At 36.2% G+C, this 72089-nt stretch overlaps 3 non-coding genes across 3 annotated transcripts; 2 read left to right on the top strand and 1 right to left on the bottom strand.

Moving 5' to 3' along the window:
• The first annotated feature begins 940 nt into the window (after nt 1-940).
• On the top strand, nt 941-1014 carry TRNAT-AGU (transfer RNA threonine (anticodon AGU)). The gene has a single exon. It is a non-coding gene; the product is annotated as a tRNA-Thr (tRNA).
• Nucleotides 1015-37908: 36894 nt separating this feature from the next.
• Nucleotides 37909-37982, top strand: TRNAT-AGU (transfer RNA threonine (anticodon AGU)). Its single transcript has one exon. It is a non-coding gene; the product is annotated as a tRNA-Thr (tRNA).
• Nucleotides 37983-39883: 1901 nt separating this feature from the next.
• Nucleotides 39884-39957, bottom strand: TRNAT-AGU (transfer RNA threonine (anticodon AGU)). Its single transcript has one exon. It is a non-coding gene; the product is annotated as a tRNA-Thr (tRNA).
• Between the last annotated feature and the right edge of the window lie 32132 nt (nt 39958-72089).

Below are 72089 nucleotides of genomic sequence, written 5' to 3' on the forward strand. Positions count from 1 at the left end.
CCTTTGGTCGACCTTGGAAAGAAAGGTTTACGTGGACCAAATCTATTGGTTCTACATTTCCTCCTTTAAACAATGTAATAGAGAACATACGGAAATTTTTCATGATTAAGTTTTCAGTAAAGGTGGTATGACCTGGCACATGAAATAGTGCACCGTTTATGGAGTTTGCGACCAGAAACCTTGTAAGAGTCTTTAAGTAGTAATGCAATGCTGAAAAAATGTTTGAGCAGGAAAAATTCTCATATGCTATTCCATTACTTCCCCATTGCAAATTTCATAAAGGATATGTAAAGTGCAAAATTTCGGACCTAGGGCCATCCAAACGAAAAAAAAATAAAAAATCACAGCACGCATAGTTTCTGACACGAGGAACTGCAGAACCAAGGATGGAAATTATACGGTACTTACCGTATTTATACGATAATTTCCTTGCTTGTACAGAATACAGTCTAAACATTGCAACCGTATGCGAAAATACGATCATTTTGAAGTCACAAATTTGATACATGGTTTATCTCCATGATTATCTTACACAATTGTCACAGATTTGACACATGATTTATCTCCATGATTGTCTTACACAACTTTTTCCGCAAAGTTAAATGCCTTGCTTCCAGCAGCCGCATTCTCGGACTGTTCTTGCTTGAAAAGTAAAATGAATCTGTATATATTGGGATGACTTTCAGTCGATTTCCTATTACACTTGGAATACTAAGCCTCGACATTGTTCGTAGTTCTCTCGCTGTTATTATCAAATTGAGTAATTGTAACTGCTCCTTTTACTTAGCCCGCGTGCACTAGATTGCAAGTCACAAGCCATTTTGTTTACCGTCGGTCATATCTGAATAGTAGCCTAAATAGTCTCATGTTTATTTCAGTAAAGATCACGTGAGTGGCGTGAGAAAATAGCTATTCGATGCAGAATACGACTGTCCTCAGTGGCGCCGTGGCTTAGTTGGTTAAAGCGCCTGTCTAGTAAACAGGAGATCGAGGGTTCGAATCCCTCCGGTGCCTCAGACAGTTATTTTGCTATGAATATATTTCCCTCTGGAAGTCCACGGGAAGCAGGTAAAACCTATTTAAAATTTAAATGTTAATAATGACATATTTCAACGTAACGCACAAATTCAAAAGACGATAAATGAAGTTTTGATATGTTTGACTTTATTTCGTTTGTAGTCCTGAATGTGACTTCTGATAAAGAGAATATTTCTACGTATCAATTTTGCATGTCATTCTACATCCGGCACATACTGGGACTTCCTAAATGCCAGAGAAAGAAAGATTAAATTGGAGTTAACTAACCAACGTTTGTAGATGTAGAATGCATCAAAAGTGATAATTCATGTGAACTGGTTCCTATTCAATCACTGGTTCTTAATTTCAATTTACTTACACTTCCAAACTACATAGAGGCTGGTTACTACTGACTTAAAGTCTGTTTTTATAATCCGAGTTCCCTAACAGTTTCAAATGTCAGCACTTCGAGCACATCATCGAATTCGTGCTAATTGTTTCCATGCTAGTCATGGCGCGGAACCTTGTGCAGCGACCAAGCCCTTTTGTGTCAATTTCAAGGGCGAATATTCTGCTTGGCAGGCCCGTATTTAGATAAGTGCTATTCTGTGCTTGAACACAGGGCGGCAGAATTTAGGAGGCGGCAAAATTTTGGATTTTCAAAAATGAAATGAAATCTGTAAGTTTTACGTCCCACAGTAAAGGAGGGCTAAAGGAGATGGTGATGATAGGGATGAATGAAATCGTGGAATGAAGAAAGTGGGATGAAACGGGAGAACCCCGCGAAAACCCACGTACACGGTGTTTGTCCACCGCAGAGCTCACTTGGCGCGAGCTGGGTTCTAACCAAGGACCCCATGAACCAGAGATTCACAATAAAGTAATATTTAAAACTAGAAAGCCGCAAAGTCCCGTGCAAGCGCGAGAAAATAAGTTAATGTGTTTAATTCGCTCTAATTACTGTAGTTACTAATTAGTTAGCTTATCTGATTATTTTTAAAAAGTCATCCTGTTCCACCCCTATCCAAAAGGGTGAGGATGAAGTTGAACATCATGAAAACTGATACCGTTAAACTCAGCGACCTCGAAAACAATGAATTCAACTATAATATTGGTTGTTTTCGAGGGACGGCATATTATATTTAGAGCACAGGGCGCACAATATATAAATACGGGCCTGCTACTTGGTTTCGGGATTGGTGGACAAACACCGTGTGGGTGGGTTTTCTCGGGGTTCTCCCGTTTCCTCCCACTTTCTTCATTCCACCATTTCATTCATTACTCATTATCACCGTCTCCTTTAGCCTAACCGGCATAACCGTGGGACGTAAAACTCAAAATTTCATTTCATTTTTTTTTGGTTTCGGGATTGTTCAGCCTTTCAATATAAAAAACGTATTTGAGAACTAATGATTATTGAGATCTCTGCTGCCGATGCTGAGTGTCGCATAAAAGAAAGCATTCCTTCGTCGTTTTTTTGTGCCGTTTGCTATTGTTGCAGCTACTTCTCGACAACCTAGACATTTGACGTTTCCTCCCAAATAGATCCTGTCTTCGTACGTCTTTGGCCTGACAACTTAGCCAGAAAATTAAGCGGACTAAATGATACTGTCCTCTCCACGAAAAAAAAAAAAAATCTCTGTCGTTAGCACCTGAATTTTCTTTGAAATCTAATATGGTGGAAAACGACCTGATGGATACTGAGTGAATTGTACTTGGCCCACGCGAGAAAGTTCACCTCAAAAGTTAATATTTTGCAAATGTTAATATGGCGCTTCATCAATGAACCGCGCTTTGAATCCTCTTTGTCCTCTCTTCCGCCGCACATGGGCGTTGATTGCATTATTGTTCTACATTATACCAGACTATGACTGTATTGTTTATTAGTCTTGTATGTTGATACAACTTGACTCAGTCAATCACCTGGATATTCGACTAACTATTGGCACCTTCTGTACTAGTCCCGTTGCTAGTCTTTATGTTGAAGTCAACGAACCACTGTCGTGCGAGATTACCCGTTAGTTATTCTGCTCATATGTGCTATAATCCTGATCATCCCTGCATTTTTTTTTCGTGCTGATCATATTTAGGAACGCTATGCTGCACGTTCTCACGGTACACAACCATGGTATATTCGTGTGTGAGAGAGTTTTCTCGCTGACTATTTCGGGTGTTCCTCTTTCTCATTGCTTCACTCTTGTGCTGTACTCCCATAACTGCTTTGTTCACCAGGACTGGATCTTGATGCGAAATAGCGCACCAGTTTTCAGGCATACCAGCAGGGGTCCGTAGAGTAGTACCTCGATTTTAATGTGTTATATACGGACAGTTCTAAGGATGGGAACTGGGAACTATGTTTTAGCTTGCTTTTGTCATCGACGCGGATAGTCCAGAAATCAATCTGCATTGCTTGTGTTCAGCATTTTCTTCTGAATTAACTGCAAATAATCTTGCCTTCGACATGCGCTCAAGCATGCGTTACGTCGTATGATAATTTGCACAGACTCAGAGCGTTGTTATGAGCCTGTAGAATGTGTTCAGTAAGCATGCCCTCGTTTCAGGCATTCTTGTGAGATGCCATCAATTACAGCAACAGGGTTGTGTGTTGCCTGCTGAATGTCGAATCATATCGAAATGAACGTACTGACACAGCCGAGAAGAACGTCCCTTGGCTGAGGTTGCATTAGAGCATTTATTAGAGGATGCATTTTCCTAGTTTTGATATCTGTAGTTATTTTGACAATTTAATGCGCTCTCATTGAAAGCAGGTTGGACTCAGACAAACGAAAATAAATTTCATGAAATTAAGTCCCTCCTGGCAAATTGACAGACATCTTCTCGCCCTAGTGCTTCCGTATTGGGCACTCTCATCTGACACATACAGTAGCTCTTTGCTGCGTGTCTTGAACCGAACATATTGTGAATAATATATTGCACTACTGAGTGTTAAGCAGATTCTTGTCGAATGTTGAATACTCAGATCTTAAAGAACGTCACGGATTTCCTCACATTAGGGAATGACTGGGTCTTGTTACTCGTGTTTTTGCCTTCGGTCACGCTCTTGACCTTTCTCACGTCCTCTGAGTCTTTCAGTTCTTTGTTACTTCATTTCTCGCTGCTAATATTTTATAATTTGTTCTCACATTTCATTAATTTTCTACTACTTTATTGTTATTGTGATATATTTTACCCATATACAGTACTTATTATTTTAACTCTTCTTTCGGGTTTTTATTTTCATTTTACAGTATTTTTAGTTTCTTGTATTTTTCTATGTTCGTTTTAGTATTTTCTTTAAAGCAGCCAATGTTTGAGCAGTTACATTGATAGTGACGGGGACAAATAGCGAAGCTGCTGACGTCCCACTAAATCATAATCATTCATTCATATAAAAAAATAACTTTTCTGTAAAATAACGTTCGTCACCACAGCATGGCGCGTCCTCAGGTTGCGGATCGAGGAGAAGGCTTCTAGATATAGAGGTTAGCTGCGAATATACTGAATAAGCAGTCCCGGACAGCCGACTAGGAGTGGTCCTCCAGCTTGGGGATTTGAGTAAGGCTAACAACCTCATCCTGTTAAAAAAAAAAAAAGTCACTTGTTCAGAAATATTCACAGAAGCCTCGGACAAGGACTGATAACTTGGCACGACATCAGCAAAAGAAAATGGACATGAGATTTGGAACATGGGATATTAGAAGTCCTTATAGGGCAGGCGCGTTAAAACCCGTAACGAGTGAGTTAGAGAAATAAAGGATGGACTTAGTAGGAGTTCACGAAGTTAGGTGGGAAGGAAATGGATCTGTGAATTCCGAAAATTTTACGTTCTTTTACGGGAAAGGAAATAAAAATCACCATTTAGGAACAAGGATTTTCGTTCACAAACGAATATTACCAGCAATTAAACGGGTTGAATTTGTTACCGACAGACTTTCTTTTATTACTCTTAAGGGACGGTAGTGTGATATTGTTGTTTTAAATGGTATGTTTTAAATACCAACAGACGATAAGGATGGCGGTATAAAAGACAGTTTTTAGGAAGAAGTGGAACGGATATTTGACCAACTCTCGCGATACCATATGAAAATTCTATTAGGGGATTTCAATGCGAAGGTAGAACGAGAGAATATTTTCAAACCGATTATAGAGAACGAAAGTCTGCATAAGGAAAGTAATGACAACGGTGTTAGATTCGTGAACTTCGCAACATCCAAAAACCTTATCGTGAAGAGTACAAAATTCTCACATCGCGACGCTCATAAATATACTTGGACCTCACTGGACGGAAAAACACATAATCAAATTGATCACGTTTTAGTAGATAGAAGAAGACAATCTAGTATAATTGATGTACGATCGTTTAGAGGAGCTGATTGTGACACTGGTCACTACCTGGTAGCAGCGATAATAAGAGAAAGATTATTTACTGTTGAATAAAGGAAATATTCAATGTCTGAAAATGGAGAGATTTAATTTAAAGAAATTAAAAAAGAGCCAAGTAAGAGAGGACTACCAGATTGAAGTTTCGAATAGATTCTCGTGTTTAGAAGTTTCGGAGTGCGTTAGTATTGAGAATACTTGGATTAAAATTAGAGATAGCATTAAAATTTCAGCAAAAGTAAAATTGGGACACGTGGAAATATGTAGAAACAAATCATGGCTTGACGAGGAATGCATTAAACTAGCAGAGAGGAGAAAACAGCTAAAATTACGTTGGCTACAAAGTCCGAATGAAATAACTACACAAAATTTCGTAGACATCAGGCGGGAAATTTTCAAAACTTTTAGAACAAAGAAACGCGATTTTTTGAAAGCTAAAATTAAGGAACTTGAAGATAATAGTAAATATAAAAACATTCGGGACATGTATAAGGGGATCAATGAATTTAAGAAAGACTATCAACCCCGTGCTTATATATTAAAGAAAGCTGACGGAACAGTCCTCACGGATACAGATAGCATCTTAAATAGATGGAAATATTTCTTTGGTGATTTGCTTAACATGCAGCCAAAACTAATATGCGTGGAGAAAGGGAGATACACACCGCAGAACCGTACATTCCAGAATCCTACCGAATAGAGGTAGAAATCGCTTTAAAGAAACACAAATCTTCGGATGTAGACGAAATTCCGGCTGAGTTAATTTTAGCTGGAGGTGAAAAATTGTGAAACAAGATACACAAACTCATTCTCTTTATATAGAACAAGGAAGAATTGCTACAAGAGTGGAAAGAATCAATCATTGTTCCATTTCACAAGAAAGGCGACAAAACTGACTGTAATAATTATCGAGGCATTTTTCTTCTGTCAACATCCTATAAAATCCTGTCAAACTTTCTATTAGCAAGATTAACCTCGTACGCAGATGAAATTATTGGAGATTATCAGTGCGGATTTAGACGAAATCGATCAACCATCGACCAAATATTTACCATTCGCCAAATACTCGAAAAGAAGTGGGAAGATTTCAACTATTTATTGTTAAGGCAAAGGAGAAAATGTTAATAAGTCCAAATATGTTTTGTTATACATATATATATATATATATATATATATATATATATATATATATATATATATATAGATGTATGTTACTGAGTAACCTTGTAGTCTGTGTAAAAATGAGCGTTTTGGCAAAAGTTGGCAATTGGTTACGTTAGGACGTTCAGTTGGGCAGTGTTGGGCAAAATCAATTGAATTCAATTGCAATTGATCAATCAATTGAAAGTAATTGCTCTGAAAATTAATTGCAATTGATTTTAGTTTGTAATTGACAATTAATTTCAATTGCAATTGAATTCAATCATAAAATTTGCAATTAAATTTTTATCAATTGTTAATTGTTAATTGGCCACCAGGCAATTGAAACATTTAATTGTTAATTGTTAATCGCAAAGGGTGCAATTGAAACTTTTAATTGTTAATTGCAATTGACAATTGAAACTTGTAATTGTTAATTGCAATTGAAATCAGCAATTAAAACTGAACATAAAGAGATGTGTGTATATTGTGTTGATCACTTGTTACTATTTTACATATTTCAAATAAGGTACTTATAATAAATGCTGGATAAGAAAGCCGCGAAACTAAGTATTTTTTAAATATGTTTATGGTTCTATCCCCCTCGAAAGAACTCTATATGCCCGTCATGCATACAATAGGGATGGGCACGAGCGAGGTCGAGCGAGTTTTCTTTAAAACTCGACTCGATCCGAAGCAGACATCTTTGAGCTCGACTCGAGAACTCGCCTCGAAAAATTTCCCCAACTCGACTCAAATTCGGATCGAGTTTCGAGTCGAGTCAATCCAAAACGAGGCAATTCGAGCTAAATCCTTTGTGTAGTTCCAAGTACTACTTTCTTCAAGTATCCTACATAGACAATATAATTATCAATGATACTACTACTACAGTACTACTATAACTAATTATTATTATAACATCGTGTATAAACATGGAATATAGGCGATTTGTATCTCAATACTAAAAATTAGTTGAATGTCGATCTCGGTCGTCAAGAAATCTTTAGGAGGCAAGGACATCGGTCACGAGGTTCTAGGTTTGAGTTCAGACACCAGCCAAACATGTTCAAAACTGCTCGACCCGGATTTACGGTTGTCAACGACTCAAGCGGCTCGCTCATAGCTCATTCACTTATCGAGCCGAACCAAGAAGTGAGCCGAGCCAACAGCTCACCCAACGGAGCAAGCTCGAGCCGATGGCTTACACGAGTCGAACCGAATCGAGCTGATTGCTTACCTCAACCGAGCCGGTTCGAGCCATCGGTTCAGTTGAGCTGACTCGAACCCAGCCTATGGATTCGTTTCAACGGAGCTGGTTCGAGCCAATGGCTCCAATCGAGCCGAGTCGATGTCTCGTCCCTACCGAGCCGGCTCAAGCCATCGGCTCAATTGAGCCCAGTCGATGGGTCATCGTAACCAAGCCAGCTCAAGCTGTTCGCTCAGTTGAATCGAGCCGAGCCGGTTGACATCACTATCCCGGTTGGGCTTCTGCTTTGGCTAAAAAAAAATTGGAATGTGCAGTTCTCAGAATTGATGGTAAGAACTACAGTATATACTTATATTGGTGCTCACGGCATCATTAACTTGTTCTGCCACGAACGAATTTCGAGGTACTTTGTTTTGCATCTTTTGTGCGTGTTTTGTGTCGCTTTGTGCGCCTATTCCCACATTTTGTGCGTCACCGGAAGTAGGTCAAAATAGGCTTCCAAGATGGGACGAAAATGACCAAGAGTTTCGCCACTATCGAATTTCTAGATCGTTAATTTCTCATCGCATACCCTATCGTGCGTCTATTTCGACGTTTTGTGAGTCACTGGAAGAGGGTCAATATGGACCTCGAAGGTGGAACGAAAATGACCCACTGCTCCGCCACTACCGAATGTCGAGGTCCTTCCTTTCGCATCGACTAGTAAATGTTTCGTGCCGTTTCGTGTCCCTATTTCCACGTTTTGTGCGTAACCAGAAGCGTGTCGAAATGGGCCTTCAAAGTGTGACGAAAATGACCCACTGTTCCGCCACTATCGAATTTCTAGGTCGTTTCTTTCGCATCGTTTAGTGCCTATTTTTTTAAAAGGTTTTCTGCGCCTACTTCCTTGTTTTGTGCATCATCCGAGATGAGTTAAATGGGTCTTTAAAGTGGGAGTTAAATGGCTCACTGTTCCGCCACTATCGAATTTCGAGTTCGTTTCTTTCGTATCGTTTAGTGCCTGTTTTGTGCCGTTTTGTGCGCCTATTTCCACTTTAGTGCGACAACGAAAATGGGTCAAAATGGCCTACAAGTATAGCCGAATAACTTAATGCTGTTCCGTCACCATCGAATGTCGAGGACGTTTCCTTCACATTTTTAGTGCGTGATTTGTGTCGCTTTGTGCATCAGTGGAAGTGGGTCAAAATGGGCTTTGAAAGTGGGATGAATATGTCTTTTTCTGACATATTTGTAGGTCCTCTTTGACCCACTTTTGGTGGCGCACAAAACGTGAAACTATGCGCAGAAACGGTACAAAACATGCACTAAACAATGCGAAAGAAGCGACCTCGAAATTCGATACTGGTGGGACAGTGGATTATTTTTCTTCCCACATTGAATGCCCATTTTGACCCACTACCATTGATTCACAAAACGGTAGAAAACACGCACAAGACGATGTGAAGGAAACTACCTCGAAATCGTTTCTGATGGAACAGCATTAACTTGTTCCGCCATATTTGTAGGATAACATTGACCCATTTCCGGTGACGCACAAAACGTGGAAATAGCACACAAAACAAACATGAAAGGATGTGAAATTAACGACCTCGAAATTCGAAAGTGGCGGAACTCTTGGTCATTTTCGTCCCATCTTGAAAGCCCATTTTGACCCACTTCCGGTGACGCTCAAAACGTGGAAATAGGCGCACAAAACCGCACAAAATAGGCACTAGGCGATTGGAAGGAAACGACCTCAAAATTCGTTGGTGACAGAAGAGCATTAACTAGTTCTGAAATATTTCTAGGCCCATTTTGACTCATTTCCGGTGACGCACAAAACGTGGGAATAGGCGCACAAAACGATTCGGGAGAATGCACCTCGAAATTCGTTGGTGGCGGAACAGTCGGTCATTATTATTCCACCATGGTGGCCTATTTTGATCCACTTCCGATGACACACACAACGTGGAAATAGGCGCACCAAACAGCACAAAACGATGTGAAGGAAACGACCTCGAAATTTGTTGGTGGCGGAACAGTATTAACTTGTTTCGTTACATTCGTAGGCCCATTTTGACTCACTTCCGGTGACGCACAAAAAGTGGGAATAGGCTTACAAAATAGCACAAAACGATGTAAAAGGAACCATCTCGAAATTCGTTGGTGGCGGAACAAGTTAATGACACTGGTACTCAGAGCATTTGACGCTGTCTCGTTATAAAAATCTATAGTCATTTCGCTATCGAGACGAGACGAGAAGCACTAAAAGTACCCCTCGAGACGCACTAAAAGTACGAGACAAAATGCAACCCTGTCGTGAGCACCATTAAAAGTATTCGACATCACTGCTTACATTCCTCATGGCTTTCGCTTTCCAGTATAATCAGATCGTGATTTTAAAACGAGTTAAAACGAGCTGAACGAGGGAGCTATTTGTCAAACTCGACTCGACACGAAACTCGACATCAATTTATGGAGGTAAAAATAAACAGAACGTATCCTTGCATTAAAAAAAAAAAAAAACTCTTTTATGGAAGGGGAACTTTCTACGTATGGGAAATTGGTAGTGGGTTGATTTGTAAAATATAATCGAAAAAGATTGAAGTTAGTTGAGAAACAAAAAATACAGTGCTTCGCATTATATATCCACTGCTTTCTATATAATAATTGCTGAAGCGTGTGTTTAGCGTTCAGAGCTCAAGCAAATCAAGTTGTGAGAAAAAGAGACATAAAATTTGTACTGTAAGCTTAATTACATGGAAATTTAAAGTTTGTACGGTACGCTTAATTATATGAAAAATTGTGTACTTTTTTTTTCCTTTACGTTGGTCTACTTTAACTAGATTTGGGTCTTTCAAATTTTATTCTTGTTTCCACTGAAAAGTATCTATAATTCAACAAGGAAATAATTATCAATGATAATTATAATAATTATCTATATAATTGAATTAATTGTAATTTGGTCCATGACAAACACTTTACCATTTCGTACTAGCTGTTATGCCCGTTCTTCGAACGGATCAGATAAAATATCAATGTCAACAAACTGAACAACGGGAAAACAATTAAGAAACATTTCTAAAATTGGATCTATTTTATGTGAATATCCAACAGCGTACATGTGTTTTTATTGGGAAGGCCGATGGGGGCTGAATTTGAACATAAACACTATCGGGGCTGTCACTATACATCTGAGCAACCCCGATAAACATGGATTCGACACAAATATTGATCATTTATTACTACTTTTACATGTCCCGGTAAACATCCCCTAAGACCCCCTTGGTTCGAATTGTTAACAAAATCTCCTCTGGCCCCCAGCCGATACCGCGAAAACTATAAATGTGACACTAACATCTGCCATTTTCTACTACGTTTTATATATCCCGGTAAAAGCCCCTATGATCCTCTGGTTCCAATTTTGAAAAAAAAAAAAAAAAAAAAACGCCTCTGGCTCGCAGCCGATGGGGGCTGTCTGTGGAAATATCACCATTCATCTCAGCGACAGCGAAAACTATGGATTTGACACTAATATCGGTCATTTTCGATTATTTTTACATATCTTGCAATTCTCCAACCCCGGTAACTCCCGGCCCGCATACAGTGGTGGCTAAATTTGAAAATCATCGCTAATGAAAGTATCACCATTGATCTCAGCGACAGCGAAAACTACGGATTTGACACTAATATCGGTCATTCTGGATTATTTTACATATCTTGTGATTTCCTTTATAATGCTCCCGTCCTTTAGCTGATAGGAGCTAAATGTGAAAGTAAACGCGGTCTTGAGTTTCACCATTGAGCTCAGTAACCCCAAAAACTATGGATTTGACAATATCGGTCATTTTCGATTATTTTTACATGTCTCGGAATTCCCCCCTCTGGTAACCCAAGACCCGCATACAACAGTGGATGAATTTGAAAGTCATCGCTAATGATAATGTCACCATTGATCTCAGCGACCGCGAAAACTATGAATTTGACACTAATATCAGTTATTTGGAATACTTTTATGTTTCGGTATTCCTCCCCCCGGTTGACCCCCGGCTCGCAAGCGAATAGGGTGAATTTGGAAGTTAATGCAATCGGAGTTCACCATTGATCTCAGCGACTGCGAAAACTATGAAATCGACACTGATATCGGTCATTTTCTAATATTTTTACATGTCTCGGTAAACGCCCCCCTGAGACCCCCTGGTTCGAATTTGGTCAAAAACACTTCGCCTTGGTGTGGGATTTGGACCAAGGTATCCGTGACCAAAATTTGGTAACTCTCGGTCAACTTGTCTGGTCCCCAGGCCGGTCCCGGTAAACGTCTCCCAGAGACCTCCCTAGTTCGAAATTTGAAAAAAAAAAAAACCTCTTCGTCTTCAGCTGGGGCCTAGACCAAGCTACCCGTGACCAAATTTTGAAAACTTTCAGTCCACTCGTCTGGTCCACAGGCCGCACAAAGATAAACAGACAGACACAAACTCTTGATTTTATTTATATTAGAAAGGTCAGATCCACCGTTATTGTAATAGAGCGGTGCTTGAGCGATTGATCATAGAAATTCAAACTCCAATGAATGATAATTTCATAGGCTTGTTTTGTTACAAGTTTAAACTCTTTAGTCAGTACAGAAGAGGGTGTGAATCATGAGTCAGAGTTGATGAAAATAGGTTTTGATGGGTCTGTGGGTCACAGTGGATGAGAGTGTTTCATGGTGGGTGGTGAGTCAGAGTGGGTCGTCGGTCACGATGGGTGGTGAGTCAATTGGTCGTGGCTAAAGTTTTCATTGCCCACGTCCTCTCTGAACTACAGTGTTGAAAATTAATCAGTAAAAATCAATTGCAATTCATCAATCAATTGAAAGTAATTGCTGTGGAAATCAATTGCAATTGAATTAATTGCCAATTAATTTCAATTGTAATTGAATGACTGAATTCAATTGCAATTACTTTCCACTGCAATTACTTTCAATTGACTGATTAAGTGCAATTGATTCTCTATTATTAATGGCCGACTGCAATTAACAATTAACAATTACTTACTTCAATTGTTAATTGCAATCAACAATTACATTTACAGATTAAGTGTTAATTATTAATTCAATTGCAATTTGCCCAACACTGCAGTTGGGTAACTTACTATGGTAACCTGGACGCAATATAGATCTCGTCCTGAAAGCATGGTTATATGAACGCTTTGATAACCTGAAGTGTTTATTTTTTTTTTCTTTCTTGTTTCGTTTGTTTAGATGTACGCACGAAGTGGAATAATAAATACAACAAACTGTATGAAGTTTAAGTTCCATTTCTCAGTAAAGATGCAGCCACATTTTTATTTATTGATTTTAGAAAGGCATACGACTCGGTTAGGAGAGAAAATTGTACAACGTCCTTACAGAATTTGGAATACCGAAAAAGCTAATTAGATTAATTAAGGTATGTTTAAATGAATCCCAAAGGAAAGTCGGGGTAGGAAAATTTTTGTCCACGAGCCTTCACGTCGAGAATGGTCTGAAACAAGGAGATGCTTGTCGCCATTATTATTCAACTTTGTCCTGGAATACGCTAGAAGGAAAATCAAAGATAGCAACCAGGGCCTAGAGTTGAACGGTTTTCACCAAGTTATGGTGTATGCTAATGATGTAAATTTCATAGGAGATGATAGAACAATGGAAAGAAATGCAGAGGTCCTATTAAACGCTTGCAGTAAATGCAGAGAAAGCTAAATACATGGAAGTGCGTCGGGACCGTAATATGGCAAATTATGGATGCGATAAAGTATTAAATAACACTTTTGATGAAATGGATAGTTTCAAATATCTAGGATCAATATTAACAGACGAAAATCATATTCAATATCGATTAAATGTCGATTAAAAGCAGGGAATTCGTGTTATCCAGTTCAAAATCTCTTGTCGTCGCGAATTCTGTCGAGGAATTTAAAGCTTAAAATATATAAAACTATAGTCATGCCTGTTGTTCTGTATTGTTGCGAAACATGGTCGCTTACTCTGAGGGAAGAACATAGACTGAAACAGTGGCGTAATTACGATTTATGAGCCCCCCGCAAGAACATATCCAGGACCCCCCGCCTTAACATCTTTTCGTGAAATGATACATAACATAATAAACAACCATACTTCCCTGTATCTGAGAAGAATGAATTAAGTCCATGTAACTACTAGGCCTAAATATTCATAAATGGAAATCACTTTGTTATACATATAATTTATTCAATAAGCTTCAGAATGGAAGATGAGCTTAACTCTTTGCTGTCAGTGACGTCAGTGTTCATGAAGAGTAGCGGGAATTAATTGAGTGGTTCCCTTCTTGCATTCCTGTCAGCAAAATTCTTTACTAATTCCCATACATTCATTTTTTCAGCTTCCTTCGCATTTATTGAGAGCAGTGCTAGATTACTTAATCTATTTTGGCACATTGTGCTTCTCACAGTTTTCTATTAATTTCAATTTTCATTGATTGATTGAGTTTAACGTCCTTTTCAGCAGCGAGAATTTCAATTTTGAGAACAACCTCTCTGCAAAACTGACAGAGTCAGAAAGCGTCAAAAACAACAAGTGGTTATAAGTTCTGAAAAAGCTAGATGTCAATGACTTATATGGACGATTAAAATCCTTGTTAGGTCAAACACAGAATTCTGAACACTTATTTCAGATTTCAGCTGTTACCCAAAGCAAATTACTTCCATTGGAAACTAAGAATCAGTATTACAACTGTAATTTGAAGTATTTGTGCCCTTCTTAGAATTTCATCATCAGTGAGATGAATTATATTGGCAGGAAAGATAAATGAAAATTTTGGATACTGTATCACGCAAAGATGTAAAATGACAATGTAACTGTGAATTTAGTATGTGAAATAGTTTAGAATTAATATCTATATTAAAGTTTGATTCACTGTCACTGAGACGACTATTTTCACACAACTCATCAAAATAACGTTTGACCTTTTTGAATCGTTTGCATCTAAATGATGGTTGAACATTCCACTTTTTACACAGTTTAATTGCTTCATCCTTCAGATTACTCTAGTCATTCCTTTTCTCTTGTAAGTTTCTTACACACTCCCATTTCAAGATCACAAAGTTTTCCATGAAGTAATTTAGATTTAGATATAATCGGAAGTAGTATATTTACTTCCGATAATACCACGGATATTATCACTATAAGAAATACAAATTCAAAATCATCTATTGATTCTATCAAACAGTTAGCTTAACTTCTTTCATTTGCAACCTTACTGGTTAGAGGCTATAATGAAGGGCTCCCTTGGAAGTGTCGGACCCCTCGCACTGTGGGATTTCGCGCCATAATAGTTACGCCCCTGGACTGAAAGCATTTGACAACAAGATCCTGAGACGACTATTCAGACCCAAGAGGAACGGGAATGGGGAATGGCGGAAACTTCATAACGAGGAACTACATAATTATGTACGGTTTACCCAACATTGTTAGGGTCGTCAAGACTAGGAGGCCTAGGTGGACAGGCCATGTAGCTAGAATGGAAGAAAGTAGGAACGCTTTCAAAGTCTTGACTGGAAGACCAATCGGAAAACGACCATTAGGAAGACCTAGGTGCAGATGGGAGGACAATATTAAGATGGATCTCGCAGAGATTGGAATACAAGTAGAAACTGAATGCAGTTAGCTAAGGATAGAAGTCAGTGGAGAGCTTTTGTGAACGTGGCATTGAACCTCCGGGTTCTATAGGCCACAGAATTAGTTAGTTTTTTCTGTAATGAATACGCTTCTTTCCGTAATGAATACGTCTCAATTCATAAGAAACATTGTTCCATCATCTCTTTAAAATATACAGAACAAAGAAAAATTAACAACATACGCTAAGAGAAGAGGGATCTGTATACACACTTACTCCTATTCTTTATTGTATAGAGCAGAGGAACGTCTTAACGTCTTCGATTTTTTCCCCATCTAGCCATACGTTTGCCTCTTCCTGTCCTGCTCTTGTGCACTTTATCACTTTCGTTTTCTTCTTATTTATCTTCATTTTGCATGTCTTTTCCAATTGGTCGTTCAACTTCCGTAGTGTACTGCTCTATCACATCGACTTCTACATTGAGCTACGTTGATAAAATACGTAAAACAAGTCGTCCTTACAAGGGACATCACCCAATTGTCCGGCTCCGATTTCAATGAAATTTTTCTAGCTGATAGAGGACATATATGTATTATTTGTGATGACAGAAATTTTTGCCATGGTACATGTTTTCTATTTTTTTATAATTTTTAAGAATTGTGTTGTGGTTATTAGAGATTAGTGCAGAAGTCCCTCACTAACCTTTGTAAACGTAGCGTTAATGAAAGAACAACCATGTACATACATATAAGGCCTAGGGGTGGTTGTATGGTAAGTATGGCCTTGACGGCAGCCATCTTGAAATCCGCCATTTTGAATTAAGGTCAAGTTTTTAAAATAGGAATAGGGTAATATGATACATAATTTCGGGTTAGAATTTAATCAGGAAGACAATGGTGAAGCTAGTTTTGAGATACACCTATTTGGGGAAAAGTTGCAGGCGTTTAATTGTTTGCTTACTACGTGCGAAAGTTCCTTACCTCCGCTTCTAACCCGCGTATTAATGATAATAAGTGGATAAAAGCTTCGGTAATACATATTATGCCTAGAGTGAAGTGACACGGTAAGGGTATCCTTGACGGCAGCCATCTTGAAATCTGACATTTTGAATTAAAGTGAAGTTTGAAAAATGAAAACCATAGCATGTGACACCTCATTTTAATAGCAAATTTTCCCGAAAAGCCAATGGTATGCTTATTTTTGTTCTATAATTAACCAGTGTGAATTTAGGACTGCTTCTAATGAACACCAAACGTCCATTATTCGAGCTTTCAAATTGGCAACACTCCTAATTTTCACCGCATGTTTTAAGATTCCAACTGGCACTCTGCAATTGTTGCCATGGTTCATGTTTTCTAAATTTATTACATTTTTAAGAGTTTCGATTTGTCGGTTCGTGAATAGGGTTGGGAGAAGCATCCAGCAATCTTTCTGAATTTTGAAGACTTGCAATGTAATTATTTATTTTGAACGAGCATACATGAAGAACCTATGGACCTATGTGACGTAAAGAAATACAAATAAAATTATAACAAATTGGTGTTATACGAACACAAAATTATCAGGAAATATAGCCTACCTGTTGCGCAATCGACAAACAATAAAATATTTTTAATAAATACAACATTTAAGAAACGGCAGCAATGTTAGAAAATATCAAAGAGGCATTATATGACTGTTCCCACAACATTGTTTGTACCATGAACATAATATGAAAAAGGTAACTTGTTTATAAAGAGGTGTAACATAATTGAGTGCCCGATTAACAACTCTTAAAAAACTTTAATAAATTTAGAAAACACGAGCCATGGCAACAACTGCAAAGTGCAAGTTGGAATCTTAAAACATGCGGTGAAAATTAGGAGTGTTGCCAATTTGAAAGATCGAATAATGGACGTTTGGTTAAGGAATTTGGCATCTTTGCTTTTCTGAGGTAGACCAATGCTAAATCAAAGCCCACAATTACATTCATATTTAACTTAACAGGTACCTTTGCTGTCACTTTGTTCTTCAATTTCTCTACTTATTTCCACCATTTTTCAATTTCTCCGGAATTCTAAAATTTTTTAAAACTTTCTCCACTGGTTTCTGTCACCCTTTTCCGTAGTGTACTGCTCTATCACATCGACTTCTACATTGAGCTACGTTGATAAAATAATTAAAACAAGTCGTCCTTACAAGGGACATTGCCCAATTGTCCGGCTCCGATTTCAATGATTTTTTTTCTAGCTGATAGAGGACATATATGTATTATTTATGATGACAGAAATTTTTGCCATGGTGCATGTTTTCTATTTTTTATAATTTTTAAGAGTTATGATGTGGTTATTAGAGATTAGTGCAGAAGTCCCTTACTAACCTTTGTAAATGTAGCGTTAATGAAAGAACAACCATGTAGATACATATAAGGCCCAGGGGGAAGTTGTATGGTAGGTATGGCCTTGACGGCAGCCATTTTGAATTAAGGTCAAGTTTTTAAAATAGGAATAGGGTAATATGATACATAATTTCGGGTTAGAATTTAATCAGGAAGACAATGGTGAAGCTAGTTTTGAGATACACTTATTTGGGGAAAAGTTACAGGCATTTAATTGTTCACTTACTACGTGCGAAAGTCCCTTACCTCCGCTTCTAACCCGCGTATTAATAATAATAAGTGGATAAAAGCTTCGGTAATACATATTATGCCTAGAGTGAAGTGATACGATAATTGTATCCTTGATGGCAGCCATCTTGAAATCTGACATTTTGAATTAAAGTGAAGTTTGAAAAATGAAAACCATAGCATGTGACACCTCATTTTAATAGCAAATTTTCCCGAAAAGCCAATGGTATGCTTATTTTTGTTCTATAATTAACCAGTGTGAATTTAGAACTGATTCTAATGAGCACCAAACGTCCATTATTCGATCTTTCAAATTGGCAACACTCCTAATTTTCACCGCATGTTTTAAGATTCCAACTTGCACTTTGCAGTTGTTGCCATGGCTCGTGTTTTCTAAATTTATTAAAGTTTTTTAAGAGTTGTTAATTAGACACTCAATTATGTTACAGCTCTTTATAAACAAGTTACCTTTTTCATATTATGTTCATGGTACAAACAATGTTGTGGGAGCAGTCATATAACGCCTCTTTGATATTTTCTAACATTGCTGCCGTTTCTTAAATGTTGTATTTATTAAAAATATTTTATTGTTTGTCGATTGCGCAACAGGTAGGCTATATTTCCTGATAATTTTGTGTTCGTATAACACCAATTTGTTATAATTTTATTTGTATTTCTTTACGTCACATAGGTCCATAGGTTCTTCATGTATTCTCGTTCAAAATAAATAATTACATTGCAAGTCTTCAAAATTCAGAAAGATTGCTGGATGCTTCTCCCAACCCCATTCACGAACTGACAAATCGAAACTCTTAAAAATGTAATAAATTTAGAAAACATGAACCATGGCAACAATTGCAGAGTGCCAGTTGGAATCTTAAAACATGTGGTGAAAATTAGGAGTGTTGCCAATTTGAAAGCTCGAATAATGGACGTTTGGTGTTCATTAGAAGCAGTCCTAAATTCACACTGGTTAATTATAGAACAAAAATAAGCATACCATTGGCTTTTCGGGAAAATTTGCTATTAAAATGAGGTGTCACATGCTATGGTTTTCATTTTTCAAACTTCACTTTAATTCAAAATGTCAGATTTCAAGATGGCTGCCGTCAAGGATACCCTTACCGTGTCACTTCACTCTAGGCATAATATGTATTACCGAAGCTTTTATCCACTTATTATCATTAATACGCGGGTTAGAAGCGGAGGTAAGGAACTTTCGCACGTAGTAAGCAAACAATTAAACGCCTGCAACTTTTCCCCAAATAGGTGTATCTCAAAACTAGCTTCACCATTGTCTTCCTGATTAAATTCTAACCCGAAATTATGTATCATATTACCCTATTCCTATTTTAAAAACTTGACCTTAATTCAAAATGGCGGATTTCAAGATGGCTGCCGTCAAGGCCATACTTACCATACAACCACCCCTAGGCCTTATATGTATGTACATGGTTGTTCTTTCATTAACGCTACGTTTACAAAGGTTAGTGAGGGACTTCTTCACTAATCTCTAATAACCACAACACGATTCTTAAAAATTATAAAAAATAGAAAACATGTACCATGGCAAAAATTTCTGTCATCACAAATAATACATATATGTCCTCTATCAGCTAGAAAAATTTCATTGAAATCGGAGCCGGACAATTGGGTGATGTCCCTTGTTAGCTACTGCCGCCGAACTTGTGATAAAAATTACAAGTTGCTCACGCTCACTCGCACGCCATCGGTTCTTTTCCGTCAAAATCCTCAATCCTCTGTACAATGGATCCTTTAGATCACACGACTCGATGTCTGATATCAGTCGTCGAGTCGGCTAGGTTAATGTCGACTTGTGCACTGAGAAAAAAAGTATGTGGCGTCAACGTAGGTTAGACGTGTAATTCCTGTAGTTTTTGGACTTAACGTACAGCAAAAGTATAACTGAAAAAGTATATTTTATACGTACATGCGAATAAATGTTCAGAACAAACGTACTTTCCGTATGAACGAAAAAACTGTAGTTAGGTGGTCAGGATCTCACACACAGATAGACGTATGTAACATATAACTGATGTATGTAACATACGTATACGTATGTAATACACGGAAGACTGTTGGATGTTAAACATCCTGCAACGGCATGATGTAACATCTAAGGGCAATGCATATTTAGCATGTGGATAATGTATGATCCATACTGATTTCTGTAGTAAACATACGGATTTCGTATATTTGTACAATATACCGCTGTACGGATAACGGATTTTTTTTCACTGTGAAAGGCTAGAGAACATTGAAGATATACATTTCAGGTAAGGAAATCGATGGAAGGGAACACAGGTACGTAAAGATAACATCTACAAAGTACATCAGAAATAAATAAACGAGAGTAGAACACATTGACTTTATTATATAACATTATGTAGCTTTCTAATGGATTTTACATCTTGCTAATGCACAAACACACGTCTGTAATAAATTATAGACATAGTTTGCATAGAGCATACAACATCAATATGACCTTTGCTTCATTCATTCATCAAAATTCATTAAACCATTGCCATTTCATAATCATTATATAAATAACATAAACAAACGTTGTTATTTTTAAATTTAATAAAATGTTACCATTATCATAATAGTACAAAGAATAATGATCACATAGCAACTAGAAAAGCAGAATTGATCAACGTTATTATGTCAGTATTAAAGGTTGAATTAGCCATCCGTTCACATTTCTGTGCCTGAGTAATATCTATATAGAGAGTGTCCCAGGAGGAAGGGGCAATAATTTGAGAATTGGTAGTATGGGTGATTCTAACAAGGTAAGCAAAAATGTTCATATGAACATGGATCCTAATTTCAACGGTTTGAGAGCTACAGGTTATCAATCATTTTTGACTTCATGATGCTCATTGCTCACCCTGTATTTATTCTACAAAGGTGAACCGTGCCGGATTTGAAAGGTGATGGAATTTCCTTTCCAACGGTATGCAACATGTGGCAGTGGTGTTTTTGAAAGGGGAGTTATTGAGGGATATTTGGGAATCAGTGTTGCTATCCAATTTCTTTAAATAACCTTAACTTTCTCAAATTTCCCTCAATAGCTTCCCTTCCAATGACATCATTGCTGTATGATGCATACCGTTGGAAAGGCCATTCCATTACCTTTCAAATCTTCTATATCTCAACTCTGTAGAATATCTACAGAGTAAGTAATATGCAACATAAAATCAAAAGTGGTTCACAAACGTAACTCTCAAACCTTTGAAATTAGGACCAATGTTCATATGATCTTTTTTTTTTTTTTTGCTTAGAATGATCCATACTGCCATTTCCTAAAATATTGCCCTTCCTCTTGGGACAGCCTGTATAAATTTAGCCACGAAACGTTAAAGTTTGGTTTCTGACACACTATTTGTATTGCAAACATGAAGGAATATAGCTAACTGAATCCTGAAGAATTCCGGAACTGCCGGCTCAGCTACAATACATAATTGCTTTCAATTCACACACAAACAATATAGAAATCTAATATGGTTCGGTTCGAACTGAATATATTCTGCAAATGAAAGTTCTTTTGATAATATATTCGCCCACTACTTGTATTAAATCTAATAAATATGAATTTCAGACACTACTTCGTACTATAAACTGTTTCAAAGCATAAACAACATATTCTCTCTTTTTTAAATTCCAATTCGCGACGGAAAAGCACAAAACTGGCAGTAAGTTTATGATAAATAGTGTCTATTATTATAATTTCAATTAAAACATCAGAGGTGCCAACGTTGTACCTGACATATAGACAAGATTACATATATTATACCTAACCTAAAGGTATTTAAATATTTAATAACATTTAGGGATTATGATTCGCATTATCGAAAACAAGGGTGCAGATCAAGTATAACAACAGCAAATGGAATAAATTAACTATAGAAATAAAAAGAATAACTATTGGCTAACACAAAAAAAATCATTTAACTGCAACGACCGATAACGGGTCATTTATAGATATAAGGCTTGTATGGATATTTTCATAAAAACTGTAATTTGTTAATCATATGTAAAAATCATCTATCCATAATGAGATAGTGGAAAAACATATGTATTAAAATGTATATGTAAATAATCTGTTCAAAATGTGTCCAAAATATGATTTTTCATTTGTTTTTTTTATATTTAAAAATCACTGGCGGAAAATTGGTAATACTATATGTTTACTACAACTTAAAAATGGTAAACTAACTTATATGTTTACTACTAACATAAATATATTTTCAAGCGCACTGAAACTTCTTTCGACTTCACGGCTTGGATTCGATAAAACCAACAGAATTTGATGAAGTGGATCCATATTTGAAACTAAACTTCTTTCTTCAATACTCATTTCACGGAAAGTAACTACTACAGTCTTAGCACTGGCAATGTTCTTATTCTTCAGGAACAATCTCAGTTCTAAATATAAGATATACGAATTTAGAGATACAATTCCCTATCACCGCATATCTCCCCTATTATAAACACATTTTCCATCATTAGAGCTTGATTTATTCCTGGCTGGTCGGATTTATTTTTTAATCCCAAAAGATCTGTGCAAATCACATCGTAGCATCGTATTCTACCGTAGTTTTCTGTAGATTTGAGCACGAACAGGTTGATGTTCTGCAAATCTTATCGGCGGTTTCTTCAGTCTTGGAAGAGTTACAGAAAGAAGATTAAGTTCTTTAATTTTTTCTTCACATTTCGTAAATACCACAGTAAACTTTTCTTCAGAACACGTCATTAAAGGTACTTGAGATCAGAAGTTCTGACAGTCCTTTCTTAAAACGTTTTATACAGCAATTCAAGGTAGGATAGCATTCGAGACTCATAGCATAAATACCTCTATTCTCGAATTTCTGAAGTAAACCTAGCTTTCTCCTGCTTATCTTCAATCAACTCATCTAAAGTTTTCAATATTACTTCATTTACTTATAGCTTCTTCAATTTGATATTTTCTATACAACCACCGAGTTAGACACAGAGGATATGTCTTCGAAGTGTAGAGTATTACATGTAATCTGTTCCTGATATTGTAAAATTTAGCTTTACAAAGTTCATTAGTTCATTTCATGTGTTTTTGATTGTGCGTGATATATCAATACTATCATTCATAATTAAATTCACGCAGTCGACACTGCAGTACACATAAGTGCATTAAATATGTTTTTCTTTCTTTCTCTTCAACAACTTACATTGTCAGCTCTTTCATTTACCCATTGAATAGAAATTAAAAATCAATGTGAAACATAACTGGAGCTGTGAACTCTGGGAAGTGAAATCTTCAATATCCTCTCACAAATTGCATACGATGTAGCCTTAAACCCTTAGTAGTCTTAAACCCAAGCCTTAAACATATAGCATCATTATTTCCTACCCTACCAGTAAAATATTGATTCGTTTGGCAACCTTAAACATGATACAGAAAATTATTGACTGCAACATGGCCTACTCGTCCCCCCTCTAACGACACCCGTGTAATATTCAGTGTTAGTAGTATATGGTATTTGAATTGTTTAACTACATAAATTTATATTATGCATATAGAATATTCAAAGTATAATGCTTTATGAAATATATGTATATGTTCTACTTCCTGTATAATATTAAAGGATTACTGGAATTCGTAGTGAATTTGACAACATGTTTATTGAAGCTTAGTCTACGATATTTACCGTCCAAAATATGAACTGCGAAAAAGGTGTACAGAATGCAGAGTTCTAGTCAGGCTTGAAGTGTTAGTCGAGCAGACATCATTTCAGATCGGGCTCTAATTATTTTGTTAATAAACCAGATTGAAAAGTAGGTCATTGGTATTTAGAAGCAATAATAATAATAATAATAATAATAATAATAATAATAATAATAATAATAATAATAATAATAATAATAATAATAATAATAATATGTTTTTACAGTATTAAACTAATAATAATAATGATTTGCACAACACTGAAGTTTTTTTTCTAACAGTAAGTTATGATTCCTATCGTAAACAAACCCATGAAACTTATTTGCTAGATATTACCAAATAATAATTCATTTCTTTTAGAATGGAATACAAATTTGGTATCCTTCTGTATTAAGTCATGTACTTACAACGTAGAGTTGGCAAATTTTCTGCGATGTGAAAACAATTAGCGAATTGTATGTTTTATCGAATCTTGGTAGCATATTTATTATCCGGTGGCATTCGTGGCAAATTGTTTGTACTTCAAGTAAAGTTCTCCTTGCGGATTTTTTCAGGACAAATAAGTTATGCCAAGTTATCAGGTTATTAACGAAATATTTATTCATAAATATGATCGAAGTTGCCTGAGTCGTTTTAGAGAAAATTATCTGAACGGAACTCGCAAGAGTAAATTTTCCTTTAGGATTTTTTCGAGAGAAATTACTTATTTTTATAAGATTGTTAATTAAATATTAATGTATTAGTGCGTGGAGTTAGCGTAAAAATATTTCACTTCCGGCTACCAATCTGTAATTTTACACAGTTCTTATATGTATACCAAAGGAAAAGAATCCTTCGGGAGACACTTGATCTGACGTCCGGAACTCATGTGATGACGTCATCAAAATGGCGGACAGCTTGATTCAAAAAATAAGCCATATCTCCGTTATTTATCGACCGATTTTCTTCAAACTTGGCTCATTTTAAAGGAAATTAAATTTGCAATAAAACATAGTACCAAAATATTTCCTCTAAAATTAACCGTTTCGGAGTTATTTAAGAATTTAATAAATTAATGAGTACTTATTGAAGAAAAATACATAATAACTCCGAAACCCTTAGTTTTAGACGAAACACTTAGGTAACGTGTTATGTTGTTAATTTCATTACCTTTAAAATGAGCTATTAATGAAGAAAATCGGTCCATAAATAACTGATATATCACATATAACGTGTTAATTACATTATTAAAATGGCGGTCACGACTTCTAACACATAGCGACAAATTCATCCAAAATACTTCACTTCCATATACCAGTTCCAAATTTTGCACAGTGTTTATATACATGATAAATAATTTTAAAATATCTGGGAGACACTTGATTTAACACGCTGAACTCCTATGTTGACGTCATCAAAATGGCCGCCGGGATTAAAAACATAGGTTTGCTTAAATACACTTAACTCCGTTACCAATCATTTTATTGAGTCTTCCAATTGTTCCATTTGAAAAAGCATGAAATAAGCTACAAAATTTTATTCGATTTTAAATGGTTTATGACGATGACAACGTGGAAGGGGGTAAATACAATGTTTCAAAATGGTTACTGTTGGCTTAATATATTTTGCAATTACATTTCTGTTATTATAATAGGCGTTAACTCGAGTAAACACATTACATCCATTGCAACGTTGCATGATTTATAATTTTTTTAAGAGTGATTCGTCTTTAATTATAAATTATACCACAAAAGAGAACATGAAAATATACATTAAAATAGTTATTTACATCTTTTAGTGGATCCAATTCCCTCTTTTTACTGATTGGCAAAAATGAAAAAAAAAACTTTTCTTTTTTAGGAACAGTAACAGATATTTACAACAGTTTCTCACAATGAAAACATGTAAGCTTACAATCCATATGGATTATTAACGCGGAAGCCACAACTATTGAAAACAATGTAAGCTTTAAACAAAATGACAAGTTTGTAAGATTAAACTTAATTTTTGCATTGACCTTCACAACTACAAAGTAAAGTGCAAAGTTCGTGTATTTTTACAATCGACAGCGCGTCCAAATCTGTTTGCACTTCCATGCTATCAACTCTTTTAGTGTTTCCATTGTGAAGTTTGGGCTTGTCGACTAGAGGGGCTCCTAGTCATCTGCGATCTTCTTCCATTCCCACTCACAAGGATCCAAGCGTTGACTGTTCCGTTGAAGACAGTTTGTCCACAAAGAACATTGTAGGATGGCCCTCTTCAAGTGTTGCAACAGAGCGTCGCTGGTTGGTGGAATATTTTCAATGGGTCTGTTTTGCTGGGTAAAGAGAATCCGCCTGGCCTCATTGACGGTCTCTGCAGAACTTGATGAATGGTACATAAGAACTACAAAGCGTTGAATGAATAAAAACGTGTCGTCATCTTCAGAGATGTTGTCCAGAACTTGACAATATGCCGAAAAAGCTTTGTCTACATCTCGGAAATTCATACACGTTTTCCATGCAGTGGCTTTACCAATACTTACAAAACTTGACACAGTATCAGCCCCCGTAAATGCATGGAAGAAAGGCAAAAGATCTGGAAATCTTCGTGGAACTTTGTTGTGCAACTCGTGGATCGGAAGGTATTGGAGGTGTTTTCCACCGCCGTATTCAATCCAAATTTTTTTCAATGTATTGAGTCTAGAAAAGGCATATATAGCAATTACTACCACGTCACTATCAACAGTTTTCGCCATGACCTAAGAACAACCTGAGTATTTCATGGCATGCCATACATGAAGTAGGAGACGGGCTTCGGCTTCTTCATGGAATTCCGAAGATATAGCTTCAAATGTCACCTCCATTTGCGATCCAACTACCGTGTCTCTGTAGGTGCAAATGACTTTTCCCGGCGGGGAGATCCATTTTGACCAGGTTTTCAGCTAAAAATTCAAAGAGTTCTTCTTTGTTTTTACTGTGAGCAAGGAACTTACTGAAAGATTTGGGGATGACAACATTAGATTTTACATTTATTCTGAGCCCAAACCCTCTCGACTGTCTTACGTCACTTTCTAGGCTTCCTTCTAGGTAGCGGTCAAAAACTAGGTCAACTTGTTCCACAGATCTTAATCTCATTAGACTGTATGGTTTAACAATCTGGTTACAGTACTCTTGAAATGTCCGGCTGGATTTAGGAACAAGCATATGGATCAAGGCTGCTGCATCGATTATGAGCGAAGAATCTTCGGGCTCATGAGCAGTGGTCACCCGAACTCCACTTGACTCGACGATACAGGACACCACGTCGGATTTTTTTATTGGTTTTCCGAGCTTACCGCGGTCAGATATGGAAGGTGGACGTGAACTATTTTCATGGGTAAAGAACTTTTTGACGTCAATTCCCCTTGATTGACTAGCGACGTACAACTTGGCAAAAAGAGTACTGTCTTTTCTCGGGTCTACTATTTTCTGCTTGATATGGACTTAACTGTAACTTTCTTAGCGCTCATCAAGGGAAGGTTGTTTCTTTTGATGACTTCTTGGATGGAAACTTTTCTGAGGATCAACCGATCTTCGACAAACGTATCAAATTGGCTTTTCCCTGTAGCATTTGCCGACATGACGCTCATCGCATTTTCTTCTGGGAGAATGATCTACTGCTGTTGACTGTAGTTAACTCGTCATCTTCGAATGGGTTGCCGTGTGATTCAAACACTTCAACAAGGGCAGAAACATGGTTTTCGAATTTCTTAAGAAAACTTGGAGTATTTTCATGGTGCTCCTCGGAAGTAATGTTAAGATTTCAGGTTCCGATCCTTTTCGAACTCTCCAATCATGCGGACAACTTCGGGTCCTGCAACCATCCATTGCAATAGCCCCTCCCCTTGACTTAGACGGAATAGGTTAATTGAAGAATTTTTAATTAGTTTGTTGTTCTGCTCATGTAACTGGTCATGCACCATCCTGGAAAATTTTCTTTTAGTTTTGCAGCCAGATATATTTCCGTTTTGGAACTCACGGAACATTGTTGGATGCATCTCTGGCAGTTGCTTTAAGTTGTACAAAAACACTGGCAGCCACCGAGCATAGTATGATCGAGAGCAAACATCCATGGGAAATTATTTTTCAGAGTAGAAATAAAGTCTATCAAACTGCCCTGTCGAATGCTGCGGACCTAATCTAAAAGGAAACATTCTAGCACCATAGTGGTCCTCCAGTACATTGTTTTTGCGTTTTCTTCAAGTACAAACTTCTGTCATCTACTAGAAGAAAATGTACGGATATTCTTTTCATCCACTTCCAAGTTGTCATCGCCATATATACGGTAATTGATATACCATTTACCTATAAACTAAATCGAATAACATTTTTGTACCTTATTTCATGCTCTTTCAAATGGAACAATTGGAAGACTCAATAAAATGATCGGTAATGGAGATAGTTGTATTTAATCAAACCTATGTTTTTAATCCCGGCGGCCATTTTGAGGCGTCAACATAGGAGTTCAGCGTGTTAAATCAAGTGTCTCCCAGGTATTTTAAAATTATTTATTATGTATATAAATACTGTGTAAAATTTTCGACTGGTGTATGGAAATGAATTACTTTGGCTGAATTTGTCGCTATCTGTAAGAAGTCGTGACCACCATTTTAATAATGTAATTAACACGTTATATGTGATATCTCAGTTATTTATGGACCGATTTTCTTCATTAATAGCTCATTTTAAAGATAATAAAATTGACAATATAACACGTTACCTAAGTGTTTCGTCTAAAACTAAGGGTTTAGGAGTTATTATGTATTTTTCTTCTATAAATACTCATTAATTTATTAAATTCTTAAATAACTCCGAAACGGTTAATTTTAGAGGAAATATTTTGGTACTATGTTTTATTGCAAATTTAATTTCCTTTAAAATGAGCCAAGTTTGAAGAAAATCGGTCCATAAATAATAGAGATATGGCTTATTTTTTGGGTCGAGCTGTCCGCCATTTTTATGACGTCCTCACATGAGTTCCGGACGTCAGATCAAGTGTCTCCCGGCGGATTCTTTTCCTTTGGTATACATATAAGAACTGTGTAAAATTACAGACTGGTAGCCGGAAGTGAAATATTTTGGTGGTTTCTGACACTAACTCCATGCACTATATGAAATATATGTAAAATCGTTGAACCCGTTTTCGAGAAGACCACTTTTTTTTTTTTTTTTTTTTTTAAATTTCACCCTTCAGTAAACTATTTTTCTGTAAGAGATGGCAAGAATTTTTAAATGAAACTACCTGGAATCGTATAAAAATATTGAACGAACGAACGGACAAATCCTTGTTTCAGAATATAGGAATCACGAAACGTACAAATCCAATAAAATTACTATTTTACACTTTGCCATTCATCACAACAAGGTAGTTGTCAGCTGATGCGACAAATAAGATACAGAAGAGTTTCGCTCTGGAGTCGGATACGGCATTGCATTATTATTTTCTTTTCTCGATTAATAATATACGGTTCCAAACTGCATGTATAAAATAAACCCACCAATTCGGAACATTCACTCTTCTTCTTGCAAATAGCATAGACACTGATTTTCTGAAACTTGTTTGTCGTTTGCAATATGCCTCAAACAATCGTATTGTTCTCTTCGCGAAGGTGTTTACATAGTATGGATAAAATCTTTAAAATCAATGGAAAAGAGAAAAGAGTTTAGGCTTATCAGGATTTAATCAGCATTTCATGGTTTTCTTTGTCTCTGGGGGCATTCCGAAACTCCCGCGTGACCTAGCACAAAGAAAAGAATCAAAGAAGCTTGCCTTTCTAGCTACAAAATAAACCTCCAATCGTTGTTATTAAATGCAGGGCATGTTTTAAACAGCTTGCAAAGGGTAATATTCATAAGAGCTAAATGGTACAGCGGGGGACACTTCTATATGGTACACCTTAGCCGTAAATCTCCATATGGCTGTACCATTTAGAAGTGTCCCCCGCTGTACAAGACCTAAACGAAGTAAGACCTAAAAATATAGGCAGTAAACCTTAGGGATGCGCTCGAGTCGAGACATGTCTCGAATCTCGACTCGACTCGACTCGAATTCGAGTCGAGATTCGAGTCGAGACGCACTTTGTAAAATTAGAGACGAGTCGAGACAAACGTATTTCTCGACTCGAATTTTCGAGTCGAGACACGAGTCGAGTCGAGACGGCTCCTAAAAATCTCGACTCGACTCGAATGTCTCGAAAATCTTTCTATAATTTTTAATATTATTTTGAAGAAAGTATTCACTCAGAAACAGCCTTGAAACCAATTCCAGCTTTTATTCCTTCAGAAAGGTACAGAACGCATAAAATTAATAGTTAATCTTTAAAGATCAAGATTTAATTTTTAGCTCAATTCAGTTAATTAGAACTAATAGTTAATGTTGTTGTATTTGGTTGTACTGCAAATATAATAATAATAATAATAATAATAATAATAATAATAATAATAATAATAATAATAATAATAATAATAATAATTGATTATCTAGTTTGTATAAAACTATTATCCGTAGTCTAAATCTAGTTTGTATAAAAGTATTGCGATAAAGTGAACTTCATAAATTCTCTGAATGAGCAGTTGGTAGTCTATAGTAATTTAGCATAGTTTTAATTATTGTGTTTTCATTCCCATGAACGCAATAGGGTTACGTAACTTCTGGATTATTCGCTTGCCCAACTATTCTGAGGCTTTAATATGTTGCAGCATATCACGAGCTACGGATAATATATAATGCAACATTTGTTGTAAATCACATATTATGATACGAGACTATTTTACATAGTATATCTTATCTAATATAAATAAAATAAAGAGTTTGTTTGTGTGTTTGTCTGTCTGTCTGTCTGTATGCGACCTGGGGACCAGACGAGTGGACCGAGAGTTCCCAAAATTTGGTCACGGGTACCTTAGTCCAGGCCCCAGATCAAGACGAAGCGTTTTTTTAAATTTCGAACCAGGGGAGGTCTCGGGGGGGACGTTTACTGGGACCGACCTGGGGACCAGACAAGTTGACCGAGAGTTACCAAATTTTGGTCACGGATACCTTGGTCCAGGTCCCAATCTAAGGCGAAGCGTTTTTGTCAAAATTGGAATCAGGGGTCTCAGGGGGCGTTTAGCGAGACATGTAGTAAAAGTAATCCAAATTGATCGACATTAGTGTCAAATCCATAGTTTTCACGGTCGTTGAGATCAATGGTGACACTTCCATCAGCGATGACTTGCAAATTCAGCTACTACTGTATGCGGGCCGGGTGTCAGCGGGTGAGGAATACCGAGACATGTATAAATAGCCCATATTGATTGATACTAGTGTCAAATCCATAGTTTTCGCGGTCACTGAAATGAATGGTGATACTTCCACAGGTGTTGACTTCCAAATACAACCCCCATGCGAAGAATGGGTATATTAAGCTAGTATTACAATAAATGGACTGCTTGGATGCCAAGAACTAGTACATATAAGTACCATTCACTTCTATGAATAGGTATTTTTTAAAAGGATTTTTGTAAACACTAAGTTATTAAACAATGAACTACATACAGTAGTTATGGTTTTGGTTCCCAACATAAAAGAAATATGGATTGTTCATGAGATATTGAACTTCAACTTTCACTCCTGGAAAATTTCAATTTTGGAGTTAGGCCACTTGGCATCAAAGCAGTTCACCGTAAGATAAATACATTCCGCACATTAGTAACATAGTTGTTCAGGGGCCTTCGATTTCCATCCTCTCAAATGAAAGCTGAACGATTGCTTGATCCCATGCTGACTATATAGGAGAAATAGTGTATTAAGTTTTCGAGCTTTGGTGCGTATCCGTATTTACACTCTGATATAACTAAGTTCACACTCAAATCGAGCTAATTGTTTAATGCATTTCGAAAGCTTTTGTTTTTATGCAGCTCATTAAGGAAAATCTATTTCATAATCGTAACATTTATGTACTAAGAAACTATGAACGTAAAGTGGACTCGACCTAGCCCCGTGGCCGCTGTGACTCAGTGGCACAGCTCTCACCCTTGGTGTATGAGGACTCTGATTCTCTGTGTGTGTGTGAACTCCGCGGCTAGTGTACGCGTTTTTGCCGTGGAAGACTCGGGTTCAATTCCCGGCGCGAGCTCATGTAGTTCGGATTCCACGTTAATCAGTAGGTCTACATTTCATATATCCTCGCTGCTGAAAGAGACGGTAAAGTCAAAATCAACTCAACAATATATATGTGTGTGTGCTTATGTGACTTTCCTCGTGGCTGTATGGTTAACACATACGCCTTGATCGCGGGAGACTCTGGTTCGATTTACGGTGGAAGCTCATGAAGTTGTTACCGGTATCCCACTTTAAACTGTAGATCCATGCCTCATATAACCATAGATATAATATATATGCCTTTGATACACTTATTTTCCGACTTGGAAGCCATCGAAAATTTCCGGACACAGAGTCCCGTAGACCGAAAATGAGAAACATGGGTACAGAGTAAAACAGCCATAGAAATTTAAGTTTTTTAGGCTAACTTAATCCTTACATATAATGCAACTAGCTTGGCCAAGTTACAATGGAGGAAATGCTATCATTGCAACACTCTGAGAATAGGAAAGGTTTGTCAGGTATTACTATCCCCCCGTCTCCTGCAGAATGAAAACTCTGACTAAAACTCAATATATATATATATATATATATATATATATATATATATATATATATATATATATATAACTATTTTGTGTAATGTAACAAACAGTGGCGGATAGTATTCATGTTTCCTTGCAGAGGTCCTTACGAGGGTTCGCTTCCATCTTCCTCTCCCCATGAACTAAAATAAATTAAAAAATTGCTATTACTTGTTAATCTTGTACAAAGGACGCAATTAAAGTCCCAGTGTAACACCCCTTCACATTTAGATTTTTCCCCTGGAAGAAAACCAGTTATTATTGTTTCTTGATTTCTCAGTCTCACCTACATAAACATACGAATAGAATTACAGGATAGGACATGTTTAGATTGCTTGCACGTGACATCTAACTATATTTCTCATCAAATGTGTCACAGATGAAAATTTCCGTTTGTACTGCCTCTATTTTCTGGTACATATGTTTCATTTATGTTATGTTGCTAAAATTCGTTAGGAAACAAGTACAGACTGATCCTGTGTGCCTGACAAAACGTAAATGTACTGGATAATTATTTCTTCACTTTCTTCCAGAAAAAAATAACCCATCTCATGTCGGCTAACAAAAGGAGGTAGCGGACCAAAGATAGCCGTTGTTTACCTAAGGTCGTTACACAGCAGGGGTTTCATTCAGTCAGAGGGAAAAGAAAAAATAATTTAAGGTTTCTACATTTGTTTTGAACTGCAATATACTTCTTCCTTTTATTTTAAGAACCATTTCTTTCTCATTTGTCTGCATCAGAAAAAAATGCAAAAAAAATCACTAGAATGTGCCTATTTACCCAAAGTACGTACTAGATCACTAGTTCAATAGTAAAATCACTAAATCTAGTACGAAATCATAAATGTGGCATCCCTGGGTTGGAGCGAAAGTAATGGTTGGAGTAAAAACTAGTCCGTATTTCTACTGCGTTCTGTTGTTGAATTCACAGAAATGTTCAAAAATAAATTCAAGAAGTAAAACACGATCCTACAAAAGACTGTTTACTTGCTCACTGGTTTTCGTATTGTGAACTGAAACTCAAGTGCGCAGTCATGTTGAATACTTCTGTCCCTTTCTACTTTACAAGTTGAGGTGGGATGAGGGTCAGGATAGATCTAGTGATATACCGCTAAAGGAAGTGCTTCAGTACAGAGTCGGAAGCGGTATGTATTGTTTATACTACTTACAACGTTACCCCCCACATAAAATATAAATTCACCCTTTCTCCCTTCCCTTTTTCGAATACAATGAACCGACTCTTTTGCTGAAGAAAGATGCTAAAAGAAAATTGAAACATCTGTGTCTAAACATTCTTTGAAGCGCAGTCTTTTGTATTTGTAAGGTTTTGCGAGTGTTTTCGAGATAGGCAAATCTTTTACCATGGACTCCTGCTGCGAACTGACCGTGAGTAAACACCCGATCTAGCTGTGCTCAATTTCTCTCGCACACGTGAAATGGGTTTGTTGTTTACAAAACAAATAGGAAGTTACCTTGTGCTTTTGCATTTCTGCACGCACACAGGTACCATTGTTGTTTTAATGATCAGAAGAAATATCAAAACCATCCGATATATATGATACGAAACAGCTAACAGAGGGAGGCAAAGATAAAAGTAGGCCTATACCAAGTTTTCCGCGTGGTACCATTATGGAGAATAAATATTAGATAAAGTCACGTAGATGCGCTTAAACCTATTCCATCTGTCCTTATAACTTTTCTGGTCTCATCAATTTCTCAGGAGAATACGTACAACATATGTCCAAATTCCATATATACTCTTTCTAAACTAATGAGTAAACTCATTAAGAACACCAACTGATATCAATAAAAGGAAAGAAAACAATACTTTATACTTCTATCATTTGGTACACATCTCTATGAAGCACAGCTTGTTTCTTTTCGAAATAGCTCCTTCGTGTCACAGCTGTGGTTAGTTTTGTTTTGTGTTAGGATGAAAGAGAGAAATGCAACATTTGCTTCGCGGTGAAGTTATATATATTATTAAGATGAGCGGTGATAAGCGAGGTTTAACAAAGAGTGCCTTTCGGATGCACAATTTAACGGGTAGTTGCAGTCCATGTTGAGAATCAAACCAAAGCTATGTAAGACATGTTATGACAAATCCAAAAGGTGTGTTGTATTGGTGCAGTAGCAGTTTTTCACGTTTTTCAAAATGTTCCAAAACCCAAAGAATAATCTTTAATTTCTGATATTTTAGTCGTCACAAATTACAATTTTATAATGTAGTCAATGTTTATAATTACTGGGCAGTTGGGCGTTTAAACTAATGACATCATAATAAAGTCAAAACCATAATTTTGAGTTGAATTGATTCTGAGTTTAACGTCCCGTTCAGCAGCGAGGCTATGAGACGTGGACCTACTGATTAACGTGGAATCCGAACTACATGAACTCCCACCGGGAATCAAGCCCAGGTTTCCCACGCCAAAGGCAAGTATGCTAACCGTTAGCCACGAAGGAGCTCCACCATAATTTTAGTGGGCGTTAAGAAATATCTCGCCAGTGCTTTTACAATAAATAAAATTTTATAAGTATTAAAGAATAGTGGTAAGAGATTTTATAATAGCTCTTTTATTTATGAGATATAAGTATTTTGAAAAAAAAAACAACTAAAGAATAGGTTGGCGGAACCACAAAAGACTTTCTTATAAATACATACGCACCTTACTCACCTTTTGATAATTGCCATGCTTACATTCTCCATAAAAACAGAAATTCTCTTTTAGTGATACTTTACACAAGATCATGAAGTGGGTTCAAATTTAATTAAAGGCAAAATACAATACAATAATCCACAAATATTGCCTCAAGTGAGTTTAAAGATTTCCAAACACTAGTGCGAAACCGGGCTCTGCCGTTGCGATCGATTTACAGGTCTTGAAACGAAAGTAAGAAGTTACTTACGCACACAGTAAGTAAAAACAATTAATATGCCTGTAACTTTCCCCCAAATGGGTGTATCTTAAAACTAACCTCACCATTATTTTTCTAATTAAATTCTAGCCCGAAATTATGTATCATATTACCCTATTCCCATTTTGAAAACTTGACCTTAATTCAAAATGGTGGATTTCAAGATGGCTGCCATCAAGGTCATATCTACCATACGACTTCCCCCCAGGACTTATATGTATCCACATGGTTTTTCTTCACTTTTCTTCATTAACGCTCCGTTTACAAAGGGTAGTAAGGGACTTCTCTAGTAATCTCTAATAACCACATCACAACTCTTAAAAGTTATTAAAAAAAATAGAAAACATGCACCATGGCAAAAATTTGTCATCACAAGTAATGATGCATACATGCCTTCTATCAGCAAAAAACGTTTCATTGAAATTGGAGCCGGACATTTGAGTGATGTCCCTTTGGGATGTGATTGAACGTGACGTCAGAGCACATCGCCCCCCTTCCCGGAATTTACGGGAATTAGGTGACCTGAGTGAGCACATGTGGTGCCAGCTCTCTCCAGCGACTTATCAAGGATCATTGCGTGTATGCCAAGACGTGTCGCCGTTTTTATCCATGCCAAAAGTCGACATACTGACAATTAGGTAGGTAGTCATGATGGCCTGGCTGATGTGTGCGTATATTTTAACTCGTACATTTTGTCTTGACTCGAATTTCGAGACGTCTCGACTCGAATTCGAGTCGAGTCGAGACAGACACTGTCGAGTCGAGACACGAGTCGAGACAGAAACATATTTTCGAGTCGAGACACGAGTCGAGACAACATTTTCTCGAGACGAGTCGAGACAGGCTTAAATCTCGACTCGACTCGACTCGAATGCATCCCTAGTAAACCTAAATTTTAGGTCTTATGCCGTTTATATCTTGTGTAGCCAAATTATTTTTAGGTCTTTTGCCGTCAAACTATTTTAGCTCTCGTCCGTTTTGATGTTATGCCATTTAGGTCTTGTGCCACCAAATGGTTTATAGGTCTTGTACCGCGAAATGAGTTTTACGTCTTATGCCGTTTCGGTCTTGGTCCGCATCCGCCTTTCAAATGGAAGAAAGTTAATTTTTAATTAGCATGTTCTAATGCCATCCTAGCAAGAAAAACTAAAAGTGAACAAGTACTATTAATAATAACACACATGTGAACGAATTTTGAAGTGAATAACATAAATAGCTCTCATAATACTTTCGAAAGAAATATACCTACTATTATACAGGGAAGTTCTATCGCATCCGAAGTATTGGGCATAGCCTTGATAAACGAACTCTTTCCTTCCACCTTTAGTACTTATTGTCCGCCATCGTGCTGCACACATCCACTCAGTCACGGAATTCTAGTATTACAATCTCCATCTAACCTCTTCATGTTATATATTTACAACTCTCTATCTTTGGAAAATTTTCTTTCTTTCACTATTTTTCCTTTCTTTCACTAGGCTAGTGTCAAGTGCTTACGTATTTACTTAAAATTTAGTTTATTTAAATTATGAATTCGCTTTAACTTGAATATAATTATGGAATGGAGTTATCATCTGGCATCCGTTGTCTAACAATATGAATATGCAGAAATAGGATAAAGTTACTACCGTAAGACAGAGCTTTATTCTTTCAAAACATCAGAACAATATAATGACTTTCACTTGTAAAATTGAATACTTACAAAGAGCGTAGGAGAGAGAGAAAAAGAACGAAAGAAAGAAAAGAAACGAAAAGCAAAATGTGCAAAAATTCATGTTCCAGTCTGCAGCCAAGCGCACAAATATTTTCCTTTGTTACAGAACTCTTTTGTGAGGAACCCCGCGAAAACTTTAAACTGACAGGATTATATAGCAGAACTCAAGACACAAGTTGACATTTTACAACCTACTTGCTGAGAAAATAATAGCCACAGTGACAACCTGTTCAATATTATGCACAGACTTGAATTAACATCGTCTGCTTGTCTGCGTTTCGCAAGGAAGTTGTGTATAGTGCATAGTACCTCTTCCATCCCTAGAAAGAAGGCTCCTTTTCTCTTGATTCGCCGGTGGCAAACGTTTTCTTCCTTCTTATTCACTAGCACAGAGTATTATTTTTCTCTCATAATAATCAAAACGTAAACGAAATCTGCGTCCACGAACTCTACCAATGTGTTTATTCTTTAAAAAAAGAAAAAAAAGTATCATATCCTAAAATTTCCTGAATTATAGTTTGAATCAGGAGTAAAAGTGAGAGGGTACGCGGGAGAAAGTCATTCCCCCACTTCCAAATATATATGGCGTCCTCCACTTCCTAAAAAAATACAATGGGCGAAGATAGGCATGGGGACGGCGTGACGTCATGCAACCCCACCTTATCAGATCCATTTTACCCCTGGTTTGAATGTCAAAATAACACGAATTGCAAATTATCGTGTTTTACGCAGTTGTTTCATTTTGACAAAACGATTTTCAAATACAATCGTTTTGTCACAAATAAATAAAAGAAATATAATGTAAGCTTTCGTCACAAAGGTTTTTAGTAAATAGTGAGTTTTCACGTCTGCCCTAAATTTGCACATATTGCACATTATTAAAGGGAGAGATGACGTGAATTGAGTGGGTAGAGATATATTCTGTACAGCAAAGAAAGTCATGTTCCGCAGCGGCGCCGTGGCTTAGTTGGTTAAAGCGCCTGTCTAGTAAACAGGAGATCGAGGGTTCGAATCCCTCCGGTGCCTAAATATACAGTCCTATTTTTATACAAAGTTCTCCGGAAGCAAATCTGTGTGTTATATTTATTTCAGTTCTCAACCATCAAGAATTGATCAGACTATCACAAAGCATCGACAAAAGGCAGTGTTACTCTACGTAACTCTGACACATACAAGTTGAGCGAATTCGTCTTGTTCAAAGTAGACACAGTGACTTAGGATTTCCAGAGAAGAAAATATTCATTGAAAGTATAAACAAATACTACAATGCACTTTTAGATTGTAAACATTTCCGAATCATAAAAGAGACGCATAAGTGTGAAAATCTTTCAGCTTAACGTCCCAAGATTATGCTCTTAAGGCTAACAGAGACAGATGATTAGGGGAAGTGAATGATGATGGACGAATTGGTGGAATAAAATGTTGGAGAAAATGAGAGTACCCCGAGAAAATCCACGAACGCGATGTTGTCTACCACAAACTTACAAGTAGGGATGTTAGGCAAAATGCCTATTCTTTATTATTAAAGATATGATCAAAAATAACGTTTTAAAGTTTATATGGGGGTTTATAGTTTCGATTTAAGCCAATTTTATTTTGCCTATTTTGCCTATTTCGACCTTTACTGCCTAAATAATTGGTTTAGTACCTAATATTGCCTATTCTATGCATTTTCTTCAAAATAAGCCTTTAATATAACATAAATAATACACACATATTAAGTATTTGTAAACACAAGCACGTGGTACGTTACGATATATATATACATGGTGAACTTCAAAGATGTGCACATTTGGAATCGAAAATTGAATCCTGACAATTGGAACGGAACCGAAAGATGTGCACATACTTTGAGAGGTAATTCGTGACATGAAAAGAAGACAAAAAGTCCTCTTGAATGTCACGAATCACCTCCCGAAGTATGTGAACACCTTTATGTCTCGTTCCAATTGTCAGGACTCGATTTTGGATTCCAAGTTGGCCCCCTGTCACTCCTACACGAAGCGGAATTTGACAACATGCAACAGGACTTTTTGTCTTCTTTTGATGTCATGAATCAGCTCCCGAAGTATGTGCACGTCTTTCAGATTCACCCAGTATGTATGGAATGCATAACAAGCTTCGTTTTTATATATACAATAAAAGAAGATATTAACAAACAAGTATGTTTCTATATTCTTTGAACATTATCTATGACTTGAATCTATTTTTTAATGGTGTTGAGTATTTATCTTCATTATTTCGAGTTACATTTTAGTGCCTATTTTACTGCCTATTTTTAAAATTTTTAATGCCTATTTGCCTGCCTATTTTCCCGGTTTTTAGTGCCTAAACATCCGGTCTCTACTTACAAGGTTTTGGATCTAACCAGAGACCCCACGAAACAGAGATTAATGCTCTACTACAGAACCATCGTGTCCCCAGATGCATAATTGTAAGAATGGAGAATGATAGCTAACGTGGAAAACTACAATCTACAGCACTCATCAAATACAACAGCGCTATTTTCAGCTGGCCTATGTATGACAAAAATGAGCATACTTTTATAATAAGAGAAATAGCAGAGGAAAACACTAGAGCAAAAGAGGGGGAGAGGATGATGTAGAAGAGTGGATAAGCAAGTGTTCACAGTGTACACGCATTCATGGATTCAAGAGTACTATGTCTGTAAAATCATCAAGTACGCTACTATTATTCCTGTTGACCTCCGTGTGGTTTACCAATTAGCATATCATAAAATTACACATTACATAAAAAGAACAACACTACCTTGGTTGATGCTTAGTGATAATCTGATCAATTCTTGTTGGTATTGTAATGGGAGCTTGAGAACAAAAATAAATATAACACACAGATTTGCTTCCGGAGAACTTTATTTCAGATAGGAAGTGTTATTTTTAACTAAGTAAAAGTAAGAGTTTGTGTTTAGGTACCGGAGGGATTCGAACCCTCGATCTCCTGTTTACTAGACAGGCGCTTTAACCAACTAAGCCACGGCGCCGTTACGGAACGTCATTTTTTTGCTGTATAGAATGTGGTTTTACCCACTCAAATCACGTCATCTCTCACTCTAATTTTGTGCAATATATGCAAATTTAGGGGAGACGTGAAAACTCACCATTAACTAAAAGCTTCTTATAACGAAAGCTTACAGTTATATTCCCACCACCGTAGACGTTGTTTGTAGTCACGTTGATTTCATACGCGTGTCAATATGATTTCATTTGTTGTAGTTTAATTTCTTTTTTTCTGCACCAAGGCTATATGAAACACAGACCTACGGCTTAATGTAGAAAATTTCAATCGTGCATATTCTCACTGGGAATCGAATTTCACTATGATTGTTCTTGTGAGAATATGCACGATTAAAATTTTCTATATTAAGGCGTAGGTCTCTGTTTCATATAGTCTTGACGCAGAAAAAAGAAATTAAACTACAACAAAGGAAGCCATATTGACATGTATTACAAAAACATCTACGGAGATGGGTAATAACAATTCTGTCTATGGAGGTCCACAAGAAAGGGAGAGGGAGCCAAGTACGGGTCCGTCCCCTCCCTGAAGTTCAAGTTAGGCAACAATTCCAATTAAATTTTCGGGTATGAGCAATATTTTCTAAATGTAATTGTCCAGTATTATCTTTATAGCCTTACGTTTCCAACTTCTGTTGGAAAACTTTCAGTTATATGATGCTGGACGATCAAAAAATACTAAAGCTTTTGTCTTTTTGCCAAAAATTATGCCGTGAATACCGAGATAGTAGCATCCAAATTACTCTATGGGTAATTTCTTGGCACATCTTTTGCTTTCTCTTATCCACAGCTGAGCATTATATCTCAAAATACTTTAGAAAAAAGAATTACAAACTTTCTTCCTTCCAAAAAATCCTGCGGACGCCTATGATTCTGATTAAATTTGTTTCGCACGGAATAGAATTGAATGAAATGCTTTTTCTCTCTCTCTCTCGCTGAGTGTTTGATGAACTGCTTTCTGTCAGTAAGTCATCGTGGTCCTGGGACAATCTTGGCAGCGAAGAAGTGAATTGTAAGATTCATTCTAACATGGAAGCACACGAGAAGCACTTATAATTTCTCTAAAATAAAAGCAATCAAGTGAAACAGGAATTATTGATCTGGTTAAATGTTACTGAGAGAATAATTAAATTACAATAATACAACCTGAAATAAGCAATGTGACCGAAATCATAATTTCGTACAGCAAACTTTAACATTGCTTTTACCCCTTCCTGGCTAACGGTGTTATGGTCCCTCGTTCCATTTCTGGTTCCGGACGTTTGCCTCTGACACAACTTGAACAGTGCTTCGGATCTCGATTTAGGTAGTAGATTCCACTTCAAATAGTTTCAGTACTGTAAAGGATACTAAATCAACTGAGTAAATACTTTAAAAAAAAAAAAAGAAAGAAAAAAAAAGAAAACCAAAGTTGTTCCAGAATCAAGTGTCAAACTTGTACTAGGAAATAAATTCATGCCAGTGTAGAAGTGCTCCAATCAATTGTATTTCTACTGTCAATTCGTCATTCAAAATATTATGTACCTTCTATTTTGTTGCTAGAGAAGATGAAGCAACTAATCCGCAGAATTCTTCTGTAATTGCTCCGGATGTAACCCTCATAAAAATATATATTCGTGTTTTGAGATATGACCATCATATTTTAACAATTGCAACCCCTACTCTTTTCTATCCGCCTTTCTTCTTCCCTTCTAGGGAAAATTAAAAAAAAAAACTGAAAAACGTCTTTCATTATTTTAAATAAAAATTCTAAACACCAAATTTCATGTTTCCAATTTGAATTTGAATCTTTTAAAGAACTTTAAGATATGGCAGTCTAATTATAACAACCCACCGCTTTTCTTCACGCCGTTTTCCCTTTTCTTCTAGCGAAAATATTTTTTTTTTTTAAAGTGAATCACGGGTCTAATTATTTTAAAGGGGAAGTCCCAATACCGAATTTCTTCTCTCTAACTTTCAGATATTCCCACATATGGCCATTTTAAGATAATAATTCCCACCCCCTTTCCCCTTCGCCCCGTCGAATTTCCAAAAACCCTTCCTTAGTGGGACCTTAGATCACAAATCGTATGCCCTGCCCAAATTTCAAGATTCTAGCTTAATCGATTTGGCCTGGGGGTTGTTAAATTAATCAGCCAGGACTTCTAGCATCTCATTTAATTTTTTCGCGCAACTCCCCAGGGAGATTGTTAGACTTCGCAAAGCATTTTGGGGTTTAAAACGACAGTTTCGGAAAAAGCGTTTTGAGCAAATATTTATTATTTTTCGGAACAGTATGCAAAACCGATAAAAATATTTGGCCACTTTTTTTGAGTGGCGGAAGTTGAAAATATCTCCAATCGATCCGGCATGTTCAATTTCAATTAGAAGACTTGAATTGTTCATTTTACTATATATTCTAGGTTTTAGAAGGGGTGGACGAGTTATCTCGGACACTCTATATATAGAGTGGCCCGAAAGTAGGTATACAGTGTCGTACTCATCGACTTATGGTGCTTTATATAATTTACTTATTGTTATCCATACAGGTTTAACTTAGGCTAGTTTATTATTTGTTTTTAGTTTCTTTTCTTGTATACGCTAAAGTCGGAATAGGCCGAAGCAAATAGCCTCACTATCTTAACAAACTGTCACACTTAATCAATGCAGGGTTGTATACCTACTTTTGGGCCACCCTGTATATTCTTAAAGTTAGTCGTGACAATTTAAACAAGTGGCGGGAAGTGCAGCGAAGATCTTTACGAAGAACACACTGTGGAACTCCATACCAAGAAGTTCGCTGAAGCAAGTCTTTTCTAAAACACTTGATCTTGTAGTTAATAAGTAAATATTAAGTCATTGATACTACAATAATAAATTCTCTCTTAGTCATGTCTGGTACGATGTGCCACTAAAGAAATGAGTCATCTCGTAAACTTATTGAGAAAATAAATGAATAAAAGTCTGAGCTACTACTGTTACGAGTTTTTGTAAATACATACAGTATCTGTTGCAAACAGCGGTGTATTCTAACGTGAAAGGTCAACTACTGGTCTTTGCTCAGAGACTGACCTCGCTCACGACAATAAAGAAGGAGAAGAAGAAGAAGAAGGAGAAATTAGAAACAACGGGAAAACACTTTCTCTGTATTCACCAGAACGTAACGTGTTGCTCGGTTTTCCGTCATCTCAGACAAAATGTCACCCGTCACATTTCATGTTTGTCAACTGAAAGAAAACCTATTGCGACGTGAAACCACTCCTCCCCCTTTTGAAACTTTGTTTATCGTCCTTGTTACGTCATCACATCACAATAATCTTAGCGGTACGGTGCATAGTATTTTTTGACATGGAGTTGTCAAAGTTTTTTTTTTTTTTTTTTAGCATTTCGAAATCCCTTAAAAATTTATGTATGATGAACATACACAGTGCACAATATACAGAGGATTCAGTACATATTTAATAAGACGAATATTCATTTCGATTTACGTTAAGAAATTTCAAACAGTTTAAGTGTAGAATATTAAGCCTCTTCCTAAGCTCACTCACACTTCTTTTAATTTTAGTGAACAACTAGCCTTCGGTTAGCTGGGGACTCAGCCCCTGATCCCCGCGTTTACTAGGCCTATGATCTCGTACCTCTTAAACCCACAATTCTACGGAATTTCAAGTTTCTTTTCGTATTTCAACTATCTTAAAGATAAGATTTTGTATCCCGAGAAAACGTCCATTTAAATAACATGGGATCTTTTTCATCTCCCCTTTAGACTCCTTAAAAACTAAAAATATTCACTTTTGGCAATTTTCCTGTGGGTTAGTTCCGTGAGGCTACAATCATGCCAAATTTAATCGTTCTGATCCTGCCAGAAGGGCCTAAACAATTTGGAATGTAGATCTCCCATATGAATAAGATTTTTCAGTTCCCTATGAAACCAGTTGATTTTTTTTTATTTTTGTGATTTACTTAGATAACGCTAACGAATACATACAAGTATACTGAATTTCAAGTTGTTATTCCAATTCCTAGTACCTAAAATATGAGATTATAGGTAAAGAAAAAGAGAGAGAGAAAAAACGCCCATTTAAATAACATGGGGAATTTCTTCATTCCCCTTTAGATCCTCTAAAACTTAAAAAAATATTCACTTTTGGCAATTTTTCTGTTGCTTAGTCCCGAAAAGCTACAATCATGCATTTCAACTTTCCACGCTAACCGGAAGTACCCCTTTATTTTATGTCAGTCAGTTCACATGGTTTTATTTGTATAGTTAGGATTGAAAGGCAATGAATAATATAAAAATATAGACAGTGAGCCAGGCAGTATTTACAACATACTATTAAAGAAGCTAATAACTGCTTCCGAATATTATCTAATAGACCAAAAATTAAGTGCGCATAGTTTACGACGTCATAATGGTTGGCGCCTACAGTGCTGGGCAAAATAGGTAAGCAAACCTATTTAAAATACAAAATAGTATTACAAAATATATTTAAAATACAAAATACAAAATAGTTTTCAGAAGTGTATTTAAATGAAAGAATAAGTGTTTGATGTTGATTAGTGCAAAGAAAATGATTGTGTTTGATGTTTAAATTATTATATGAACCATAGTCAATACAAATATTTTGCAGACTATGTATAAAATTAGTGATACCTATTTTGTATTTTGCAAATGTATTTGAAATACGTATTTTGTGTTCTGTATTTTAAGGAAATGCTTATTCGCTTTCAGCAACAATTTTTTCTCGAACATTTTGTCACTCATGCTCATTCTGTGCGGTCTCATAATGAGGATCCCAAATGAGAAAAGTCACTCAACAGCCGCTGAATTCGGCACACATGTATTGAACTTTTTAAATAATTTAAGAACAAAAGGGCACTTCTCCAGTACACAACATGAAGGATCTGAATCCTGAAGGTACTGGAGACATTGCAACTGACAAGGGACATGTTTCGGCTCGAACGCGAGGTTCAACATAAAACTTGGTAGACATATACAGGACTAAGTGAGAAGCATTGGAGGACGCACAGATATTTTCCTCGTGATCGTTGGTGCCCAATTCGAATAAATAATATTGTTTATCAAGATAATCTGCTTTCTCATTTGATGGTACAGTCCATGGGCGTGCCAGCCGGGGGGGGGATGAGGGGGACGCGTCCCCCGCAGAAATTTTCTAGGAGGGGATTGTCCCCCCCAGAAAATTGTATAGCAGGAATTCTTCCCCAAATATCTCGGTAAAAATGGTAAAATACTGGAATGGGAACGTCGATTGTCAATAATTCCTAAAATTCAAAGGAATTACAGTTTCATAGAAGAAAATTCTGTAACAATTACAAGGATATATAAATGAAGTACAGAAAGCGACACTAACTACGTCGATAACTACCATAAAGCGTGCACACATTTATTTGCAGCAAAAAGAAAATTTTGAACTATCTATATATTAAAATGCTACGTTTATATGTTTGTGGTCAAGAAAAGTTTATACATATGTTTGTGGCAAATTCTTTTAACAAAGATATCTCGGAAACTACAAGCTCTGGAAAGATGCCGTGTTCACTGATCGATTGCTAATTTTATGAAGATTGTTTAGTTATAATTGAATATTTTTTTAAATGGACGTTATTTCTTTATTACATTTTTAGGAGTACACGGAAGTATTGAAATTTTAAAAAGTAAAGCATCATATGTGAACGAGTAATACATCCCAACACTGCATCTGTATACGAGGTTAGTATATCTTTCCGGCATTTGTTTCATGGTCAAATGATAATGAAAAGCGAAACATAACTATTTCTCCAGTGTAAGATGAATCTTTATTGTTTGGAGTGTTTGGCCCAATGAATACCATATAGCCTATCACTGACATTAGAATTAATTGTGTGTGTGAGCTAGTATCTTTATGAAAATAGTAGATTCTAATTGTAAGTACGCAATTCTTAGTGTGTCTTTTCATTTTGAACAGCCATGGGCGGCAATTAGGGGGGGCAAAGGGGGGCATTTTCCACCCACTTTTTTGAAATGACCCACTAATGTATATAGTTTCCTTTGGAAATATAAAGTTTTGTATGTATTCTTGGTTCATAGAATAAAAACGGTGTCATAAAATATTTGCCGTTCTGTGAGTACGTATTGGTTGTCTTCCCATGGAGTTAAGAAAGCCACAGGAATTGCTTTTTAATTACCACGAAAAGTGGCCCAAAAATTAACCTGTTAGAGCGCCACAATTAGAGCATACTTTCATTTCTTCCTACAAGGCCTCGATATGTTAGTCAGCGGCTTTGGAACTAATTGAGATAACCTTTCACAAAAAAGAAGTCCTTCATAAGTTATTCTTTAATTGCACAAAAATCGACGGTCCCTAAAATGTCTTTTCTTCTTTCTAGTAGTAATGAATATTTTGATTTGATTTTTTTTTTTTTTTTTTTTTTTAGTTTTACATCCCGTTCAGTAGCGAGGCAATGTGAGACGTGGACCTAATGATTAACGTGGAATCCGAACCACATGAGCTCCCTCCAGGAATCGGACATGAGTATCCCACGTCAAAGGCGCGTACGCTAACCGTTTAGTCATGAAGGAGCTCAGTCAGGAATATTAACTAAAAAGAGAGTAATAAGAAACTACTTCTACCTTTACCATTGTTTTACAGTGTAATATACGAGTCTAGGGGTGCACATATAAAATAAGTTTATTGAATTCAGCAGAATTCTAGGTTTTAGGATTATTTTGTATAACTAGAATGTAGAGTGATTCTAACGTAAGTATAGTTGAGTTTTGATGTATTCCAAGAAGTTGAAAATTGTACCTAATGGCAACGAACATGTTTCGGGAAGCTGCAAAAGTATTTCTTTAAATGTCGTAGCATATGCTTGTAGTACTCACTGTCTTTCTAAGAGTATAATAACGCATATAACTCCATGCGTGGAATTAATAATATAAGTTGTTCATTATCTCCCTGTTTCAATATAACTTTTGCAAAAGAAGCCTCATTCATTACTATGATTATTTGATTAATATTATCCTTTCTATTTATTTGTTTTGCAAATTTGTTATTAAATAAGCCCCTAATTTGATCACACAATTTTCGAGACAGAATTTTAAGATGTTCATGAGTAAGGAATCAAATCTCTTCTTGGGGGCGCGGTGGCTCAGTGGTAAAGCGTTCACCTCCGGTGCTTGGGGTCCCTGGTTCGATCGCAGCTCGCGCCGTGTGGACTTTGTGGTGGACAAACACCGTGCTTGTGGGTTTTCTCGGGGTTCTCCCGTTTCCTGCCACTCTCTTCATTTCACTCATCTCTCATCATCACCGTCTCCTTTAGTCTAACCGGCAAAAAAGCGTGGGGCGTAAAACTGAAAGATTTCATTCATTTTTCAAATCTCTTCTTATACCTTCGTTGTTTAAGACTACAAAGGGCTAGTATCTACTTGCGTTGCTCTTATCAAATTACTTAATAAAAATGAAACACGATACACGGTATTTTAACTGAAAAAGACAGTATCCTAATAGTTGTACAACCTTTCGTCAAACAAAGTGTTACAAGCAACTAGGAAAATTAACATTGATATACAAATATTCAGATCATGTCTTGCCCCCCTCCACTTTTAACGTCCAACCGCCGCCACTGTGAACAGCTACCGCTTTGTGAAACATTTACAACTTGGTTCCAAGGCAAAAATATTTCGAATTTGACTTAGTACTTATCAAAAGTTTCATGCTCAGTTTCAAATATTTCTGCCTTGAGATTTTATCTATAGTTTCCCACGAAAGGAGTAGCTGGAAGAAAAAAATGTAACTTTCTAAGTAACTTAAAAGATTCCTTTCCCTCTACACTTATAGCATTACAAAGAGAAAACGTGGAATGTTTTTTTTTTATTTATTTATTTAATATACCGACTCTTGCTGTATCGGCTTCGTGTAAAAATACCACCATTATTGCGTCAACTTTGACAATCGATGGATGACTTACAACTACTGTGAATATAACGTTGATAGGAAGTTTTTCATCTCTTGTTTCTGTTTAGTGTTGTTTTATTGTTTGAAATGGGTCAATTTATCATAAGAAAAAGAAAAGAAGACAGCACGTGGGCCGAAGCAGTTCCATTGTTAAAGAAAAGAAGAGAAAAATTAATTCAAATGATAGTTCAGCTGATGGATTAGTCTACAACCTGAAACTGACAATGGAAATTCAAATCTTGTATCGGTCACCATCACCATCAGTGTCTATAGAAGAAACCTCTTAATCTCCACGTCTAGCAAGTGGTTCAGATTCTCCCCAAAGCCCAATTAGACTTTAGTGTTACCTACAAATTTTCCACAACAGTCTCTGAAGGGGCGAACATTAAAATTTGTGCCAACTTGGTTCCTTCCGTGGCTGCAGTCGATCCAAACAAAATTATCGTCATTATCTGTTTTTACTGTATGGACATCTTGAAAAACATTTTTTTTTTAAAAAAAGTTCTTACTAAAACCATGGAAGACGCTTTCTCTACTGTAGGATTTTGCAACTGGAAGAAGGCTAAAGAGAAATTAAGTATACACGAAACTTCAGAATGCCATAAACTGGCTGCACTGCTTTACACGCAGAGAAAAATCCAATAGAAAACCAACTAAACAGACAAATTTTAGATGAACAACTGAAAGCCAGGAAATTCCTGGAAAAAATTAAATCTCAAGTATACCTTAGACAAGGACTGGCATTTAGAGGACATGACTCCCGGTTCAGGAATTTATTTCAGTTGATGAGCCTTTGCTCTGAAGATTTTCCACAATTGAAGAGCCGGATAAAGGGAAGCATGAAGACATGTAATTTCATGGATGTTAAAATCCAGAATGAAATCTCGAAACCGTGGGCCAAGAAATTGCTTTTCATATATGTAACAAAATCAAATCTCAAAACCCTCCTCTGTTCTTTATCTTGTCTGATGGTTCCCGTGATGTCAATGACGAAGAACAATTAAGTACTTGTGACAGATGAGTTGATAAAGATCCCTGTTATCATGAAACTTTTCTTGTGTTCTACAGTATATCAAAAAACTACTGGAGTTTATAGCTTTAGTTATTCTGGATGAGATGGTGAGACTCCAGCTTTCCATTGTTCAACTCAGTGGATAAGTTTATGATGGCTCTGGAAGTAGTGTTCCATTTATTACATGTAAACAGCAACTTCTTGCCTTGTACGTACATTGTGGAGCTCACAGTACTAATCTTCTGATTAAGGGTGCCTTTAGTGAGTCAGAAGTAGTGAGAAACCCTTTGCAGTGGGTGCACGAACTATATGAGTACTGTTTTCGCAGTCACTTTAAGTGAGGTAATGATTTTCTACTCTAATCGAGGCTAATGTTGGTGGTCTCGTCTTAAACATTGTAAACTTTAAATCCTGTGTCCCACTAGGTGAATTTATAGACATAGTCTAATAACGGGAGTTGTTGAACATTATGAAGGAGTTCTCTCTACGTTGGAAAAGATGAAGACTAACGGAATTGTCAACACATCTTCAGGATCAGCAGCTTGGCTTTTGCGGCTTTTTGAAGAAGGATCTATGTTTCTTGGGCTCATATGGCTAGGGATATTATCAGAGGTTGAAGCTTTTTAACAGGACACTTAAAGACCCAATTTCAGTGTCAAAATGGGAAACAATACAAATCATAAATGAAAACATGAACTTGAAAATATGCTTAGTCACTGTCATAAGTTCATTGTTCTGTCATGAAACCTACAAATTAATATCATCGCCCTGGAAATCCCATTAATTATAATAAATATTGCCAACAGTACTATAAATAGGATTTTTTGTTTCGCTGGAATAGAACCTGTTATCAACATTGATAGGATTTATCTATCCTAAATTGCGGCACTTTAATTCATGTTATGTGACATTTTGAAAATTAAGGGGGGTGCAATGACATCAGCCTTTCTTTAAATTTTGCCCACAATGTTGAGTGAAGGGTACTGTCCCCCCTGAAAATTTTTGGTGGGCACGACTATGTACAGTTTTATCAGTTGAAGGTTCATGGCGAATCTCTTCCATAAATGCATCTTTCACAGATGATCTGTTTTCCTTGTGAATCCATCTAAGTTAAAAAAAAACGAATGAGTGACAGAAGAAAGGATAACATCATTTACTGATGACTCCAAGGTTAAATATTCATGGAATCTTTTGTCCATGCCCTTTAACAATGCCTTCACTAGCGGATTACAGTACGTCAATGAACGTAATTTCAGTTTTTCCAGAACTTTCTTCATACTGATAAGTTATGGGATGAGCTCGCCATGAAAGAAAATCAGACGATTGGAGTCGATCAAGTCCTTGTGACATGGGCTCCATACAGTCCATACAATTTAAGTATTCGTCAGAGCCGTAGCTAGATATTTTAGCGCCCGGGGCGAAGTGGAATTCGGCGCCTCTCTACACTCACCTTACCAAGCTTTTCCTTTTTCTTTTCCCTTGTTTTATAACATATAAGAGAAACAGCTTTTGTGGTTACACTACAGTGAATTTTTATCAAGCTTCTTGGACAGACCATTCTAACAGTCGAAAGCGATCATTATGTATTCCTTTACAAATAAGACTTGTTTTCAAGTGGCTTATTTTGGACTTTTTGTTAAATTTGACAAAACTACTTTTGGTTGTATAATTACAAATTTACTTGGAGAACAGTTATGGAAATTTACAACTTTTACAACAGTTCACACTATCGATAAGAAATGAAATTTCAATACATTAGAAACTATGTTCAAAATGAGTGACATCATTAATTTCCAGTAAGAATTGTAATCTTTTGCAATTTTATTCTGTATGTGACCTCACAAGTAACATTTTAATTTCTATTCTTTTACGGTAAAAAATCTTTGTGAAATGTAAAGGAAATTCAGAGGAAGCCTTCTTTGTGAATTTCTCAATATTGACTGATAGAGGTGAAGAATATGTTTAATGTTTGTATTTAAAATCCGAAATGTAGTTTGGCTACTTACATAAGCCTGAAATTATAGAAATTACTTAATTGTTTAATGAATGAAAATTAAAATACGCTAACACCACTATATTATATATATATATATATATATATATATATATATATATATATATATATATATATATATATATATATATATATATATATATATTTGAAATGCGTGCATATGTTTTTTATGTAAAAATATCACACAACTAGACACGTGCGCACAAAAAATATCCTGGCAATACAAGTAGTTGATGGAGAAATGATCCCAATAAATTCATATTCACATTGGAAGCATCGCTCCTGTATACACTGTAAGTCATTATTCGGTACCTCGTAGTGTATATTACATAGTCATTAACAGATTATATATATAAATTCTCTTTAAGTAGGAGTAAAAACTTCTTATCAGTCTTACTGAAATGTTTAGGCGGCAAGCGGAGAGAGCAAGAAAATTTTTAACAACTATTTCTTTGCAAACCGGCAACAATATTGATTTAATAGGTCACCAATGCTTTTTCTGAGCGACACATGTTTACCCATTTCCAATACTTTTCCTTTCTTCTTGCTCGTTGGGCACCCTCTTGCTATCAGCGGGCAACCACCCGGGGCAACCACTCCGCTGCCTTCCCGTATGGCTCTGATATTTGTCGAGAAATTCCAACTCGTTAATTTTAAAAGTGGGAATTCCTGGTGCAAGGCATGCATCATTTGTCTTTTTTTTATTATTATTTTTACATTTTGAAGCTTCATTAAACTATCAAAATAAGAATTTCCCCTTGTACTACAAGGTACTTTGGGAGACACACCAACATCTTTTTTTTTTTTTTTTTTTTTTTTTTTTTAACCGCATGATTTCGGAGATTTCAACTGCAAGTTCCTCAACAGCAGGCAATCTACAATGGTGCCGCCAGGTAATGTTTATAACTTAGTTTCAATTACACTGTGTTCAGGTTCGTACACTACGTAATATTTTATTGCCAAGATCAGACCTATTTTGTATTTTGCATATTATGCAAAATAACAAAATATACTACAAAATTTATTTCAAATATAAAATACAAAATAGTTTTTGAAAAGGTATTTAAAATATAAAATACAAAATGGTATTTTGTATTTTAAATAGGTATTTGAAATGCATTCATTTGAAATAGGTCCCAGCACTGGGCACCTAAATGTATACATTATGCGAAAGCTCTTGAAATTGATTATTCGTTGATGCAATAATGTTTTGTAGATACTATCTGACTCACTTTTTAAATGAGTGATGTTCTTTACTGTTCACCAAAATAAAATAATAAAAAGGTGTGGTTGAGGTTAGTTAAGAGCGGTTAGTGAAGAGAATTAAACGAAAGTTTAAAGCGCCGGATGAACAAGTAACACTATTAAAACAAAAGAAGTAAGCCTACTAGATCTTTCGACTTCAGTTTTGGTAACTCTCAGAATTATGCACTGAATCGTTTTCGTAGTCATGTCAGTGATTCATTTGTTATTATGCATTCAAGGGCTCAGCCTATGCTGATTATCTGCAAGATATTGTATGATACATTGTGCGATGCGACCTGTCTTTATTATTTTAATTTTTAAAATGATTTTTAGTTTTTGAATACACTTGCATTTTGACAATGGACGACAGTGGCTCGAAAGAAATTTGCTGCTAATCTAATATTTTATAATGTAGTACCAAAATAGCTCTATACACAGTTATTTTAAAGAAAGAGTGTAAAATTATTTGCCCTGATCATTTATATTACAAGAGACTTTCTTTATATTTGCACAAAAACGGAATATTTAGGCGTCCCTTTTGAGAATCAGAAAGAAATTGGGGTCGAACCCGAGATCACTTTCATCAAAGACGAGAGCGTTAGCAACTACGTTACGCGGGGCCATGTCTGGATTAACCCATCTGGAGGCCCGGAGATAGAGAAAATATGTGGTCCCTGCTGACTTCACGTAATACATTTCTGTGAAAGTTCAGTAGGAAAGTTAAGGGAATACATTTCATATTTTTTATCATATTTTATTTTATTGTGATGATTGTATCTTCTTTTTATATAGTCAGTTGGGATTTTGATCAAAGTCGAGGCACCTGTTCACCTGGAGACCCGGGGTTATAGCCCCCCTAACCTCCCTTAATCCGGCCCTGACCGGGGCCACTCGGGAACCTCGGAATTAGAAGGTATGTGGTCAGCTATTGGTTTCTAAGATTATTAATTCTGGTTATTTACACTACAGTTAATTACTTCTTAATTTGACTAAGTCCCTAATTCCCTCATGATACTGGGTCAGCAGAGAAAATTCTGTGTCATTTCATCGTTTTAAACATGAACTGTCGTAAATTCTGAAGAGAATATTCTAAATTTTTCGTAATTACAATATATCAGCATTACTGTAGAAAGTATTGAAACAATATGTACTGTTGTTTATTTTAGTCCTGAAACATCATCTATCCTTTTCATTCAAAACCTTAAATCTGGTTCCAATTTGAAGAGTTTACACTTCCTACATTACTTTTTCCATAATTGCCATGCATTTAAAGATGTGAATATGAATACATCTTTAAGCACATATGAAGATGAATATAGTCACACCACAAATCTTTTGTACACACTGAGTAGATATGGGAGCCAAGGTCAATTAGAGGCAGGCAGAGGTTAGAAATTTTCATACAGCACACATGAAAATTGTAAAGTTGCTTCCGTAATCCATGCTTAAATTTGGTGGAACAAAAGTTCACAATTAAACCAAACAAGGACAATTGCAATTACTTTTTCTCTTTTAAGTTTACGCTCGTGAATTTGTGTGCGATGGAAGAACAACGATATCCGTACCCTCCGCAGGACAACCGCAATTCAATGCTAACATAATTACAGAAGCCGAAGAATAACACCAGTACCATTCTTTTCAAGATTAGTTTCAGATAATGGATTTTGCATTGTATGAATATTATTCACGCAAGAAAGAATCCGATAGAACGTAGATACCTGTCAAGCTTAGTTGCATCCATCAAAAGCAGAACTCGGGTAGAAGTTAGTCAGTAAAATTAATTTCTGAGTAACACTTTAGTTCCGTTCTCGTTGGGATTTTCCTTGTGCCACTATTTTAACGTTACGTAACATAGGTTATATACACACCTGTTTTTATTGCAACAGTTGAATAGTAAATATAGTTTTAAAACGGAATTCTAAGTAAATAACCCTGTGCCCTTTCTCACGCGCAGCAGACGTCATAAAACGAAAATAATGAATCTAAATTAAAGTAATTATTAATTGTGATGAAAGATAAAAGAACGCTTCTGTACTATATATCAGAAAACTTTCACACCACATAGATAAGTATGGCCTTGTAGAAATTGAGCTACATACGGAAGCCAGGGTCAAGGGCAGGTTGTTACTCGTAGAAAGAAAATATTAACAGGATAGCTCGAATGAGAAAAGTTGAGAAAATTTATCCTAAAAAAAGTATATTTTTTTACGTCTTAACATTTCGTTTATAGGTTCTACATTCGTTTAACACTTAAAACATTCTTGTAGATTACAATCTTATTTATAATAAAAAGATATGCCAATATATGAATAAGGCTAATTCCTAATAGTACGCAGTCAAGCTAATAGGTGACGCTGTCTGGAGTTTCTGCCTTCCTAATGCCAGTAGATGCCGCTAGCGTAGAGGCAATTTTCAGATTTAAAAGTATTGTGACTATTTAATTGACACTTTAAAAAAGAAACTACAGTAAATCATTTCAATTTAATTATTTCAAAATAAGACATGGGTCATTACCATGTTTAGATTCAGTTTGGTTCATGTCATTACTTTTACTTTTGGAAAGAATGGAGTGGGTCGTATAACCGAATTTACCTGTTAATCACTTTTAGAAGAATCTTTATTACAAAGTTACATAGTAACATTTTTTTTTCTTCTCAGAAGTGGGAATCTTTTCCAGGTCTTTTCCCTATCCTACAAACTTGCTAGTTCCTATCATTATTTGCTATCAATAGTCTATCTAATTGCAATTCATTCCTTGCACCATTGACTATTGACTATTCCTTGTACTATTGAGATGAATTCTGGATCTCAGTAGTACGATATACCGGTATTTGTTCAGATTCCACTTTTTATTTGGTTAAATTCTGTTTTCTAAGGTAGGTAATGACTAGTTTATATATTTATATATATTTCATTTCTCGCCATTATAGTTTGGATCTTAAAAGGACTATGAGAAAAATATAACATTTTAACATAGTTTCTCAAAACGCGTTTTTAACATCTCATTGGAATATTACGTTCGAAATATAACAGAATGCGCTTCATCACATATAATTTCTCCGGCCTCATATAGAATTATGCATGTTGTTCTGTATGGTTGCGAAACATGGTCGCTTACTCTGGGTTACATGCACAGGACCGACACGGCGTAGGATCGACACGGCATAGGATCGACACGGCGTAGGATCGACACGGCATAGGATCGACACGGCGTAGGATCGACACGGCATAGGATCGACACGGCACAGAACCGAAACGGCACAGGATCGACACGGCATAGGATCGACAGCAGAACTTTCATACGATCGAAATAATAAAAAATACATTATTTTATAATTACGCAATATTAAGTAACAATTATTTTCTCAAGGATATATAGGAGAGAACCGTCATACGATCGAAACGGCATAGGAACGAAACGGCGTAGGATCGACACGGCATAGGACCGAAACGGCACAGGGCCGACACGGCATAGGACCGAAACGGCACAGGATCGACACGGCACAGGACCGAAACGGCATAGGATCGACACGGCACAGGATCGACACTGCACAGGATCGACATTCTGTAGGGTGGTCAACACTTTCTGAAAATATCAATATCGCATATCCCTCACCTTGAATTTGTGGATATAAAAAATTGTAAGGGTAAATAATTCTAAATGGTCTATTTTTAATATATATATATATATATATATATATATATATATATATATATATATATATATATATACAAATTGTATAAAAATATTGTGCGTAATATATCCATGCCGTAATAAATACACCTTTAATTTTGTGATATTAAAAAAAATACGCTAAATAACTCCAATAGTTGATTTGAGGTTTTCAGTACCGAAAAAATAATATTATTTGTCTGATATTTTTATAATGCTGTAATTTTTTATGTATACTAAGTTGAAGTATGTACATGTAACTGCAATTTTAAAACTGTAGGCTTAGAATTTGCGTTTGGATTTTTTTTTTAAAGCGAAGCAATGCACCTATGTTAAGTTGCCTCCTTTCAAATTTCGAATTGAAATCGGAAGCCAATCGTTTGTTTTTCGTTTGTTATTGACTTTTTTGAAGAAAAATAGTAAAAATCGTATCTTTCTTAAAACATAAAGAGATGTTTACAAAATAAAGTTGGTATATGGCCAAATTTACCCCTGTTCCTCCACTTAAAATTTTGATTGAAAATCAAAATCAATTGTTTGATATGCGTATGCTACTAATTATTTTGAAAAAGAATAGTCTGTTTCGAAAAACATAAAGAGTCTTTTCAAGAGAAATGGGTGATGGAATTTCATATTGGCTCCACTTTAAAGTCTCGAATCAAAACCGAAGCCAAGCGTTTCTTATTGGTTGTTTTTAAGAGCAAATCGCTTGTTTCGAAAAAATAGAGAAAGAGATTTACAAAATAAATTTAGAATGTGATCAAATTCAATCTGATTCCTTTACTTACAAATTTCGATTCAATACCAAAATCAATCGTTTGATATGGATTTGTTGTTGCTTGTTTGGAAGAAAAGTAATTTGATTCGAAAAACATAAGAATATAATTAAGAAATAATGTTGATGAAGGTGATTTGTTTCGGGGCGGTTTGCTTATTTTGAAGAAAAAATCACTTGTTTCAAAACAACCAGTAAAATATATCTATTTCCAGGATACATTTGGTGGTCAACTTCATACTGTTTTTTCTGCTTTTAAATATCGATTCAATACTCAAGCTAATAACATGTTTTCCTTTCTTATTGATTGGTTTGAAGAGGAAATAGTTTGTTTTGAAAATTATTAAGAGTCATTTACAAAATAAGGTTGGGTGGGCCAACTTTTTGGTGGTATTTCAAATTTCGATTTAAAATCAAACTCAATCATTTATTTTTCGTTCGTTATTGATTGTTTTGAAGAAAAACTAAGAACCATTAAAGAAATTTTTATAGTAAAGGTGGTCACCTTCACAGGGTTCCTGCACTTCAAATTTCGTTCAAAGCATAAAACGGTTAAAATAATAAGAGAAACACAATCAGTACTCTACGCAAATGTTTAGGGGGTTCAGGGGCTTTAGGAACACAAGTTTATATAATATCAAGTGTTTATATATATAAACGTGCTAATATGATAAAGTTGCTTAATTTTGCATAATACCGTGCTCAAGGGGGGTTTCAAAGTCCTTAATCCCTTTACTTCAGTACGCCACTAAACATCAATTATAAGTCATTCGTTATCCAAATTGTACTTCTTGTACTGATTCAATCCTTAATTTTAAAGTTCAAAATTATATGAGCACTTATTATGCTATTGGAAAAGAGCACATATTTTATGACAGTGCAAGGAAGTTTCTTGTTTTAACAATTGAAAGAAAGGAAAGCACCAATAAAAGTAATAATAATACCTGACACGAATTCCGATAGTAAATCATATTTCATTATCTTATTTGAAACTTTGAGAAAATTGAAGCTCTACACCGAATACAAATTGGATAATAAGCAATGCTTTATAATTGCTTGATAAATTTCAAATTGAGAACAAAGAGAGTGATACTGTTTAAAAGAAAGATTGGATAAAAACAAGAATTTTAGGAATGATCTAAAAAATGGATCAAAATATTATGATCTTGGCTAATATTAATTTTTGGATCAGTTACCATAAAATATTCGAACGGTCTCTAAATCGAGTTTTCTCCAGATATGTAGTTCTCCAGGTATAAGGAGTACAAGAAAAATTTCGATTAATTAAATATTTTGGATTTTTTTTTATAACGGGCCACAAAATTTTTGGACGGTCCCTAAATCGACTTTTCATATTTTTTACGCAATAAGCATATCACACTGAGTTAAGTGATATCTTGGGTTGGGTTACACTATATGTAGTTCTCCATATATAAGACATACAATAAAATTATTGATTGAATGAAATATATTGGACTTTTTGGATCAGGGGCTACAAACGTTTGGACGGTCCCTAAATCAAGGTTTCGTATTACTTTCGGAATAAGCACATCATGCTGAGTTAAGTGATAGTTTTGGTTTGGCTGCACTATATGTAGTTCTTCAGATATAAGACGTACAAGATTTTTTTTTTTTAATTGAATGAAATATATTAGATTTTTTGGATCAAGGGCAACAGAATTTTTGAATGGCCCCTAAATCGAGCTTTCGTTTTATTCAGGCACTAAGCACATCATACTGAGTTCAGTCATAGTTTATGTTTGGGTACACTATATGTTGTTCTCCAGATATAAAGCCTACAAGAAATTTATTGTCTGAAATATATTGGATCTTTTGATCCAATAATAGTCCTTCATCCTCCATTTATACATTAAGCAAGTAACAGTATAACGTGTACATTACGTGATACACTTTGTATTTTATGGTGTGATGTTTAATAATAAATTATTAACAGAATACCCGTTCTTCGCACGGGGAGAATAGTTTCATTTTGAGCATAAAGGGCAATGGAATCTGAGTATGGATTTAAACTGCATCGGGAGTGTTACTGTTCGTCTGAGTGACTCCAAATACTATTTCATCGACACTAATATTGGTATTATTTTTTATCATTATATATATAGTGTGTAACTTCATTAATGTAATGAACGTCTGGAGGTGATTCCTGGACTCGGAAGAAGAATTTAAATGAAACGAAGTCTTTAGCTTATCATAATTATAACTTCTATGCCAATGGTAACGGATGATCAATCAACGGCTTCCTGTTCAACTTAAGAGTGTGTAAAAATGAAAAAAAAAATAACTTTGATCCAGAGTAGGTTTATAACGACGTGCATAAGACAGTCAGGGGCAAAAGATCATGTACGATGAACTAGAGTATAAGGGATTCTTCACATAACAATAGTGATTCCCACAAATTATGTGAATATAATTTGAGCCAAAGTAAGCTAGATTAAAAGATTTCCTCCCCGTAATGCGTAAATTCGTGGAAGATAATAACTACGAGTACAGAAGGAATGAAACTCGACGATACTCAAGGTTTTGCGCGTGTTGCACAAGGAAAGAAAGAAATAGAATTTCAAATTATCGATTTATTCTGTTTCGGAGAAGGTAGGATAACTGAAATACTCAGAGGTACCTTGTACAGTATTTCTGCAATGCAGTATGTGTACACGAGACAGCCATTGTTTTGTTCTAAAAATAACACTAGACTAGTAAGTGATAACACAATACGTGTACAGAAACCAATACATAGTCATTCAGGGTATAGCCAGCAAGTTTTTCTAGAGGGCCTTCATTTTTACAAACTAAAAACAAATCAAAAGTTTCTTTCAAGATTATGAAAGAATTAATAACACATAGATACATATGTATTTCAGAAGTACATATTATTATTATTATTATTATTATTATTATTATTATTATTATTATTATTATTATTATTATTATTATTATTATTATTATTATTATTATTATTACTACTACTATTATTATTGTTATAAATATTTAGTAGTAGTAGTATAGTAGTAGTAGTAGAAGTAGTATATTTCATATATGCTACATTTCTGAGACTTGAGTCTTGATAGTACGTGAAGTTTAAATCAAAGGTTATGTTACGGACGGCAAATGATGGCTTAACACCAAAAACATATTCTGGCCGGGACCGGAGGTTAGTCTGTTTTATGTTTATTAAACGTGTTTAATAATTACAGCAAATGAAATATGTTTATAATAGAATGTGAAAGAATACAGTTTTAAAAGAATTAAACTACGTCAACATGTTAAAATAATTAAAAGAGCCTAATTAATCAGCCACTTTGTACTCTCGTTTGCTTAACTGGATGAACCGAGGCCTAAAGGAAAAAGAGTTTTCTGCCCAAATCTCATAAGCAGTGGGATATTTTAATATTATAGAAACTGACCCTCCTTTCGCTTAGAAGTGTAATTTTCAAGACGCTGAAACATATAGTATTTTATTACTTTTAGTTAAAAGTTCAAATGCCGAGTTTCACGCATCTAGCTTAAACAAATCCTTCCTTAATTTATTTACATACTTTCTGAGTAAGTAATGGGGAAATCGAACATAAAAAAATGTGCTCCCTTTGCTCTTTCCCTTTTATGTGTTCAATTTTCAATTTTCAATTTTCAGTTGTTTTTTTTTAGTAGGAAAGCTTATATGCCAAGTTTTATTTTACTAGCTTTAGAAACTTGCGAGATACACTACCCTTTAAAAAAATCTTACCCCACCCTTTTTACGATACTTATTTCCAAAAATTCTTTCTTATGTACTGCTTTCATAAGAAAATTATATTTTATAACTAAAATTTATCGACTCTACTTGTAGTAGTATGCCCAAAAATCACTCATCTTTACTCTTTTATATAAGAGTACAGAAGATAAATACAGTCAAACAAATGGACTTCCATGAACAGTTTCCGATTTCTTATAACTAACTTATTCGTACATTTCCCACAAGCTGTGGTTTTAAATTTACGCTCTGTCAAGGTCCAGGTTTCAAAAAGGAAGTAAAGAAATACAATAATATTATGTATTTATGTACATGTGTAATATGTATAAATTTATTGTCTTATTGAAGCTTTCGTAATCTGAAAATAAACTTTTGATTTGCTTTAAATATATAAAAATCAAGCTCCCCTAGAAAAATTGCAGGCTACACCCCTAAATGACTATGTAGTAATTTCTGCAAAAATGGCACAGGACCTAAAATTTAGGTCTAGTGCCTATATTTTTAGGACTTGTGCCGTTTAGAACTTATGAATGTCACCCAATGTATTGCATAGTAAATGTTCTTTGTTCAATTTTAAATCTACTGCGTTCTTTATGTATACCGTTGGTATTTAATGTTCGCTCGTGAAATGTCTAGTGAGCTTTTGTCTTCATTAAGTAAACTTTGGTGGATTTTTGTCTTACTCTTAATAAAATTCGCTCCACACAGTATATATTGAAATTCTGAATGTTTTCTTGCTTTCAGAAGTCTGGTAAAATATGCTTTTTAAACATTTTTTCAATTTTTTATTTATTTATTTTTGTTTTAGGAATTTGTCTTGGGATTCTCGTATCTCCATTCGAAAGAAACGAATTTCTTAACTAATTATGTAATTAATTCTTAGAATGAAATAAGTTGTATTATGTAATTCACGTATAAGTGCAGAACAGATAGTGATAATAATCTTAGTAGTACAAATATAGCTGTTATTGTTGGAATTAGCTACGTTCGTGACATTATTGCCAACTAGTTGCTGCATCGTCGCAATTTCGTGGGGTGGTGGCGAATTTCAGAACTAAAGCAAGTGAATGAAAAAGGCACAAGACCTAAACGGCACAAGTCCTAAAAGGCAGAAGTCCTAAACGCCAGAAGTCCTAAAAATCATATCGCGGCACAAGTCCTAAACGGCAGAAATCCTAAAAATCATACCGTGCCACAAGTCCTAAACTGCAGAAGTACTAAAATTCAGGTCTAGTGCCTATATTTTTAGGAGTTCTGCCGTTTAGGACTTCTGGATGACACCCGACACATCATGCTGCCTCAGTGATGGTTTGGTGGGGAGTGAGCTACTCAAGCACAACCCAGCTGTATTTTTGCGAACAAGGTGTTAAAACATCTGCCAAGGTATACCAGAACACAGTGCTAACACCTATAGTGTAACCACTATCTGCTACCATGTTCCCTGGAGAAAGGTGGACCTTCCAACAGGATTCCGCTCCAGGCCACACAGCGAAACCAACTTAGGACTGGCTGGCGCGGAACGTCCCTCACTTCATTTCTACCACTGATTGGCCTTCTAGCAGCCCGGATCTTAACCCGTTGGACTACAAACTTTGGGCAGTACTTCAGGCAAAGGTCTGCCATAAACGGCATCCATCTGTCGACAGTCAGAAACAATCTTGGCCCGAGCAGTGAACAATTTTCCCATGGACAGTTTTGGGTAAGTTACATGTAAAAATGTAACGCGTTACAAGTTACTTTACTTTTTCCTAAAATGTAACGCGTTACTTGCCCCCAAAAAGTAACTGTTACTTTACTTCGAAAGTAACGCGTTACTTTTAGGTCTGAAACTTAGAATATGTGAACAAATGTTATCACTTCAATTTTCCGTACTACTATTACTATCGCTTTTATTATTATTATTATTATTATTATTATTATTATTATTATTATTATTATTATTATTATTATTATTATTATTATTATTATTATTATTGCCCTTTCTGAATTGCTTTATGTAAATGCAAGGACAGATTTTTACTTGACAGCTATAAGTTATGAATATTTTCATATAAGGTAACATTGGCTAAAATGCCATACTGCGTTACTCGTAGGGATGGGCTAGGGTAACCAGACGTACTGATTTTCGCAGTACAGTACTGTTTTTCAAAGAGCTGTCCTGCGTGTTGCGAAGATGTCTAGGAAATCGAGAAATATCCTTCTTCTTTAAAATGTCCTGCGAAATGTCCAGAGTTAATTTATTTGCAATATCTTAATGTTTCATTCTTTATTCACAATATTTTGAATCAAACACACTCTTTTCCTGAATGATGAACCGCCGTGTTTTTTAACACTCCTCAGAAGACTAGGGATGGAGAACAATCAACAAACCATTTTTTACAATACATCGCTTTTACTGAGAAGGCCTTGTTGAGATATCAGTAAAGTAGGAAAGGTTTCTTATTGAACTTATGACAGTGATGCTAACCAAGTTAAATAGAAGTTCCTTTGTGCCGGTCTAAATTTTCTTTCATTTCTTAAAATAATACCACGCTTCGAAATTTATTATTATTATTATTATTATTATTATTATTATTATTATTATTATTTAGCCCAACACGAACTTTGACTGTACGTTCATAAAATAAACCAATTTGTTATTCATCAAAGCATTTGGAGTTGTGTTTAATTCCTTTAATAATTTTGTTCAGTGCTTCTTCTTAACAAAAATGTTCATTAACTTAAGGTTAACATTAATTGAAATAATGATATGCGTATTGCCGACGCAGTAAGATATCATATACAGTACTATTATACTTGTGTCCTACTTTTCGATTGTTAGAATGTGGTCATCCTACGATGGGCACGAGTGAGTACGAGCGAGTATTCTTTGAAACTCGATTCGACTAAAAACAGACATCTTTGAACGCGATTCGAAAAATTTCCTCCAACTCGACTCGAATTCGGGTCGAGTCGAACCAAATCTGGTTTGTAGTTTCGAGTATTCTCTTCAAGTATCTTGCATAGACAATATAGGTTATCAATGATACTAGTACAACTTTTATTATTATTATTAATAATAATAAATAATAATTATAATTATAATTATAACAACACTGTGTTTAAACATGAAAGAAACGCGGTCTGTGTTTGAATACTAAAAAACTAGTTGATTGCTAACCTCGGTAGTCGCGAATTCTAGGAGTCAAGGATATTGTTCACGAGCTTGTGAATTTGGGTTGAGGGTTTAGGTTGAGTATTCGGGCTCGAGCCAAACATTGTTAAAAGTTATAGGGCACTGGCCAAATATCTTCAAAACTGTTCGGCCCGGGTTTACAATTGTAAACAACTTGAGCAGCTGGGCTCACAGCTCACTCACTATGGACCCGAACCGAGAAGTGAGCCGAGCCAACAGCTCACCGAACCGTGTCAGCAAGAGCCTTCGGCCCAGATGAGCCGAACCGAGCAGATGGTTCATCCAACCAAGCCAGCTCGAGCCGATGGTTCACCCCAAGCGAGCCGGCTCGAGCCATCGGCTCAGTTATTACTTCCCAACTGAGCTTCTTATTAAAAAAGTCTCTTGTGGTCTCGATATCGAGACGAGAAGACATGCGAGCATGTTTCCTCTAGTGAGCAACATTAAAAGTATTCCATATTACTACTTAGCTTACATTTCTCATGGCTTTCGCTTTCTAGTGGAATCAGGCCATGATTTCAAAACGAGTTAAAACGTAATAATAATAATAATAATAATAATAATAATAATAATAATAATAATAATAATAATAATAATAATAATAATAATAATAATAAATATAAGTATTCCATACATATAGAAATGCTTTTGACCAAGCACACAAGAAATTATATTTTGTCCATTTAGCACTATCATTCTTTTGTCACTCACAATTATTAATATTCATATAGTAAATAGCTTATAATTCCTATATTTTAAAATCAATTGACAGGTCTCTGATTGCTTTTATGAGAAATAAATATTTGGTTTTAGAGATACTACGCAGTGGGGATCGTGCGTCGTTTCAGTCCTATGCCGTTTCGGTCCTGCGCCGTGTCGATCCTGTGCCGTGTCGATCCTGTGCCGTGTCGATCCTGTGCCGTTTCGTTCCTATGCCGTGTCGATCCTGTGCCGTTTCGGTCCTATGCCGTGTCGATCCTGTGCCGTTTAGATTAAACAGATAATAAAAATATTATTTTTTTAGGCACGTGATTAAAAGTTAAATTATTTCAGAGCAGCGGCGTGAGAGCAAAACGGCACAGGATCGACACGGCATAGGATCGACACGGCATAGGACCGAAACGGCACAGGATCGACACGGCACAGGACCGAAACAGGTTTCTGAGCTGAATTGTCGGTCGTATGCCGTGTCGATCCTGTGCCGCATCCCCCTTACTCTGAGAGAAGAACATAGACTGAACGCATATGAGAACAAGATCCTGAGACGAATATTATGAACCAAGAGGAACGGTAATGGGGAATGGCGGAAACTTCATAACGAGGAACTACATAATTTATACGGTTTACCCAACATTGTTAGGGTCGTCAAGTCTAGGGGGCTTAGGTGGGCAGATCAGGTAGCTAGAATGGAAGAAAGTAGAAACGATTTCAAAGTCTTTACTGGAAGAACAATCGGAAAACGACCATTAGGAAGACCTAGGCGCAGATGGGAGGACAATATTAAGATGGATCTCGCAGAGATTGGAATACAAAGTAGAAACTGGATGCAGTTAGATAAGGAAAGAGGTCAGTGGAGAGCTTTTGTGAGCGCGGCATTGAACCTCCGGGTTCCATAGGCCATACAGTTAGTTAGTTAGTTAGTTATATAGTCTCGCTGCTGAACGGGACGTTAAACACATAATTTCCCGGTGTAAGTACAGTCTTCAATAGTTTTTTTCTTTTCTTGTCCCGCTAGCTGAAGCTACCAACTAGCAAGAGGGTTAGCCATTTATAAAGGAAGAGATGTTGGAACTAGGGAGATTATGGCATTTTTCTATATGCCATAGGATATGGACAGTTCAGGTAAAAATAACTTTATTATAAATCAAATCATTGTGGGTATGATTTGTAACAATGATCATTCGGAAGGAGAAATGAATATATATACAGATCGTTAATGATATACTGTATATAAATTGCAAGGGTGGATGACCTCAGATTGATTGAAGTGCGGACCATATCACAACACATGAGTTATGTTAGCTTCACAAATGCATATTACCTTCTCGCCTATGAGCGACACTACTCATCAGTGAAGACGAAGAGTGCTCTCTTAGAACGGTAGAGATTACTGCGCCATTTATGGCCACATGTGAGGTAGATGAGCATCTGTAGAATATGTTCGTAATATATGGAATCAGTCTGTAGAGTAGAGGTACAGAGTGAATAATAATGAGAGTAGAAGAAAGAGAACACCAGAAGGGAAGAAACTTCGGACGTGGTCTTCGAAAGTTTGCTGCAGAAGTGGTTTGCAGGTGCCGGGTAATGTATTTTCTACAAAGAGTTTCTAGATGATACAGGATGTGTGTAAAATGAAGACGAGTATATAGCTGCCGAGTTGAACTGAGTAATTTAATACGAAAAGCTATGCGTTCAAGAATGCAAAGGTGGCCCAGACAATTAGGTTGTGAAACTGTGAGTATATGACAGAGAAAAACTATAAATATATAGGTGTTGAAATTCGTATTAGCATTGAGGCCCCAGGTTGCGCCGGAAGGGCTTTTCAGCAAATTTAAATGAACATATGCCTCTTTGGACGTAGCTTGCAGACGTGCTAACCAGTTCAAACGGTGATCGAAATTAAGGCCGAGATAGGTTATATGATACAGCTTGAACGGTGAGCATCAAAAGATTAGGCTTGCGATGGATACGATGTCGAGAAAGAAACACAATAGTTTGAGTTTTGACCGAGTTTATTTTTAGGCGTCAGTGGGAGCATCAGTGAAGACAACATCAATAGCGTCTTGTAAAGCCAGATTAAGTTAATCAATTTTTTTTCCAATGGGAAAGAGTACAATGTCTTCTCTATATTGATAAAGTTTTATAGGAGCAGAAACGGGAGGAAAGTCGTCCACAAAGAGAATGTACATTAAGAGCTACAAAGTTGATCCTTGGGGAATATCAGAGGGAAGAAAAATGTGAAACTGGAGTTGATACAGACATTGGCCAGTCGGTAGTTTTAGCTCCTTGACTTTATAAATGAGTTGCATAACATCTTTTCTAAATCAAACAGGAGCCAGCAAGATTTATTGCCTGTGTTAAATGGTTATAGACGGAATTTGAGAGGAAAAGTAATTGATCGTTGATGCTGAACTAAGGTTTGAAACCAGCTTGTTCGAAAGTATGTTGTGAAGTGGAAAATAGATAAAGAAAAAATAAGGAAAGAAAGAATAAAGAAAATAAAGACGTTTAAAGATAATACGGTACAATACTTTGCAAAACACAGACGTTAACTGAATGGGACTGTAAAGATATTCCAAGCACAGAACCGATAGGAAGAATAAAGGTACAGATAAGAGAAACTATGTAGGGACTTCCTTTAACGTGACGATAGATAATTGAATCCAGCTCAGGAGCAGTGTTCTGCTTGTGCACTACTACAAAAGTCATCTTGGATATCAAGATTGGTGTAGTAAGAGGATTGTTCTCAGGTTGCGTGTGGTGAATATTAGGTTGTGAGGCGAGTCCATATTTACTTTGTCGACTGGGTGAGAAAGATAGGGCAAATCAGATGCGAGGTCCTGAAGATAGGTGGCAAAGGCAAAAGAGTCAATTACCGCGTAGTGAACGTGGTTCAGTGGTCAAGGCGCTCGACGAGTAATTTGAAGGTCCTCGGATCGGATCCAAAAATTGGCAAGCATTTTTTTTTTACTTTAGAATTTTTGGTGTCGATTGATCGGCGATGGCACACGTTTTATTATCTTCAGATATTTGAATACTCAGATGTTTCAATACTTGAATTTTCAGTAATAATAATACGAATAACAATAAACTAATAATAATAAGTATCTCGTAGAAGATTACAATTTATCGCTCAGGTCATACCAGGAGCTTATTATCGCTCAGGTCAAACCATTACAAGCAGAAACGTGACATTTGGCAAGAATATTTCTTTTTTGTTTAGTGGTACCAACGAGAAGAGGAATTTCTCATCTTGTTTCTAAAACAAAACAAACAAAATCGAGACGAGAATTAACACTTTACATTCGAGACGAGACAAGGCTAACTCAAATTATCGTCTCACTTTTGAGATGAGAATCGAGACGAAATGAAAAGAATCATACACATTTCACATCTTATCTCAATTCTCGAAATAGTTTGTCTATTCTTTAAGTAACTATTGCTCTGCAGTCTGAATCTTATACGCTATTTTGTTAATTTGTATTTCGGAGCTAATCGAATTATGGTCTGTGTAGGTAGTTTTGTAGCAAAGCCTTTATAATTACTTCTGCAGATCCCAAACGTTAGTTTATTATATGTCTTACTGTTCAGTGGTATTCAGTTATTTTTATTACAGTTATTTTTTAACGTACAGTAGAATACTTTCTACACGAAACTTTAGTAGAACGCTTTCGTTTAAAATTTGGGCATTTCTAGAGGTGTGCCTGGAGGGCCGGAGAGTCTCCCCAAAATCCCGACTTTTTTGTAAGTCTTGTCTAACTTTAAACATTTATATATATCATGACTGAAGTTCTGGGAATTTAATGGTTCACCTTCTCCAGAAAGGTTACACACTTTCTTTATGGTTGTTTTAATCGTAGTCCGCTCAGCTCTGGAGCTTGTGTTCCTGGATCTATTCCATTGTGCTGGACAAACGTCGTGTGTGTACGTTTTCTCAGTGTTCTGTTTCCTCTCACATTCTTTATTCCATTATTTCTTTCATTCTCATCATTGACATCTCCTTTAGCTTAGGCAGCATAACCATGGAACGTAAAACTTAAAATCTTAATTTTTCTTAGGGCTCTTGTGAGTTCAGTAGCCCTATTTTCGACATGAAATTTGACTGGAAACCTTTCGTTTAACATTTAACTAGTTGTAGGGACGTACCCAGGGGATATTTCCTGGTGGTCTGGACGCTTATTTCCAATCCCGACTATTTTGTAACTTTTTGCTTAATGTTAGAGGTGATTTTACAGATTTTAACACAATCTGTTCTCATACGGAATTTGTCTTCTATATTACTACTACTACTACTACTACTACTACTACTACTAGTACTAGTACTACTACTACTACTACTACTACTACTACTACTACTACTACTACTACTACTACTACTAATAATAATAATAATAATAATAATAATAATAATAATAATAATGATAATAATAATGAAGATTTGAGACCTCAATATTACGTCCTATTCCAGTGCAAATAAGCATACATAAGCTGACAGGAAAAAGGACAAGAAATTTGTTTTGACCCTGTCTAAGGATGAACTGCCTTATATGAGATACTTTGGAAGGATTAGTGTCCGGAAGGAAAAGACAGGGGAAAAAGAAGGTGTCAACTTCTGGACCATATGAATATCGAAACTTCGGATGCCTTAACAGAAGCTAAGTAGGATTTATCTTCGTCATGATACATAGTAACGCCCTTTCTTTGGGTAAAAAGACTTTGGATTATGCATGCATTATGTTGATATTCTAATAATGAATATCTTAATATACGAATATAAAAAGAATAGTTCAACCTATTTACAAATTTAGGTTGAATGGATATATGGAACGTGTTGGAAATAATGAACGAAAATATTATTTCTAGCAACAGTAGTAATAGTGCAAGAAGTTCGGAATAATTGCTAGAAAACTATAACGTTTCAAACACATTTATGACTCATATTAGACCCTAAGGATGATCCTGTTGTATTCATGAATTGTTTACTAAACACGTTATATTCTCAGACAGTACGAATCAAAGTTGTAGACGTCATGTTGTTAGTATTTCCCCTGTGAAGAAAGTCGTTTCAACTCTAACTTGTAAGACCGAGAGAAATTGAGTATTTTTCATGTTATTTTACATCAGAAGTAAGTGATAAAATGTTTTTAATTATCTCAGCGGGAGTCGAACACTTAGCCCCTAAATTACGAAACGGATGCTCACACCGCTACCCTAAGACTGCTCTGTTAAGTAAGACTCAGAAAACGCTCGTGTATGTAGCAAATTTCACGTTTACGATTATGACGAAACACACTGATTTCGGTCGTGATAAAATACTATAGTCCAGAGAATTCACATTTAAATTAGAAAAAGAACATACAAACACGCAGGGACATGAAGGAGGAAGTGGTCTTAAGAGTAATTCGAATCCTTAACTGGAACCTGGTGCCTCAGACACTTATTTTGATTCACCGAAAGTACCTCCGCAACTTATGAAATGAAATGAAATTTTTGAGTTTTACGTCCCACGGTTATGCCGGTTAGGCTAAAGGAGACGGTGATGATGAGATATGAATGAAATGGTGGAATGAAGAAAGTGGGAGGAAACGGGAGAACCCCGAGAAAACCCACGCACACGGTGTTTGTCCACCACAAAGTTCACTTGGCGGGAGCAGGGTTTGAACCCGAGACCCCAAGCACCAGAGGTGAAAGCTCTGCCACTGAGCCACCGCGGCCCCCTCCGCAACTTATCTCTATTATACTTAGTTATACTCGTTTTACAGCTATTTTCAATAACCTTGAACGACAGGGACACGATCCACCGATAACATTTAAAATTTGACTCTCCCACCGGGATGGAACACGGGACCCCGACCACTGAACTATCTGATGGGTGGGATACCTGCTTTGTTGCCAAGGCAAGTAACCTTGAGGTGGACAACATTGTGGTCGTGAGTTTTCTCGGGACACTCCGGTTTCTAGTGTTGCCACGAGACGAGACGAGACGAGACTTTAGTCTGTCTCGTCTCGTCTCGTGCAAAGCATGTCCCGTCTCGTGTCTCGTCTCGAAAAAATGTGCTCGTCCCGTCTCGTGTCTCGTCTCGAGAGGTTCTGTCCCGTCTCGTCTCGTCTCGTCTCGATTGTCTCGTTTTGTCTCCTAAAAATATTGCAGCATACCATGGGAACGAAAGTAAAATGTAGCCGACTGCACCATGCTAATCAAGATACAACTAAGTTACAAGTATTACCCAAAACACACAAGACAAGAAATGTCACGGTAGCTACACCGTGAAGCCTTCACCTCTGGTGTATGTGGTAGTCGGTTCGATCTCGGTTAGTGCCATGTGAGCTTTGTGGTGGACAAACGTCCAATGTATGTGGGGGCCGCGGTAGGTCAGTGGTAGAGCGTTCACCTCTGGTGCTTGGGGTCTCGGGTTCGATCCCAGCCCCCGCCAAGTGAACTTTGTGGTGGACAAACACCGTGTGCGTGGGTTTTCTCGGGGTTCTCCCGTTTCCTCCCACTTTCTTCATTCCACCATTTCATTCATTACTCATCATCACCGTCTCCTTTAGCCTAACCGGCATAACCGTGGGACGTAAAACTCAAAGATTTCATTTCATTTCATTTCATTTTTCGTATGTGTGTGTTTTCTCGAAGTTGTCTAGTATCCTATCACTTTCTTCATTCCACTAATTTTCCCATCAACATCCATTCGGGGTGGGCCAAAGTTGCCTAAAGGTCTTAAAAATAAATTCAAATAAGCTCACGAGTCAAGGAAAAATAGTTTACAAGATAATATATCTCTGCTGTTAGTTGTCTGAGGCTTCTCGACCCTGTTTTTTTTTTTTTTTTTTTTTTTTTTTTAATATTCTGAAACATTGTAATTTGTTTCACCAGTTTCAATACACGAATATACAGTAAATTGCTCATAGGTACGTCCAAGATGAAGACACTAATGTCAAATAATGTTTACACAACAAGCAAAGTTCGATGTAAAGGTGTCACCATCCCCGACACTATTGTATACTGCAGCCCACTTGCTTTATAGTGTCTGTATATATATATATATATATATATATATATATATACAGAGAGAGAGAGAGAGAGAGAGAGAGAGAGAAAGATGGAAAGATATATAGATAAATAGAGAGATAGATATGTGTGTACACTTTGATTTCACATATTCCAGCCTTTAGGTTTCCATACCAATCCAAAAACTACTTTCCATTTTAGCATATTTAGATTTGTTGCAATTATTCTTTTTTTTTTTTTTAAAAAAAAAGCTCGGAACTCAATAATTTTATTGAGTAATGGAAAGTATTTGATTGAAATTTTATATATTACTGCACACTAAGCTCTACTTAAAGTGCCATAGTAATGGGAGCTGAATGACACATCGGACCAAAGAATGCTTGGGGCCAGTCTTCATCTCCATGGTACAAATCTGTTCCCATAAGCGCGAGGTGTGTGCCACTATATGGTGGTTGCCCTGTTTGTGTAACAAACTCATGACAGTACACCCAGATTAGCTAGTGGTCTAAAAAGTAGTTGATTTTTGGTGGCCATTTTGGATTAAAGTTTCTTATATTGTCGTGATCTATTCGCAATCATACAACGTACATCTTCATACCAAGCCGAGCGGTCTGCGGCGATAGACCATCGGCTTGAAGGCCCCGGGTTGAGTCCCGGAAGGGTCATGTTTTTATGGATATGGATTTTAACAGCATTTGTTTTTTCGTATTGTGTCAGGGGGCGAAATCGTATGGGATAAAAGGATTTCAGTCTGAAAAAATTGGAGAGAATATCCTCCCCAGGATACTTACAT

Source organism: Thermobia domestica, chromosome 10 (genome assembly GCF_964235325.1).
Source record: "Thermobia domestica chromosome 10, izTheDome1.hap1.1, whole genome shotgun sequence".
In the NCBI taxonomy this organism is placed as follows: Eukaryota; Metazoa; Arthropoda; class Insecta; order Zygentoma; family Lepismatidae; genus Thermobia; species Thermobia domestica.